Below are 69,514 nucleotides of genomic sequence, written 5' to 3'. Positions count from 1 at the left end.
ATGGGTTACATGAAGAAGCAAGAGCTGTTCATTACATGCATGTCCACACTGCTGTAATTTATGAAAAATACAGAAACCAAAGTCTGTGACAGACAAACAGGTTAAATCTCATTCCAAGACTAACACATCTACGTCGGAAATCCTGTTTTGATATTTTATTCAATAATAATCTCTAACCTCTACCAATATTTGTTTGGACTCTTGCCACGTCTCTGATAGAAATAGCGTGATTCCACTGATGTTGTTTTCAGTGTTGGAAGACAAATAGGCCTATGGCTGGTGGACGAAATGCAGTGGAGTTACGAGCCCACAATAGCCGTATTAGAATAAAAAAAAAATAAGCGATTAAGAACTGCCAAATGAGACTTAAACGTTTTCTTTAGGTTGCCTGCCCTGCCAGTGGAATGATCAGCATTATATACTCATTAATTATTCTTAATTTTGCTCTTTCTTGAACTTGAAAATGCTCAAAGACTTCTCGAGGGTTAGGCAAATTTTTAAGCAAGACTGTAATTGAAAGTGAATTACGTTAAGTCTCATTTGGCAGTTCTTATTCGCTTATTTTTTTCTTTTGTTCTTCTACAAAAACTCTTCAGAAATATGAATACACGTCTCGTTAAGCATGGAAGGCGTCCGTTCCTGTTGTTGTTCTATTATTTCGGAACAATTATACAAATTAGTTTAACAAGAGAGCACATTTCATCCGGGTCTTGGAACATAGTGAAAACTGTTATGGGCTCGTAACTCGACTGCGATATTTTCGTCCACCTGCCATAGGCCTATTTATGCCTTCCAACAATGGAAACAATATGACAATACAAACAACAGATTAAGGTCGCTGATAACCCTGTGGTTAAATATCAGATGAAATAAAGTATACTCTGCGAGGGAAAGTTAACAACTGTTGTTAATTTAGAAAGTTCTCTCTTTCGTGGAAAGGGTGTTGGAAAATACGAAATACAAGTCATTTGAGAAGCGTTGCCTTCACGTAGGACAAAGGATCACTGATAAAGCGAAGCCGAGACGTTCGAGTATTCTCTAATCAGCTGCAGCAACGAACAACGCCCGGATACTCTTAAATGAATAGACGAATTACATGCTTCTTTGCTTCGCAGAAGATCGGGGAAAATGCTTTCTTATTTATGTCCGGCATTCCCTCTTACGATGGAATTTGAAATGAAGAGACGGTTGAGATGGTCACTATGAAACTGTAAGTGAGTCGTTGTTTGTCCATGTAATTTGTTATCAGTTTAAATGTCCCTTCGACCTCGATGTTCAAGTAGGGGTTGAAGAGCGCATACAAACAAATGTACGCAGTTATCTTCACGTGGCAGCGTCATCTGATATAGTTTCCAAACAAGAGCTGTGCGTTCGTCTGATCGTATATAAGCATGAACGTGCGTACACCAGCGTAAACAAGAAAGCGGGACAAACCTAAAGGTGTTGGAGGTAATATTTACATATATACGCCAAAAAAGGAAATCTATACACTCCCAAAAAAATAATAATTTTTTGCACCAGAGAGGCTGGAGCGTCACCGAATGCGTGAGAGGAAGAGTATCCTCTCTGAAAAGAGTCGGAAGGTGAAAGTAGATGTATTTTCGTGGGGTGACGCCGAGTTCCAGAGCTTAAAGAGGACCAAGTAGGAGAGCAGGGGATTCATTTAGTGAGATTGGGGATGAGTGGGGATGGGCAAAACCTGGTCCAAGAGTCGTATCGATTAACTATGGGGCCATAGGGTACACCCAGGTCCTGAGTACACCACACCAGTGCGACTTCTGCGTCGTACTCCAACAGCTTAATCTGAGGGAGGGCGTCGGTTTATGGGTGGAGGAGGCGGCTGAAAAGTCTACGGGAGATGTACTCCCAGTTTGAGTTGCTACGGGGCGGCTGCATACGTCTGTAATGAGTATATTTTAATTCCTTTATAAATATAGGGTGCATATAAAAAACATTGAGAAGCGGTTACAGTTTTATAAGCTCTTTCAGTTTCACCTGTAGCTGCGTTGTTGTTGTTTTAGTCTAAGCTGTCAAAATACTATGAGCGAGAGAGGCGAGATGATTTTTCTTTGAAAATTACTTCAACCAAGAGGAAATTTTAGTGGCCAATCTGTAGTCATAAAACTCCCGAATTTCTTGCAGTCTTTGTTCTCCAAATTAAAACAAGAAATTCTTTTTAAGTAAAGGGAAGGACAAAAGAGGAGAAATATTCATATCTTTTCCGCATCTTCATAGCAAATTTAGACACCTGAACTACTGCTAGAATTAGTCTTTTTTGTTGTTTAAGCTTTTATGTATGCACACGAATCAGACCTTTAAAAAATGAGGTAAGTTATGTGAGCTATGACAACATATAAATGTGTGTGTATGCATGTATATATATATATATATATATATATATATATATATATATATATATATATATGTATATATATATATATACATACATACATATACATATATATGTGTGTGTATGTCTAATGAGCCTCTTTTTCTGAATCTATTGGAAACGAAGCTTTCATTCCTGTGGGATGCCTGGAAAATAAAACCCAAATAGGTTTGGGAATATGAAAGGGTGGTTGTGCTGTGTGATTTAAAAGCAGAACTACATGACAGAAAGAGAGGCCATTGTTAGTGGGTATGGAATTCCTGATATAAATAACAATGGAGAACGCCTTGTGGGAATGTGTGGAAAAAGGCTTGAATACAGGATTTCCACAGTTGTATATTCATAAGAGTTTTCTTGGCTATATTGTGGTACAGAGTAGATGGGAGAGGAATTTGATAAATATAATGGTAACGAGGAGAGGCTGGAGTCATGTCTACTCATTATTTAATGGAAATGTAGCTGTAAATGAAATCAAGACAAATGAATTGAGAAGATGAAAATAAGAGGAGCATGTAAGGAAAATATGGATAAAGACCATGCTACAATGAAAGACACGGAAATAGGAGGAGGGGGACAGGAAGAGTGAATAAAAATACTTAGTAAGACGAGGAAATGGGTGGTTTAGAAAGGGAAAAACAGAGACTGTTTAAGGTGCAATTGCAAGATAGAAGGAAGATCGAGCACAGGAACGCAAGAGGACGGATGAGGTACTTGAGAGGAAAACGAGAGAGGACAAGACGGCGAGAATGAAGACAAGTAGCGAGACAGAGAGCGAGCACTTTAAGGGGAAACTGAGTAGTCTTACAGTAGAGTAAATTCAAGTGGAAAGGTGCTGTCTGAAGCAAATAATGCAGTCCTTGGTTAATGGGGTACGTATTCGAAAATTTGATGAAGGTGGAAAATAGGAAAGAGGTAGAACTAAACGACCCTAAAGTAGAAAGGGTTAGTGTAAATTTGAGAATGCCGGTGGAAGAAACTGTTGACTGCGTAAGAAAGGAAATTATGAGATTGAAGAATGGGAAGACAGCAGTAGGCTAGTTGATGGGATTGAAAATGAGAGGCCAAGGTACGAAATTGAAAGTGTACGTGGTGCGAGAGATTATTGTTCCCACCTAAACAGGTAAAAGTGGTGAGGAGACTGTAAGAACCACTGGGGCATAACATTACGTAGTTACAGAGGTTTCCATACAGGGGTATGCGTACCTCGGGATGCGTAGTTTGAAAATGGTATGCAGCTAGCTCGGCATATTAATATTCTAGTTGTTTATTCAATTTACACTTATCTCCGAGATTTATTAATCGTATTTTAATCTTGTTTGACAGGTAAGTTTGATGATTAGCCTATTATCTTACATGACTCAACGTATACTTTTCACGTTTAAATCTTCTAAGAATCAGTAATAGCAGGAAAAGATGTAAATACAGGAAAACGTCGCTTTTTTTGGAAGCTTGTTTACAGCTCTTGATCATCGAGAAAATTATCAGACTGACTTTAGTAACCTTATCCAGGTTAAATCGTCCTCCATACGCTGTGAAATCGGTCCTGTTCGTTTCGGCCGTGAGTAATTTAGGCAGTAAAATCCAAAACAACGTGAGACGTTATGTTTATGGTATTTACCGTCATTATTTTTTTACGTACATCCCCAAGGGGCTGGTACTAAACACGGCGCCCATTTTGCACGTAAACGTGCTTATGGCCGAAACGACCCGAACTCAGTGAAAAGGTGTCACTTTCCAGAATTTGAAGAGAGCGATGCAAAACTCAAACGTAATGGGCGCTCACTGGCTGTCTATATGCAAGAGAAATTCGCCGACTTTGTAAATGACTCGTCACATTGGATGCTTATAAGTCTTCATAGCTGACGAAGTTTTTTGATCGCAAGATGCTATGCTTTGTAACGAAGAGATTTAGACCGAGTCTCTGTGTTGAGGATGACCTCGGGTTAGTACTAACAATAATTTTAGAAATTTGCCTTCTAATATGCAGGCACATCTTTCACATTGATTTTTATTCCATTTCAGTATACTATGCAAATATATATACTGTACATCTATACACTGATATTTGCTTGCAGATGTCTTTAACCGCTACATGAAATGTATTATCTGCAATTTAAAATCTCAGTTTTAAGCAAACGCAGTGTCTTTCACATTATTCCTCTTCTTGAACAGTGCGATTTTTGTGTGAAGTTTAGTTGATATATATATATATATATATATATATATATATATATATATATATATATATATATATATATATATATATATATATATATATATATATATATATATATTGTCATTTAAAAATGTTTTTCTTTTGTAACAACGGCGTAAATCATGCTTACATCAGCAACATGCATGGGCTGAGTAAACAATCTTTTAAAATCTGTGAAAAAAATTGTTTTTTGCGTTTTAACCCAATTCATTTATAAATTTATAATAAACCACAATTTTCCTCACACAAAATAATCGTACCACTCAAATAGAGGAATAATATGAAAGACACTGCTTTACCGTATAACTAAGATTTTAAATCGGCGATGATACATTTTATGTAGCTGTTAAAGCTAACAGCATGCATCATAGACTCACGAGGCCGGCGGTGTTGAAATTAGTCTACTAACGCTTTCATTTCGAACGTGAAAGTCTACCCCCACCCACCCACCCACCCACCCACCTCTCACGAACCCGTGCTTCTACAACGTGACAGGTTTGGAGGGATTTTCCAAATTCCCTTTGCTTGAAGAGACTCGTCGGGTTACAAACTGGACTATCGTATACTAAGCTTGAGTTTTCCGGCCTGAACGAAAACAGCTTAAGTTATCGCTGGTTTCGATAGGCCTAAGTCTCGAGGGAGCGAAATAATGTTCTAATCTAGTTACATTTCTCGTATTTATTTCAAGGGAAATATCTTATTAAATGACATTTGAACTATACTTATTCCCCACTCCAATCCATAGATGGGCAGTGGTTGACCTGCTGGGTATTAATCTTTCTGTTCTAAGTAGATCTTTTGCGATGAGGTTGCTAGTCCCGTGCTCTTCTCCATCCTGACTGTGATCTACCATACTCGACTAACAGCCATGTACTTCATCTTCATGAACTGCTTCGACCAACAAAAACATGGTGGATTTTTCAAGTGTACTGCTAGTGAGGTGAAGTTGGTTAACCACTGACATTGGCTAAAGGAACCACAACACAAACACACACACGCATATATATATATATATATATATATATATATATATATATATATATATATATACATATATTATATATATACATATATATATATATATTATATACATACACACACACATATATATATATATCCTGATATCCTCTGCGAAATTCTCATTGGTATTTCTTTTTTTTAGATAAATTCTGTTCACAGAAAAATCAGATAATTACCCTTAACCCATTCCACAACAAGATCTAGATCTCTATCTCACCCATGTTCTGCATTAAGCAATGCATTGAAATCATCTCCATATGAAAAAAAAAACACTGCATTCTCTTCAGACGGTATATGGAAATGATTACTGATGGGTTGTGGAACCCTTGGAGCAAGGTAATTATTACCCTTTGACTCCTAAATGTCTCATGAAAATAAACGAAGAGTCTTTCTTTAGTCTATGTGGAGTGAATGTCACATTATTGTGCATATAGAGTTTAGGCCCAAGGCCAGGCACTGGGACCTATGAGGTCATTCAGTGCTGGAAAGGAAATTGAGAGTAGGTAGGTCTGAAAGGTGTAACGGGAGGAAGACCTCGCAGTTGCACCATGAAATAATCGTTAGGAGAGGGTGAATAGCAAGATGGAAGAAAGAGAATATGAACGGAGGCACAGTAAAAAGGAATGAAAGGGGTTGCAGCTATTGGCCTAAGGGACTCTGCAAAGAACCTTAATTATTAATGCTGCAAAACAGTAGTAATATTCATCATCATTTTCCCTACCATCAACCTGGAAAAAAATCTCGAGGCTTTTAAGTACTCATTAATGAAGTACAGAAGAAAGGAGATGTATGAGAGCTGACGTATTTAAGACGACATATTTGAAGACCAAAGCACTCAGACGAAAGTGAAAGGGCAGGAGGCATTCACTACTGGAAAGAGCAACAGAGTGACAGAACAAGAGGTGTTGCCCATGAAAGCATGAAAGGGGAAGAGGCGGCGTTGTTTATGTCATGAACGCTGCGTGCGTTGACGAGCATAAGACTACAAATGAGTTTGTTCAAGGACTGCGCTTGTAAAATCCAGTGCGGTCGGAGAACTATTTGTGGAAGTTGGACAGAGCAGAATCTGTTTTACGCGGTTTGAATGCAAAGTAATGGGAGAGTTCTTGCAAGATTGAGCCAAATGGTGCTGTTGGGTCTTCTCTGTTCGTGTGTAGGGGTTATATACTGAAGATTTCGGCACGGGGACTCATCTTCGATGTACAGAGTATATGTATATATATATATATATATATATATATATATATATATATATATATATATATATATATATATATATATGTGTGTGTGTGTGTGTGTGTGTGTGTGTGTGTGTATGTGTGTATACATACATGTGCGTGTATATGCATGCGTGTATGTACAGTATGTATGTATGTATGTATGTATGTATGTATGTGTGTAAGAATATATCAAGAATAAAAGCCGTATCTCCCAGCTGGAAGTACCTTCAGAGAAGAGAAAATGTAAAAAAAAAATCATTACAACTCTCACACTGTAATTGCTGAATTTTGGATAAATCCTCCATACGAAAGAATTCTAAATCATTGACTCATTCATACACCTAGACAGAAGGCTCATCAGTTGCTCATTGAACCTCTTACAAACACTGCAACTTTGACATCATTCTTTCTCTGCAATGTCTCTCTTCCTGAATGCTGGGGGCCTTCCTTTCTAAGACCCATTTCATTCCATCTGTTCAATTCTTTCTGGGTCTTCTTCTTTCCTCCTAAAGCCTTTTTCTTTTTGTAATTTCACCAACTTATCATTCTTCATTCTTTCTACTTGATCGAATTATTTCGGGACATTCTAATCCATCATTTCAGTTACTCTAACCTTTGTGCCATATGCTACGCAAACAGTCCAGCCCTACAGCTCCAAACTTTTCCTCTCTATTACATTCAACATTCACACGTAACTTCCATAAAGGAGAGTTAGCACAACAACTTCATTAATTTCAACTTTGGGCTTTCATAGACACTCCTATATCTCTCCTTAACTTTTGCACACAGCTTGTTATGCTTCTTGCCCCACTTATTCTGTGATACACCTGTCACCATGCCATCGTCTGTTATGCCTGTATGAATCAACTGTCTATATTCTTCCACCATCCATTTTACCAATCACTACTTAGTTTCAATCAGCATAGCTCTATATTTACTCTTAGCTTTCTTCCCTTACAAGCGCTTTTAAGTCTTTCAATAGTTTCTGCAGATTTTTCAGCTATCATATATCAGTATCGTATCTTCTACAATCAGCCATCATTCCACGCTCCGCTGACATCCAGTTATCTTTCACATAACTTTGCCCCAACATCCACTGATCTTTATAAGTCTCCTCTCATTACTCCATTCGTGAGGATATTAAACAGCCACAGTGACCTTACACACCCATTTTGATACACACCAGCTGCTCTCCTTTCTGCAAATTCTACACACACTTTACTTGCTTCATAAAAAAACTTCCTATCACTCTCAACTTCAGTGACATTCATTCTCAACGCTCTCTACAATGCCCTTCTTTGTACGTTCAACAATTAGCTGATTCCTCTCATCCGGGATGGCTCTTGAGAAAAGACAAAACATAAGTTACTCTACACTTATGATTTCACTGCTGAATCAAGGATAAATCCTGGGCACGGAAAACGCAGACTCGTTCGTATGCTGGATATACATCTCTAGGTCTGCCTCAGTTCCTTCTCCACAATACTATTGACTTGTACAGTGCAATCTTTTCACCAGCGTATAGTCAAACATGTCTTTTTTTATATAAATTTTTAATAACTAAGTAAATAAATATGCTCTGAGTAGCATACTTATTATAACCTGTCAAAATGTATGTTACTGAAATTAGTTTTATCTACTTCCTACCTGGGCAGCATCAATAATATCATCTAATTACAAACCATCAGACATAGCGGTATTTATGATTCCCTCAGTGGGTGTGATAAACTGTAGGTGGGTTTCACAGCAAACGCCATTCCCAAAGGAAAAATTGAACTGGACACAAACGCTTGGTAAAATACAAAGATTAAAATTTTATTGCGTCAATCTCATAAGTACCAACCCACTACGTGAATTTCCAAACAACATAGATTGTTTTGGAAACGCTAAATTAACGAAACAAATGGCTCCAATCTCTTCTATTGGACATAAAAGCGGGATTTTACAGTGGATAAGACCTCTGAGGCTATTTTGAGGCAGGGAGATTGAACGTGATTGACCTCACATCTAATTACTCTTTCTGTGCGGGCAAGCGCTGATTTTACACAGTAGAGAAATTCAAAGATTTCATTATCTCCCATGAACTATTTTCATGAACACTCAAAGTGATATGAATCTGGCCGTGTAAGGATACTTTAAAAACACTGTCAAATATTCGTTGTAACTCAGAAGTTGGTCTTCATTACAATATTTCGCGTAGCAAGTAACGTAATCAACATGCATTCTGTTAATTCAATAAAGTTAAGCATATAGTTTAAACGGTAGAATTTTTCTGTTCATGAACAGTTGTAATTCATTATCCTTATTCTGTCTTTGAATGAACTAAGGTGAATGGCTATTTCCCTAATTTCTGATGAAGTTTAGAAGAGAAGATAAGGTTTTCTTGACTTCAAGTCCTGAATTCACAGTCAAGATTCCCAAGAGGATCTTTGCAAATGTCAAAAGGAAGCCATCTGTTCAAAACAAACCGTTCTCCACGTGAAGCAAGTAAATAAAACAAGTGTATTTACGTTGATATACAATAATAAGACAGTTATAAAAAATATATGGTGGGAAAATATATTGATGGGAAAATTCCACTCATTAGTTTAAAGTACATATAAAGTTAGTGGATTAGTTTAGTGGTAACTTAAGGTGTAGCTTAACAGCAGGCTGACTTTGAGGAAGGTTAAGACCGTCTGCCTTCTCTGAGGTGGGACAGAATAGGGGTAATTAACCCTGACTGGACCAAGAGCCATTTTGGACATCGCTTTAGTAGTAAGCAGAGTAGGGAGACAGCAGTAGGCATTGGTAATTTAGCTTCCTAGTGAAAGCTGCTTCTGATAGGTATTGTGTTCCTTTGGGGGGTCCAGGGGAAGCAAGTCCCCCTCCCCCAAGCCAGGTCAGGGCTTGGCACCCCAAGTCAGGTTAGGAAAGTAAGGTCAAATTAGGTCAGGACATGGCATTCTAAGGAACGTTAGTTTTGGTCTGTTTTCGTGGTCAAATATCTCAGCCCTACCCGTCTCCCTACCCCACGTCCGTTCTCATCTCTCTCAGGCTACATAATGCTTAAAGCGACTTATTTATGTGACAAGCAAAGCTAGTTTTAGGTGAGGAAAATCAGTATGCTCATGGAAGCATAGGAGCACTGTTCAAAATTCTCACTTGGCCTGCTAGGTTACGCTGGCTGCCTGCTTGTTTCTAGCCTAATGTAAATAAAATGGTAAAACTGAAGACTACTACTGCGTCCTGCTTCCCGCCATTCAGCAACCGTAATATTCATCTCCTTTTATTTATGCTTTTGAGTATATTTATGCCTTTTGTGTATGTTTATGATATATACCATCTTCTGTTTGTGTTTTTATGCTCATCCCCAAGTAACTGGTTATAAACACCGCACCAATTTTGCATGTAAGCTGGTAGTTACCGAACCAGAGGGGTGTAGTAGTAGTCTTCAGTTTTACAGTCATCCTAATGTAGGCCTAACCTACATTAGGACACTTTAATCATTCGCAAAATACACCAACCTTATATGTTTACAACTACTTATCGTGTGCTTTATTCATTTATGATTATTGATGTTGGCAAAAATCACTTAGGAAAGTATGCCTGTTAACAAAAACTATAATAGAATAAAAGGCATAACTTTACTTTAAATATTATTTTGTGTTTGAGTTTTTATGCAGTGGTCTTAAGTCTCCTTAACTTGATTAATATGAAACACAAGGGCAAGTCTATTGCAAATTTACTGTTACTGTGATATTTACTGTCTTCTGTGTATGTTTTACCTTTCATTCCAGTGGGGCTGGTACTAAAAACACTGTTCATGGGAGTGGTGCTGGCATTAAAGTAAAATTTTACTGAATAAAAGTTATTCTGTGTGCTCTGAACCACATGATAAGCAGTCAGAAAAATGTGGTGTTCTTGTTTTTACTGAGTATTGATCACATCCCTCATTGTAAAGGCCAAAGATTGTACAAGGCCAATTACAGGCTTGTATCATAACTTGCTTGCCTTTCCTAATGTAACCTTGGATGCACATCCTTACTTGGCCAGGTCCTGAATAACCTAACCTAGGATCTTAACCCTTACAGGCCTAGTTAAATATACATTAACAAAACCCTGAGGCTGGGCAGACTTTAAGTGTTGGGCAAATAAAAAAAATATATATATCAGTAGAAAGAGGAGGATATAGAAATGCACATGATATGAAAAAAACAAATTAAAAAAAATTTTCAGTACCTTCCACAGGAAGTTGAAAGTGATTATTTCCAATCGTGCATGGGGCCTCTTTTTTTTATTGAAACATAAAAATACCAGCTAATTTTAGCAGGTTATTTCTTACATTTTTTAAATGTTATTTTGCAAAATTACTATTACAGATGGCATAATATCTTAGAAGATAAGAACCGAAACCAGCAACAGTCCTTGAGTATATTTATGGGCAAATAGCCTATACTGTATATACGAGATGTACTGGGACAGGGAGTTGTGCCTTCCCCCATGGAATCTCCAGGGGGGGACTTTTCTTCCTCATCACTGAGCTGAGATGTGTGTGTGTGTGTGTGTGTGTGCTGCCATAAGAGTTGCCATATAGTCATTTATGACCTATTCAGGTGACGTACACATTTTCCAGAAAACATTTTCCCGCCAAATTTGTTCACATAGTGTTATATGAAATACTTATTCTCATGTTAGGCCCAATATCAATTATTACACCTCACATGATCATATCCAGACACAAGGGGTTAACAGTCATAACAAAATACAGGAATGCATCCTAATCTTTCCTTCATTAACTTGACCTTGGGTTTGGGGTCCTTACCCAGTCCTGGGAACCAAAGAGCCCTCCCCCATCCTAATCTGACCTGGAGCACGGTAAATCACAATAAAAATAGATAAAGAAATTAAGCGCAACCTAACCTTGCACACCATAAAGTTAGGAAGTATGGTACGTGGTTGTATACAGTATATCACAATAATTCATTCCAATTAGAGGATGCATTTACCAGTGGTAGGATTATGGCACCTTCAGTTAGGTAAAAGTTGTTTTGGCTGTTGATTTTCAAATAAAATGAATTAGGGTAGTGTGCTTACCATTGGCAATTCTTAAAGGCAGCCATTGTTAAACTGAATATAATATGTGCTTGAAACTGGGAGGGTATTTCAGCATAATAAATTATGAAGTTTCAGTTGGTGGAAAAAGTAGATAAATATTTTGCAACAAAAAAAAAAGCTCACATGAGCATTTGGGAATAGTGAATGAACTGTAAGTTCCTATCATGTCCCAGTGTCCAAGAACTTGAAACAGAATGCCTCCAAAACAATAACAGTGACTAAGAAAATGTTGTGTGCCTCCATATCTTGATATTTTTATCAGTAAATAAACTTATTCGTTTGCCTGTGTACTCCATACAGAAAAAAATGACAAGATGACTGTTATTCAAACATTTCTGATCTTACATTTAGTGTTGGCAAGGACATAAATTTCTCAGTGTAGTATTGTAGTCAGTGTCAGCCTTAATTTTCAGGAAGATGGGTGCTTCATGCTGTGTAAGGGCCTGTGATTTCCTTAGCCGTGCACCATACTGTAGTGTATGAGTGACACGACTCATGTAACTGAAGAACTCTGAAATTACTACTGCTGCATAGCAGTAGCCCCTACCTCTTTGTAAATATGGTTTGGCTGAAGTTAACTTGGAAGTAGAGTTATTTCTGCATCTGTTTTCGTTAAATAGTGTAGCTTTCCTGACTGCCTCTCTTGGTTTACTATGATTACAACCTCACTTTTGGCTGTCATTTATGTTTCTCATCATGGATGAACAAAATTGTCTTTATATTCTTCAGTTTCAAAAGTAACAAGTCTTTTTATTGAGTTAACTAACTGTAATTATGCTGTAATTATAGCCTAGTTTACAACTTAAACTGACTTGATTTTGCGAAAATTATTGAAATACTCTTTACTTCTAGGTCATCAAGGTTTAGGTGCTTTACGTGGCAACAGAAAATATGGTTAAAGTGCCTCCCGATGTAAGTGATGCTGTCGAGAAAATGGCCGGTGATCATAAACCAAAGAAAAAGAAGAGGCACAGTGATCAGTCTCTTGACAGTAGTGCTTTAGCTACTGAAGAAAACAAAAATTTGGTTTCAAATGCCATATCACAATATGATGATGGAAGCTGCATAACTCCTACAAAAAATAAAAAGAAGAAGCATTCTTATGATGCACATGATACGGTTATTTCAGACCTCAAGGAAAATGGCATAAATATAAAAGCAAATGGTGATACTGTGGATGGAGGAGCTGTGGATCAGAAGAGTTGTGAGACTAAACATAAAAAGAAGAAAAAGAAACATGTTGAAGAAAGCGATGAGGTCGTTAATACGCTAACTAAGGAAATACAAGGTAGGGGAGAAATGGTGGTAGGGGAAGTGCTGGATGAAGGTGGACAGACAGAAAATAATGAGCTGGCTGTTGAAAATGAAGGCCGGACACCACACAAGAAGAAGAAAAAAAGAAAGGAGAGAGAATCTTCTGAACACAAAATGGAGCATGTGGCATCAGACACTGGTGGTGAACTGTCTTTTCTGAAAAAAATTAATGATGAAGAGCCTCACACAGCTGAAGGATTTACTGTAGCCGGTCAAGTGAAAGAGAAGAGAAAATCTAAGGTAAGTTAGATGTGCCTGTTATACTTGAGATGTTGAAATTCATTCAGTGTTTTTGCTTAATTCGTTTTTATGTTGGACTGGATTAAAAACAAAGAGTCATTTACTCAAGTTTTATAATCTGTGTAATGTGTAGCAATGTAGTTTTTAAATCTTAAAGTATTTATTGGATTTATTTTAATATTCGATCAAAAACACTTGAAAATAAGATCAAATGTGTACACAGTAAATATGAATGTAATCCATGAGATAGAAGTAATTTAGTATATCTCTCTTTAAAAGGAAAACCTAATGGTAGAACTATTTTGGTAGTTTATGCATAAATGAAAATCATCTTTTATTTTTTTAACTTCTTAATCATCTTATTTATAACATCATAATCATCACCCTAGTGCAATTTACAAGAATGCAAACTCTCATCTCTTATATTGATGTAACTTTGGCAAAAACTGGTCCATTTGCTGAATCTTGATAACAAGGTAGTCAACTAGTGGCAAGTGAGTGAGATGTGGTGGCCCACAAATTCTACTGTTGGCATCTTTTTGTCTTTGGTAGTACTGCTGTCCAGTTGTTTCTCAGTAAATTCTTTCTGATTAAGTTAGGAACCAAGATCTGCAGGGAGTTGTGTTTCTTCAAGTATGCTAAGTTTCTTGAAGAAGATTTCCTTGTACAGTACATGATCTTTGACTTGTGAGCAAATAGTTAGATATCCGCATCTATCACCTTCTAGTAAATTCTTTATTGATAATATGGAGGACGGGCTCTACAGAGGAAGAGGTTCTGCTTGTAATAGTATCCTGTGTTTATAAAGATTTCCTTGTGCAAGACCTTTGTCTTATGGGCAGATAGTTGGATATCTCGATATATTCTGTAAGATGTCAACTTTTTATTATCTATCTTGTTATTAGGCTTCAGCTGAACCAACCTTCACCAAAGGTATGTCTGTTTAAAAGACATAAATAGAAGAAATGTAAATTATCTTGAATTTGCAAATTCTGTTTACAGTATACACATTTTTACCTGTAAAAAATCTGTTAACAGATTTATTGCTTCTAGGTATCAAAGAGCAAGTTGATTTCTGAGGTGACAGATGACATGACATCAGAGTCCCTTAACGTTAAGGGCACTTCAGAACCAGTGCCAGAAGAAGAGCCAACTCGAAAGAAGAAAAAGAAGAAGCATAGTGATAAATCTTCTGAAGAGGTTGCTCCTCAAGATACTGCTGGAGGAGAAAGTGATGTTTCAACTGTCACTTCACAGACCGATGCAGGAAGCGGCATCCCCTTGAAATCTAAAAAGAAAAGGCATTCACACGATGCCTGTGACCTTGTCGATAATGCAGATAATTTGGACACTCAAGAAAGTGAGGTAAAACACAAAACTAAGAAGAAGAAGAAACATTCCCTCGATGCTGATGTGTTAGTAGATAGTACAAGTAAAGAAGACATTGAACCAAATGAGCACAAACAGTTTCATAGTGTAGGAGACAGTGCAGTTGATGAGGAAGACTGTAAAGCACCAGGAAAAAAGAATAGAAAGAAGAAAAGAAAAGCTAAAGATTTAGAAGAAAGCACGGAGCAGATGAGTGATGATACGAAGACAGCTCAAACATTTACTTTCAGTTTTTTTAGTAAAGGTGAAAGTTTAGGTGCTGTGAATAAGGAGAAAAATTCAGAGGTAGCACAGAGGGAAAGTGAACAAAAGAAAGGAAATTATGTAGCGAGTTTCGGTGACGTAGGTTCGCCCCACAAGAAGAAGAAGAGAAAAGAAAGTGAATCCTTTAAGCAGGAAACACCTGAAATGGAGGAATTTACACCAAAAATGGGGCCAAGGATACCAGCTTGGGAGGAAAGGAGGCCGGGAATGAAACAGGCACCAGAAATGAAAGAAAGGATATCGGATCAAGAGATGTCAGAAGGAAGTGAAGGATTACCAGAAAATATGGATGAGTGGGCACCTGCAGAGGACGAGGATGGTGACGGAAGATCTCAAACAGCTGGAGGATTCACAATCATTGACCAAGTGAAAGAGATAAGAAAAACCAGGGTAAGTTAAACAATAATTGTTATTTTTGTTGACTTTTTATTAGTATATTATTTTATTTGTTGTCTTTGTCAGAAGGGAAGATAATTTCTCCCATATTGTAATTTGATTTGTTTACTCCATTTTAATTTCCCAAGGTACAGTAGGTTTGGTGTAGCTAAGAGCTAATATGGAAGCTGAAGAGAACCTTTGGCGCTGTCCTTTCGGCCACAGATACATTTTGTCCTCTCTCACTTTTCATCCATTCCCTATGGCCTCCTCTGGCTGTATAACTTCTTTGAATTTCCACTGATCTAATTTATAATCTTTGAGAATAAGGCCTTTTGGTGAGCCATAGAAGATTCTGGGAATGTTATTTATGGTCCTGGTTGACTTAATTTATACAGCCACTCAAGTACTGTAAATGTAAAATTTTGGGGTACAGTATTGTGATTTCTGTTGTATTACGTTAATTACCCTGTATATTATTTTTCTCATCAAGGATGTTAACCAGACCACAGAGTGGTATTCTTAAAGCAGGAAAAGTTGGAAGGCGTTTGACAGCTTGTGAAGCGAGGACATAGGTAAAGAAAGAAAAGTGGCAGAGAAAGCAAGAAGCTGTGGACTTGAAGATTGCTGAAAGAACTACCTTACAGAAGGCTACATATAATTACTGACAAGGACCAGGCTGAGACAAAACATTAGCTTTTTGCATATTTATGCTGTGTCTTTATCAGTTAGTGGAGCCCTCAGAAAGCATATCTGGGACCCGGTATTCTCTTTTTGAATGACAGACAGTGGGCTAAAGGAAGAAATTTGTAACCCCACTCATTAAACAGATTTTTGGCCGTTAGCATTTATCATCTACCTTTTCTTAGGTTGATCGTGTTTTACCAGAATGGCTTTCAAATCCTACAACTGTAAGCATGAATCTTGGAGAAGGTGTTCCTTTGGAAGATGTGGCAGGGCTTGACCCATTCTTGTCAAAGTGCCTCCACAGAGAACGGATTGAAAAGTTCTTTCCCATTCAAGCTGCTGTTATTCCCGAGCTCTTATCCAGTTCAAATCCTGTATCAATGAGGTAAGCATGTTAGCAGACAACTTTTTATGATGTAGATTGTTGAAGAATTCTAATATTTGGTATTGATCTTTCGAAAAATTGCAGGCAACACTGTAATATATTTTCATATCAAACTTACTGTTGTGTGACTGCAGTTGGGTATTACTGTTATTATTAGTTTAATTATAAATTACATTTCTAGAATCATATAGCTGGCCCAAAGGATGTATTTAAAGAACAAGGAATGGCCTGCAAACTTTTAAAACTGGTCTGGTTAAACTGTTCTCTGGTAACAATCTACATAAATTTGATTGGGTGATACATCAGTAATTTTTTTTGCAAATGTATCGGTATGTACAGTACAGTATATGGTTTTTTGTAATGAAGATGCAGCTGCTTTTTTTTCTTTTTATAATAGTGAAGGTGGCAGCAGAACAAACTTTATTCTCTATGAAAGCCTTATGTGATAGTCATTGCTGGGAGACCATACTCAATCCAAGAGTGAAACAAAATGGTAGTTAGACAACAAGTGATATTTCCCCTTATGTGGCATAACAGATCTTCCCCATCTCTGAAGCTGTGACTTATCACTCTTTGTTTTGTCTTGTTATGTACAGATTCTCTTGTTTCTAGAGGATGCAAACCCTTGTTTTTCTTGTGGATATACATTCAGAGACAGTCCAGGCATTGAAACTGGGTAACAAGATAATTAGGTAATGGCCAACACTGAGTCGTGATTCATGATGTCTCTGCTGTTGTGGTGGTCATGGAACTTGGTTTTAAAGCTTTATTTTGTTGTCAGGAATACTTGAACTGTAAATAATTATAACACTCTTATTATAAGCTAGCCATGCTCTCCTCGCCCTTTGAGGGTTCAGAGAGAATACCACCATCATCTTGTTTACAGGTAACATGTCTTTATCTGTGTAAGGGACACAAAATGATCCCATAGTTGCCCTGCTTCGCAGACTCCTAAGTGACAATGCCGTCTTTTTGGTTTAGCATTCTTCTAGAGGAACTGGTGCCAGTGTACATAACCTAATTACAGGCTCTGCTAATTTTGCTCAATTTTAGTCAGATAATCCGTCTTGTTTCCTTTCGTTCAACTCTCCCTGACACTGCTACATAGTTTTTGCCTTTTACTTTTCATATGCCTCCTTTGATCTCTTCCTACCAGTTATCTAACTTCAGTTTTATCTTGTTCAGTTTTTACTTCTCATTAAGAAAGACCCTTTGGATGAGCCATATGAAAGTTTAGAAATGTAACTTATTGGTCTTGGCAAATTGATATGTAATGATGATAAAGCAAGGGAATTGTACTACTATATGTAAAACTGGTTAATATATACTATGAAATTAAATTCTTTTGGATGTATATAGGCAAAAATGCATGAAATATTTTTCTTCCTATTTGGATGTCGGAATATGAGGGACCTTAACATGATGTTACGTGAATTATTTAGGTTCCGACCAAGAGATGTATGCGTATCAGCACCAACTGGGAGTGGAAAAACCCTGGCATATGTCCTACCTATTGTACAGGCTCTTCGGAAGCGTGTGGTACCTAAATTGCGTGCTCTGATTTTACTTCCAACACAGGAACTTGCTGTGCAGGTGATGTATATCATATAGCAGTTGACCTCTTTGTAGAATATTTCCATATTTTTCTGTATATGCCTAAACACCAGTAAGACCTTTGTCGTATGCAAGTCTGTTGTTAGGTAGGGAGAATGCTTGGAATGTCGATCTGGTTGGTTTGAGATTGCTCATTAGGAACTTATTGATCATCAGTAGCCTTGCAACTGCTCGCTAGCTTCAAAACTTACTAATCCTAAAGGCAAAGGCCACGCTGTATGCCCAGACCGTGCACTGACTTTTTTTTGTGTGTGTGTGTTTGTACCATTCATTTTCATTCATTCATTTACTCATCTTTTCTTGATTATGATGGTATTTTATAGTGAATGGTGAATATTTACCTGCTGTGTGCATATTTTCTGCTTTCTTGGCCTGTGGGGTTACTGTTGCTGTAAGAATACTGAGTATGCTTGCTTTGTTTCAGTATGTAAGTAATTACCTTCATTCCTTTGTTTGGGGATTGCTTGTTTTATACTTCAATTTGTTCTTTCAGTGCAATCATGAGCATTTTCAATATTGAATTTCAGCATTGTATTTCATATCCTGAAATGTTTGATCTGCCTCAACCATTAGCTATGGTGAACACTCAGACATAGGGGGTTAGAATGTCCAACAATAAAAATGATATAACAGTCTCTCCAATACTGTACCATGTTTTAACTCCCTGTTGCTTACTCTGTGTTCAAGTTCTTCTTTGGAGGGGTGGTAGAGCTTTTGACTGGCACGCTGTTGGCCCAGCGTTCGACTCTCTGAGCCGCCAAAGAAGAATTAGAGGAATTTATTTCTGGTGATAGAAATTCATTTCTCGTCATAATGTGGTTCGGATTCCACAATAAGCTGTAGGTCCCGTTGCTAGGTAACCAGTTGGTTCTTAGCCACGTAAAAATAAGTCTTATCCTTCGGGCCAGCCCTAGGAGAGCTGTTAACCAGCTCAGTGGTCTGGTTAAACTAAGATATACCTAACTTTTCATTCTTACATTGTAAGAAAACTATATGGAATGATGCAATAGATGTCAAAGGACTCTCTCTCTCTCTCTCTCTCTCTCTCTCTCTCTCTCTCTCTCTCTCTCTCTCTCTCTCTCTCTCTCTCTCTCCCCCCATTTGTAACTTTTGACATTGTTAGGGTACCACATAAATGCCTTGTAAAGCTTGTATATCGTAATTTATTAGGCATAATATTAAATTTAATCTTTTTTACAATAACAAACCCTTTGAGACCAGCTGTGTGATTGCAAAGATTTATAGCTTATTGGTATTGTAAGACACTTTCTCTCTCTCTCTCTCTTTGTTCACATTTACCATTTGTTATCACATCCAAGAAACACTTGTAGGACTCTCACTCCTCACATAAAACTTGGTACATGCGCAGGAAGGCGATGTTCTGATCCTTCGTATTAAACAAGTTGCAATACTGTAACAAGTGCTACTCCTTAGCGTAATCGGCAACTCCCAAACATACCATTAAAAGTTTTTAAAAAGTGTTAGACAAATTTTCAGGCTTTAAGGTTTAAAAGAAATTTTGAGATTTACAAGCATTTGCCCAACATTTTGAAATTTAGTAAATTCATTACCAGTTTGTAAAAGAAGTTTCTACTATTTCCTTGCATAGGTACACAATGTAATAGAGAAGTTTGTAAGATTTTCCAACCTGAAAATGTGCTTAGCAGTTGGAAGCCACAGCTTTAAGAAAGAGCAAAATACATTGGTGTTTCAAGATTCTTCTGGTACCTGTTCGGCTGACATTTTAATAGCTACCCCAGGAAGACTCGCCGATCACGTTAACTCCACTGTGGGACTCACCTTCAAGCATTTACGGTCAGTATCCAGTTTGTTATTAGTAGTTTGAATATTGGTCATATTTTCAAGCGTGCATACAGTATTTGTATACTGTATATTCATATTTATGGTGTATATGTACTGACTAGGTGTTCATATAGTGAGAACCCCTCTTATTAAATCTAAGATAATTTGTTCGGTTCAACTTGGAAGTGGATGGTAAGTGTAAAAGTAACATATTTATTCTTATTTTTCCTCATCTCTATATCAAAGACCAAATCTTGTTACAGTACTGCTGTGACCATAATTACACAACAGACTGTATTTGTTAATGTTACTGTCTTCCTTTTCTTCTTGTCACTGAATCCTTGGACAGTGGAGAACTAATGTTCACCATTTTCTTTGATGTACATTTATTTAGTTTAGCCATTGCTTCATAACAAGAGTCCTTACCAAAGTATCCTTGAGAAGTAAGACATAATAAGAGGACCAGCAGGAACATAGCAACTAAAGTCTTAATGAAAGTAACATTGATTATGGAATTCATTATGTCAAAAAGGATGACCCACATAAGTAATTTTGACTCATCTAAGAATGAGTCACTCTCATTTGGCCCATGGGTATTTGATGAATAGCGCACATGACCCAGTCCCAATATGCACAGACTGTAGAGTAACATTAACACTCAAAAATTTTTTGTGTGAATGTCCAAAATATCAACAGTGAATATCAGGCTTTGGAAATAAATCAGTTGCAGAAATTTTGTCAGCTTCTCCATATTTTCGATTACCCCAATTGTAGGGACGAAACAAGCGACTACCAAAAATAGCTTTTTCCTACATCAAAGCCTGTTTTTTAAGGAGCTGTAATCCAGTAAATAAAATTTAAGTTTTATCAATAATAAAGGCAGATCCTTCCAGCTAAGTATATTTCATACTTCAGTGGTCTGGCTAAAGTACTAAATAATCAAAACAATGGGAGATCCATCCATCTGTAAACTTATAGAATATATGAAAACTTGATAAATGAGGGAATTCGACCAGGAACGTATGGAAAGAGCCTTACAGTAATATAATACAAGAAAAAAGCAAATGCAGTGAAATGTGGACATTATAAAGGAATAAAACTACTTGAGCATGAAATTTAAATACTGGAACAGGTGCTGAAGGAAGGTTTGAGAAAAATAATATTGATAATTGTCAGTTTGGCTTGCTGAACGTAATTTTGTAGCACCTTAGAAGGGCTGTCCAGTAGGCATTATTGTGCAACTTACCTATATTTCATGTAATTTTACCTACAGTATATTTCATGTAATTTTTACTGAGTGTTGTAAGTACAGTGAACCCCTGTATTCGCGGGGGATGCGTCCCACACCCCCCAGCAAATAGGTCAAATCCGCGAATGCTTAAAACCCCTCTAAAAACACTTAGAACTGCCCATTTTGATAGCTTAAACCAAGAAAAACCCTGTAAAAATGCTTATACCTAAGTATTTTAATAGTTTTATCACAAAAAGTGCATTTAGTCATGAAAATTATATGAAAATACAGTAATTAGTGAATATTTCACAGTGAAAAATACCGCGAATTGGCGAATTTTCCGCGAATGATGGCTAGATGTGTTCCACACAGAAACCCGCGAAAGTGCGAGTCCGCGAACCATGAGAACGCGAATACGAGGGTTTTACTGTAGATTACAGCCAGTAGCTGACTAACTCAGGGATTACAATAAATTATGACATTTTATTGGTACATCTAAGATTTTGATTTGTAAAATGAGTCTCCTGGAAGATGGTTGAAGTAGTACCCAAAATATATTAGTTTGAGGATTCGGAATCTTTCTCCTTTATGTAATAATCATAAGGGGAGTGGCTTTTAATGGCATTCATATTGTTTCAGGTTTTTAGTAGTCGATGAAGCTGATCTTTTTCTTAGTGCAAGTGGTGGAGACATGATGCTAAAAATTGAGCAGCTGAAGAAACATATACATAGACCACTTCCTGATAATAGTCTCATTTGTGGTGGATTCTGTTCGAGGGATTCCATCAATTTACCAGAGTTCTATATGCAGCAGGTGTTAATTTCTGCCACTTTGATGCATGATCCAGAACAGCTTAAAGTGTTAGATTTATATCGACCAAAACTTTTCATAGCAAGAAAGGAAGATAGAATTAATAAAGGTAAATATTTTACTAGTTTTACACAGGTATGCATTATAATCAGTCCTGGTAGTTTGTTTTGTATTTTTTTTTTTTTTTTTATTACTGATTCCACTTCAAAAAGCATGAATCACTTATCAGTACATTGTCTTCTTCAGTTTTTGGTTTATCAGTCTAATTATTGCTCTCCTATCTCTTGGTCTTAACCTCAAAAAATGTTTCCATTCAGCATTGGCTTTCTTCTGATGTTATTTATGGCCTATCCCACCTTTTGACAAGTATTTTCTTCTTTTCTTCTACACTCATAGATATTTCATTAATAGTTTTGTGAGCCACCTTAACACCAATGCTGCTCTCTGAATACATGGCTTTGTCAGCATCATCCTCCCGTCTCATCAGAAATTTTCGTCTCTTCTTGTGCTTCAATTAGCTTCCCTATCTAGACTCAAGTACTTAGCATATTTTACTTTGCATTCTTCACCTCCCTCCCAGAATTTTTCTACAAGTACCTTTTGGTTATGTCTGACCTTCATTTTATCTCTGTCCTTATTTGATATTCTAGGTTTCTGTCTTGTTACCCCATTTTCAAGGACTTCTTTCCAGAAGTTTGGAATAAATTCATGATGCTAATCCAGTCCTCATTCATTGGCTGCATTTTTTTTTTTTTTTTTATAAAACTTGATGAAATATTAATTTTATACTCATTTCAGAAAATACTGTAGTTGATGTTGAATAACTAGTTTTTATTTATTCTTCTGCAGGAACTGTTGTGCCATATTTACGTCCGGATGAGTTGAGAGAAGAATATGTCTATGTTGAACCTTCCTTAAAGCCTTTAGTCCTTTATCATCTGATTCATACTTATAAATTACGCAGAGTTCTAGTGTTTACCAAGTCAACAATGTCCACAAAAACTTTAGCCATTTTCCTTTCTGCAATGTCAAGTAATTACAAGGTAGCCAAAATCTCTTCAAAAGAGAGTAATCGGAAGGACATCGTGGCCCAATTTTCTAGGGGAAAGATCGATGTGTAAGTTCCAAGAGCGAGTTGTGTTGGTATTAATATTATTCAGGCTTGCTGAGATATCAGGAAGTTTATGTAGTTAATTCAATATTAAAAAATAGGCCGTTGAATATTTATTTAAGATAAAAGTAGTAGTGAATTTGTGAAATAGATTTCATATTTTTTTATAAATATATTTATAGAAGGCGGCTATAAATTAAATTGTCGAATATTTTGGATTTTTTGTTTCAGACTCATATCCAGTGATGTTATGGCTCGTGGTTTAGATCTCACTCGCATAAACCAGGTAGTATCTTATGATGTGCCTTCGCTCCAGAATTATGTGCATCGCATCGGTAGGACTGGTCGAGCTGGCAAACAGGGCTTTGCACTTTCTCTTGTTGAAAACACAACAGAAATAGTAAGTAATGAGTAATTGCTCATTTTTCTTCCAGATTGAATAGTTATTAATAGAAATTTTCTTACTACTTTGTTATTATGTATGCACAGGGTTTGGGTAATTAATGTTCTCTGAAAGAGCCCAGCATCGGGAATTTCATTGACCACAAAGTTGGGCTAATTATAAGTAATTGGTTTCTAGGGAAACTTATATTTTATTACATGACTTCTATACTTCTAATACTTCCATATTTTATTACATGACTTCTATACTTCTAATACTTCCCTGTGATGCTGAGTTGAGCATTGACCTTGCAACAGAACATTTAAAAAAAAAAAAATTAGAGTGCTTTGTGAAAGTTGAGGTCATTTGACAAACTTTCTCGACCTCCACCATCATATTCCCAAGTAGAACATTTCTTTTCCCACGCAGCACAACACAACAAATGCTATGAGTGGCACACATTTTACTCAGATATATTTTAATGTCGACATTTTCATATCATTGTTGGTTTATTCTTGAAAAATAAACAGATTTGTAGTATAAATATTGCATTGTAAAGATTCAGGTGTAAACTCCTCTTATTGTACTGTATACTGTATTAATACTGATATAGAAAAGTGTATTATGTATAATGATAATTTCACTGTATTGAGGGCAGTAAAATTATCATTATACTTTGTCAAATGCCACCCCTTTTTGCATGTATGAGTAATGTGCATTAATCCATTTATGTCTTCATTGCAGAGGAGGGACTTCAAGGCCATACTCACCAGCTGTGAAGGCAGACTACATAAAATTGAAGTACACGAAAGGGAACTTTTCCATTACGAATCACAGTATCAGGCAGCCCTAGCAACTCTGAAGGAGACTATGTCTAAAGAGAAGAAGACTGAGAAGGCACATAAATTAAAGGCAAAACTTGAAAGAATAAAGAAACCAAAGAAAAAATAAAAATAAAATGGAAGTCTACTAACGACTATGTACAGAAAGATGTAATAATGATAATGTTTTTAACCCTATAATTTTATATAAGTAAATCATTGGTTTTTACTGTTTGTTGAAGTTGACCTTGTCAGTAAGTTTATGCATTTAATAAATTCTTGAGCCATGGTGAGTTTTCAGGACTAATTGGACTGTCATCAGTAATATTATAAATGCAGTGCTCGTATGCAGCTATCAACTTGTTCTGCTAAGAGCAGCCCCTGCTGTGTGAGGCAATTTTAAATCAATAAATAGCAACACTTAACTAGATAATTATTGGTAGAGTCTAGAGAAGTTATTTTTAACTCTCAGAATTCAAGGATCAAAAGACTTGAAAAGAAATGCTAGCTTTAAATGCATACATTTCTAAATTAACTCTGTTGATTTCTTATTTCTATGGAAGACCAGTGGTTTACTGAGGCCTCAAATAATCTTTATCTCAACTTGTTGGAAGTTCCTCTTCCAAGGCTGTAGGAAAAAGATTAAAATAAAAATAGTGTGCAGAAGTTTGCCTCAACTTACAACTAATCATTATCATCACTGTAACAACGGTGGTGTCTTATAGCAAAGGTATTTGCCATATGGAAAGCTGAAATTGGAATATAAAATTTTGGCTCAAGGTCAAGTGTTGGGACCTATGAGAATCATTCAGCACTGAAAATAATGTTGAAACAATTGTTAGGAAAGGGTGGAAAAAAGAGAATATGAATGAAGGTATAGTAAAAGGAACTAAAAGGGGTTGCTTGAGACCAAAGGGACACTGCAGAGAACTTTAAGTAATGCCTACAGTTCACCGTGTGAGGTACTTTGACAGCACTATCCCTTATGGAGTATGGAAAGCTGAGAGGAGGTGCATGGGTGAAGGCAATGGGGAAAAAGGCTAGAAGCACTGTGGGACCAAAGTCAATAGGAAATGGCTCTCTTGAGTGATGTCTGCTGCCACATGGACAGTGAAAATATCAAAATGAGTGAAAGCAGTAAGTACAAAGTTTTCAAGTGAGGCCCACTGCCAAGTGGACAGCTGAAGGAAATGCAGGAGCTAAGGTAGTAGAAAAAAGTAGCTATGACTCGTTATTACATTCGCGAGCATTATGCACGCGTAGCGAACACCGAGAATCAAGCTTGCCCAAAGGAAGGTAAGATGGCAAGTCCTGGCTGTATTCTCTGTTGAAAGTACCTGCCAGCAAGGAACTGGTGCTACCAAACTGTCCACTCCTACCAGCTTACGAGAGCTAAACTCTCCAAGCGGAACTGCCCTTACTGTACATATCTAAAATGCAGACCAGTGAATCAAAAGTCATAAAGGAGGTGGAGGCATCCTCAGCAATGGCCTCCAAGGAAAAAGACTAAGGCCTAGCCCATGAAGAGCAGCCCTAGATCTGGTAGAACTTTCTGAACCACTATTCGTTCAGAGAAAGGTGATGTCTGATACTCATGAGGTGGTCAAAACCATTGCTGGAGTGGAGCCAAAATTTTATCTTTGTAAACCAAATTGAGAGACACTGCTACAAAACCTTGTCTCACCAAAAAAGTGGAAACTGAAGCTTCATGATTATGACTGGAGGAAGTTCGTTATTGAAATGTTGAAGATCTCCACAAAGAAAATGTCCAGAAATGCATGCAACACCTCAGCAGTTTCCTTATTTGAATTCTCATTGAGGAAAACATTATCCTTCGTTGAGTTGAAGCTTTCAAAGCAGTAAGTAATCAACCAAAAGGTAAAAGGTGCTAGAATAAAATTGAACTCTTGAAACTGAGCATAAAGTTGAAGTGAATCAAATGAACATACAAATAGATGAAAAGAAATAAATGGTCCATCACAGCACATGGAAAAAACTCTTAATTCTAGTCTGATTTAGGAATGTATGGTAAGACTTCATTTTTCAAAATCTATCAAGTTTGTGTGACCAGGCCCATTTCACACAGAATAAGGATACTTATGATTAACTGGTTTGTAAGAATGAAGGAAGAGTTAATTATTAGGAAAATATGTACAACTCACTTTCAGAATGGGTAGGCCAAAGATAGAACCAATGACAAACTAATTTCCACGTCTTGAGATAATATATTGGAATTACCTGATATGGACCACTTAATACCAAAATAAAATTGTACCATAATGAATATGGTACAATTTTATTTTACAAAAAAAAAATGTGCGAACAAAAAATTTTTGCATAAGCAAATCAACTTGGATCCTTATATTCATTTTTGCATGGACAAGTCTGACTCCTGAGTTGAAACAAGAAAGACTATTACAGTAATAATAGAATGTCACCCTCACAATCTATAGAATGGGATGCTTACCAGCCCTAGACCCAACTTTCATTTTCTGTTATTCCAAATAATATTCACAATTTACAATTTAAGTAAAGTTAAGTTTAAAGGAATTCAGATTACATGCTGGTTTACCATACCAATTGGTTAACAAAATTTTAGAAAAATATTTAGAACAATCTGTCACCCATGTGCAGACACAAAACTCACAGCCAAAAATATATATATCAAAAAGGTATTCTATTTTTATTTAATGTAAGATGATGATGATGACAAAATTAAACCGTAAAAGTTCACTAATTCTGAGAAACTTTAAAACTCTCTAATTTTGAGTGCAAACAAATTTACTGTCGATGAAAGTACAGTTCATATTGCAGTTAAACTGATAATTTGTAAAGCTATTTAACCAAACCACTGGTCTTACATTTTCATCTCTCATAAGGAAAGCTTATAATTGGAAATGAGTACTTGCTGTATGCTTAAGACGGAGACGAAAAAATGCCACCTCACAGCCAAAGTAAATCGATATATTGTACACTCCTGACACACTTGGACTAAAAGTCAGACCATCAAAATCAACAATATGACACTTACATGAGCACTAACAATACATGTGAATAACTTTAATTTGCTGTCTTGAACTGTTCAGCAGTTTTTTTATTATTACTGAATAATACATACAGCAATGGACCTCAATTTGAAATGGATACTGGTGTGAATAACCAAATACTGTATGCCACAATGGATAGTTGAATGGAATATAGAGTTTACTCCAAAGGCCAAGCACTGGGACCTATGAAGTCATTCAGCGCTGGAAAGTAAATTGAGAGTAGGTAGGTTTGAAAGGTGTAACAGGAGGAAAGCCTCGCAGTTGCACTATGAAATAATTGTTAGGAGAGGGTGGATAGCAAGACGGAAGAAAGATAATATGAATGGAGGTACAGTAAAAGAAATGAAAGGGGTTGCAGCCAGGGTCTGAAGGGACGCTGCAAAGAACCTTTAGTAATAATGCCTACAGTGCACCCCGTGAGCAATGGATAGTTGATGTTCACCTGCATAAAAACAAATCAAATTACTTTCTTACATAAAATGAAACGATAAACACAGGCAGTTCCCGGTTTACGATGGGGGTTCTGTTTTTACGCCGCGTCATAAACTGAAAATCGTAGTAAACCGAAAGATCGTCGAAAATCGTCAAAATACGTCAAAAATCCTAATTAAACCTTACTTTTAATGCTTTGGGTGTATTGAAAACAATGTAAACTGCATTCTTATTGAGTTTTTCATCAAAAAAACCTCCAAATTTTTATTATTCTGCCGTTTTGGAGCCATATTTCTTCTGTCGGATCAGCATACGACGCGTCGTAACCCCGGAACATGCGTTGTAAACCGGTAAATAATTTCTGATGAATATATTTGAAAAGCGTCGTAAGCCGGACCCGTCGTAAACCGGGGACTGCCTGTAATGTATAAGTGTAGCCAACATCATTCCATTCCAGTAATAAGTGATTATCATTACAAGTTTTCATTGTATGTAAAAATAACTCTTGAATTGTTTCTTATCTTTATAAAGGTCAACATAAATGTATAAGAAACAAGAACAGAATCATGTTTATGTTGAACAGTATATTAACATACACAACCAGTTCATTTGGTAAAATGTAAATGTTTGACTTACAAACTCATTATGCTATATTTACATTAGCCCTAGACTGTATGTATTAAACACTTAAATTCCTAAATTCAACAGATCGTATGCTGACTGACTTGTAGCATTATGCATGTGCACCTCTGTGCCTTATGTTGCAATTAGGTAAAAGTCTCACTCGTGTATCTACCTTTCTCTTAGTAAGTTCTGGCGGACTTTGCTGATGTAATGTTTAATTTACTTTAGTTTGCCCTTTACAGCACAAATTTCTCCTTGACTCGTGCTTGGAGTTGTTGTAGCTACCTTAATTTAATAATTATCAAAACTTTTTGCAGCTTTCAGTATGTTTTGTTACCAGGAAAAGTGTTTCAGAACTTTTTCTTATCTTGGCAAGTTGCATTCAGTTGGTCTAGTATCATGAGAACACTTAAACATTTTGCTCGATTCTAATGGTACTTTATTTACAGAGCTTTATTTCAGTCATTAATAATAATTTTGTTGCAGTCTGGCAGAAATTAATAAGCTGATTGATTGGAGTTGACTGATGGGTTGCCTGGGAAACTGTTTACACAGCCTGTATCTTGTGCTAGATCAATAATATCACTTCTATGACTTCCACATCAGAAGACACGCAGTGTTAGTGGTGATCGCAGATGAGGCTGGTCCAGGTCCAACTCAGCTGATCAAGTGGAGCAGACAGACTTCTCTGCTCGCAATGCAGCCAGCCATGGTCCAGGAACAAACCAGAGCTTTGTTGTCAAAAGACTTGAACATTGTTGCTTGGTCTGGGCCAGTCCAGACCGGCTCAGCCTGACCATGAAACAACGGGGTTCAGCAGGTGTGATTCTAACATTTTCCAAAGCAGGCAGTAATGATGACCAACAGGAGCAGACATAGTGGTTATGTAGCACTGAATTCCTTGAGATTCTTTAATCAAGCGGCTGGAGTTTTGGCACATAATAATCATCTGGGTGCCTGTGACTGGTGTAAATAGAGCCAAGGTCTTGTGGTGACTCATCAACAGGAACTTCAGAGACACCACCATATACCCATGGCCAGCAGATACAAGGCCAAGGTCCTAGCAAGGATGACAGCTCTTGAAGTTACTTGTCGATACAATGGAAGCACCTGGGTTTGGCATTAGTGGCCAACAAGTTTAAGCTCTTGGCTGACCAACATTACACACTATGTTTCCAAAACCAAACCCATCTCATTTCTCGCAGTCATAATTTAGATTACACAAGAAGTAATAGTTTTTACCCATCTGGAACCAAAGGTCCATATGTGTGCAGGTATGGCACTCCTTTTCAGCCATCAGGCAATTTTCTTCTTTATATTTGGGAATTGAGAATCTAGAATTCATAAACTTAAAAACTGGGGCTTCAGTAATGATGGGTTCATAATTAAAAGAAATTAAAAAACGTTATTTTCTAATACGAGTATTGACTGTGTATAATATGCATGTTGTATAAATTGTTTAACATATGCATGTTGCTTAATAGCACACAACTAAAACTTTAAAACATAGTGTTTACATCTACCTGTACTGTAGTTCAAATTCACCCTACAAAATACTGTTTAAGCATTTAATTCTTGTTCACATTTCAGGTGGAGGCTGTCCATGTGATTCAATAAATGAGACAGTGACTGAGCAAGACTAGCATCATGTCCAGTGCTGTTGTCACCTTTGGCCTAAAAGTACTTGAACATGACTAACTGGATCCAGTACACATTTTTAAGATGTTATATCCCTTGCATAAAGCTACATGAGGTCACAAAAATACTCTCAGGTTACATTTCCTTCACGGACTACTTTTCTTCTTTATTTTTGTTAATAATTTCCGTCCAACAAATGATTTCTATTTCATCAAACAGTATGCTTGATTTAAAAGTAAAACTAATAAATCCTAATATTTTTCCAATACCATACCAAAATGTCTATTAGCTATTACCCAAAAATGACAAAGAACACTTTTTGAATTAACCAAACCACTTGTGTTTCTTTTTGAAGATTATCATAATACTATTCTCATACAGTATCCTTTAAAAAATAATAACCTTAAAAAAACAGAATGTCTTCATAAAAGACCCAAATATTCTGGTACATAACATGGAGTACAGCAATACTTTTTAAATTTACGCTGTGCCACAGCTGCACAACAGCTGGAATCACGTGGAAGTCGAAACAGACATTAACGACTGCTATGCCAAAATTCAGCGTAAATGAAATTATCCTTAGGATAAATGATACAACCAAAACAGTACTGTACAGTATTTGTGTACGTAACCCTGCTAATGCTTCATCAGAGTTTTGAAGCATGACGTCACAAACCTAGAGTCACAATTTTCCATATACTTGTAACATACAAAATACTTACAGTCAATTACTAGGAATATACTGATTACATGTCATTTACCTGTTCAAGATATGCCATATGCAGTACGGTTCCAAATACAGTACTGCAAATTAAACAAAGGTCACTTGTCTAATATCATATGAAATTAAACATTCAAAGGTGGTATTAATTTGAAAAAGGCTTACCACTTCATAAAATCTAATACTGTACATGCAAGAGGTATCTAACTGTTGATTTAGATCTATCCATTATTCAACAAATATTTATACATACAAGTATCTTACAATGAAGACAATAACAATCTGAATCTTTAAAAAAATCATTCTCAGGTAACAAAAATAATTATTTCATTGTGCTGAAAGGGCACTGATGGGAGTAACAACATGAATTGGATTGATTTGAACTATACCTGACTGAAGTTTAATTGACTGTAACATATTACCAGACATGTGCACCGCCTGAATATGGCGCATGACAGGCTCGCTTTCCTGTCGCCAAAACCCACACTCTTCACAACGAAACTCAAAGGATCCTGGGACTTTATCAACGCTACTTGCACACATTCCTCCATTCTGTGAGGAGGAGACTGCTGTAGCAGTTGTGGTTGTGAATGTACCATGATTGGCAGTTGATCCATGAGAACTAGCAGCACATGGAGATTGGTGGACCTGTAAGTGAGCTTCTAACTGTGCAGCACCTGATAAACAAGCACCACATTCACTGCAAGCATACGCTTCTGGAATTCGAGTGGGTTCCTTGTCAGACGAAACTGCCGTAAGAGGACCGGAAGACAGAAAACCAGCATCAGCACCTATAGTACCATCAACACAAACCTCTGTTTCTGTTGTGTATGGTGTTGAAGGCTGATCTGCCCTGGAGAAAGTCAACCTGACACGAGATGACTGGTGGGGCAGATGAACTGAAAGGTGGGGAACCAAGGCTTCTAACCTGTCTGAATGTTCCCCACACGTAATGCATTCAGCTGTCATTGTACCATGAGTAACCATGTGATTATCTAGTAACGATGCAGACAACAAAACAACACCGCATATCCAACATATAAGTCCACTGCCTGAAGTGTTTCTTGTAGAATCTGCTAAAGTTTCATGTGTTGCCATATGCGCAGTTATCTGAAGCTGGCTGCATGATGCATGGCAGCATACACCACACATGTACTGCTTGTCTTTGATCCTGTGTCGGATAAGTTCTGCCTTTGAAAGAAACACTGCCTTACACGCATCGCACACATGTCTTTGCTCCCGGAGAAGTGGGTCTTGGCTTCCCTTCTTACCTTTTGCACCACGAGAACCTTTTCTCCCACATTCAAGAGTTTCTAAGACGTGAATAAAATTGACATTACTTGTACTATGAACATTTTGTAAATGGTTAAAAATATAATTTTTTGATGTTGCTTTAAAACCGCACAGAATGCAGTCAAAAGTTTGTGGGTTTGGTTTGTTTTGCTTAGTATCTGAACTCACCGTACCATTCTGACTCAACAAACACTGTACATCTGAACGGGTATTATTGGTCTTATACAAAATTGTCCCATACCCTAAATTCACAGTCTCTAACATATATGAATCTGGATGTATTCTTTGAATATGGATTTCTAAGTTCATGGGATCCACAAATTTAAGACCACAGTCTCCACAAATGTTCCATTTACTGTTTGTTAGCAGCTTGTCTGATTTGTTATTTTTGAGCGTTTTGGACATATTATCTACAGGTCCCATAGAAGGAACCTGATTTGGCAAAGGGGAAAGACACGGCACTGTAGACTGAGGAACTGGCTGTGCTGTTGGTGCCAAGTTAGTAGGTCCCATCTGCGGTGTATGAAGAATTGTTGTCATGTTGGAATGAACATGGGCAACAGGCGGTGGTGCAGGTGGTGGAGGAGGTAGGTGTGAAGGTTGAGGCTGTTGTCCATAGCTCTGCACTTGATGTAAAGCATCATGATAATAAGCTACGGCTACATTATGTGGTTGCTGGACTAATGAGCGGTCTGGCACAAGCAGCCTTTCCCCTGAATGATTAAGGCGTTCATTTTGGTGCAGATATGTCTGCATGTGTTGCTTTTGGTGCTCAACTAAATTACCCTTGTCTTGAAACCAACGGCCACATTCAGCACAGGTAAAACCCCCACTTTTTGATATTTCAACCCACAACTGCTGTTTACTATTATGCTGTCTCTCAATATGGAGCTCAACATTCACCTTATCACAAAATTTTGCACCACAAACGTTACACAAATACGGCTTTTGTAAAATTGCATTCTTTTTTGCACAATCACTTCCATTACCCTTTTTCTTTTTGTTTTTCTTTGCCATGCGAAGAGCAAGTTTCCTACATAATGCCCCACGCTTGTGTTTTGTGAAATGAGATGCCTCACGAAACAGTCTACCACATACTTCACATGTGTATGAATCTGGGAGTTGTTTATCCTTTGGGGCTTGCTCTAGTACCTGAAAATAAACCACATTTATAACATATGAACAACTTCCTCGGTGATTCATCTTGAATAAAATATTCATTACTGGGGCATAATACAATACTGTACAATATTATAATAAAAACTTGTGGAGAGTAAAAGAAAGTAAAACAAAAGGTTAAAAATGTCAAAGGGTAAAATTTTTACATTTACCTAAGATTTAGGACCAAACTTATAACTTTCAATAAATGCAAGTAAAAATTAAAAACTCCAAGTCTGTCAATGAAATAAATTAAAGGTTCATTAAGTGTCCCCATACCCAAACAAATGGTGAAGGTCAGGTCCATCACTAGAAGTATATCTGACTTGTACAAAAGGTAAATACTGCCAGTGTTAAGTTCAATGAAAATAACAATAAGTAAAAACTTTCCAATCTAAAATCATTAGGATTTTTCTGAACATACATGCCTGCAAATTCAAAATCATAAGCATTTCTCCTAGATATACAGATATGAAGTCTCCTCTGTGGATCACCTTCAGGAAAACCTGTTCCAGTTGTTGAAGCTTGGAAAGAGGTAGTTAACTAGTGGCAGAAGAGTGGAGTGGACTGGGATGGTGGTAAGGATTTATGCAGTGGTTGGAGTAGGGAGGGGGAGAGCTACACGTTGAACTGCCATCACAGGGCCTAAAGAAAAGGTACCCAAGCACTTACGGGCCAGGGACAGAGTAATGCCTAACTTCATGAGCCCTCATTCAGGTTATGAAGTGAGCTGTCTAACTTGTTGGATGACTCGTATGTCCATTGCAGACCTCCTGAACTCAGAACAAGACAATGTTTTTGGATACTTTCTAGTACCTGAAAGTACAATGTCAACACAGTCCTATGAAGTCAAGTCCTGTGGAAATGGTACCTCAAAAAGCTAACCAGGCATAACATCATCTCACTGCAATCATCACCTATGAAGTCTTGGAGGGGAGGGAATAAAAAAAAAAACTCAATCTCTCATCAGGGACTGACTGCTGTAAGTCTTTGCCGCATACCTAGGAACCAATGAGAACCTGAGGTATCCTCAACCCTCTGAGGGCACTAGGTAAGAAAGACTGCCTAATTTGCTTACTCTCTAAGGTTACCAGGAAGACAGTCTTGAATGACATCCCTATATAAAGCTTCCCTCAGGGGCTCGTGGAGAACAAGCTTAGTGTCACATCCCACTCCTGCGTTTGCAAGGTAGAAAGACTGGTCGAAGCTCCTCAAGCACATGGACTGATTTTTATGAAATTTAGGCTGTCAAACCAAGTCAAGTACTGGGGCACTTTTGGCCATTCAGCATTTTAGACAGTGAACAGAGGGAGTTGGAGTGGTTGGGCAGCATGATAAGAAAATCCAGGAAATAAAGGAGATGAAGTACTGTACAAGAATCTCATGGTGGAACTGGGGGAAAACTCCACAAATGCACAACAAGGTAATAGTTAAGATGAGCTGGACAGCTAGACTGAGGGAAGGAAGTGGGAATGGAGGTAAAAGTAAAAGGCTAAAAAGTAAGTGTAGCTAGGGGCCTCAGGGGATGCTGCTAACATCCTTTACTACTGCCTACAGTGCACACTGTGAAGTGTACTCATGGCATTAACCCCTACAGGGCTCAAGAACAAGGAGACATCATCCAGGGTTCAGAAGAATACTGGGAAAAGAACTAAGAGAGGTCTTAGCTTGTCTCACAGGAGGTAGACAAGAAAGACCACAATCTTCCGTACAGTGGTCCAACAGGAGAGACATCGCTCTCTCAACACCAACCAGAGCGGGTGGTCCACTTTGCCCAGTAGACATCTGCTGTAAACATACAAATGCCACTTGATATCTCCTGGAAAACCCTGTGAAAACTCTCACAAATGTTGCTATAGTGTATCTAACAGTGATGTGCCAGTGAATGCAGATGAGGCTGCTGAAACAGTATGGGCCACATGGGTAACTCTCTTGAAGTATCAACAAGATCCAGCCACAATTGTCATCATCACTGTTGATCACTCACAAGAATCAGGCTGAACATGGGCTAGATGTAAATGTCTAGGTTGACATGGCTCACAGGACCAGCATGAGAGAGCAGAAAAGCAGGTATTAACTGTTTACCCAAATGGTGAACAGGTCATTCACTAGTGATCCCAACCAACGACAAGACTTTCCACTACTTGAAGGTACTCAGACCCTTCCATCCTTATCACCTGCCCCTGGTGCCTGAGCTGATCAGTAACTACATTCTGACAGCCTAGGATGTATCTGGCAGCCAGCTAGACAGCATGGCAAACCACCACTCTTGCATGTCAACCAGTAATGAGTGGCCTATCAACTGATCCTGAGAAGCACTGAACCCATTTTTAAAAATTAATATGCACATGAATATCAAATTCACACTACTGAAGTGAATAAGCACTCCAGATGGGCACCCACTCTTCCTTTGATTTGTAGAACAGATGCATCTCTGGAGGGAGAAACTCAGTAAAGCTCCCACAACAAGATTCTTGTCATCTAACCATGGAGCTAGATCATCCTTCATTTCCTAGCTCAGGGGCACGGAGAGTGCTGGAGGACTGGATGCAGGTGACTTGTACTGTTTCAGACTCAAGTGACACAATTAGATTAATTGTGGGTTATCTGGCGTCACAACGTGCAGGTGAGTCTGCATGTGAAGAACAAGCAAAGGTGAGATATCAGGGCAGTTCCTGAGAGAAGAACTTCACTGATACTTCAGTGAACTTGCTGAGATGAAAGTCTACAAGGAGTTTTGCTGTTATTCTGTCGATCAGCAAGTCCAGGTACTTTAGCTACTGCTTGGGCTTAAGATCCAACTTCTCCCAATTTATCATGATCCCCATATTGCAACAAAACAAGGTACTCCATGTAGTTCAAGTATAGTATGCATTCTTAACTGCAGAAAGAACAAGCGCACACATCCACACTGATCAGTCTTCTCACAGGAAAGTAAGGTATCATCATTCTAACAATAATCACCCCGAAGGTCACAGTACATAACATAGCTATTAAACAAGCATCAAATGAATAAAAGAGAAAATACTTAAACAATAGAAGCTATTGCAAAACAGTCCAGCAGAGCAGACATGTTGACAGCAATGCAGCAGAAGAAAAATTGACGCTGAGAGTGAAATGACTGGGTGTGTCTCCTCTACCCCCAACAGACCTGCCACTAGTTTACTATCCTGGTACCAAACCTCAATGGCTAGACCAGCTTTTACTGAAGGTAATCCATACACAGTAAAAGGCCAAGGTTTGTATTCTCATAGGAACAAAATCGCACGTGAAAATTCTATGGTGTTAGGCACATTGCATGTAGGAATCATGGATGGTAGGAATTGGGTAATAGTGGACAAAAAGTATTAATTCAATATATCCTTGACTATAACTGACTGGCTAAGCAAGGTGTTACTGATAATTATTTTTAAATGTTTAAATTTTTAAATACACTCTGCATTTCAAACATCAAGTATATATGAATCCTAATATACAGTTTTAAAAAATAGGAAGTGAAAGCAGAAAGAAAACATGTTTTCTTTGGACCAAAAAATGCAACAAAGTTAAAGACAGAAAACCATGAATGCAATAAACACTATACAAAAACAGTGTATGACAAATGAATGTAATAAAAGAAAAGAATAGTATGAAAAAAGCACAAGTATCAAACTAGTGCTGTTAAGAGAAAAAACAAAGAGGAATGAAGACAACAAAAGCAAAACAAAATATCATTTAGAATTATAAAAAAATATGCATCTGAACAGTCTGTTATGGTGAATTTTGATTATATTAAAATCTATCTAGTTACTGTGAACATCTGTAAAACAAACAATCAGTATATATGAAAAGTATATTGAAAGCAATGGTCTGAACTATCTATTAACACATAACAGAAGACATTTAAATCATACTTTAAGAAAAATAGCTACTGTACATAAGTACAGAGCATTACAAAAATATATATACATTTATACCTGCATGATTTCTGGAGAAGAAGTTCCTGCAGATCTGGGAGAAAGTTGAGAGGCATGTGTGGCAGGTGAAACAGAACTACTTCCATAAAATATTTCAACTAACTCGTATGGCTCAACCCGATTATCAACCTGCCGAGGAGTTAATGTTAGCATTTTTCTTTCCTTCCATAATCTTCATTTGACAATAATAATCTTAGTAATCATCAAAGGATACAGAACATCAGAGTCCAACACAATCATTCCCAGCCCGAGAAGAACCCTAAAAGAGTTCAGAGGTCTGGTTAAACAAATCATTTATAACTAACTAACTAACCAACACAATCATTGGCAAAGTGCTGAGACCTATCATATGCTACAAAATAGTAAAGAAGTCTATGGAACATACAAAACCAGACACAGGTACAATTTTATATTGTATTTTAGAAGGCACTACCAACTCGGGTAGGGCAATATAATTTTACCTTACAACATAGCCATGCATTATCAACTAAGCAATATAATATATGCTATCCTTTTCAGTAAAGTTACATTGTTTCATAAACTATTATAAATAAATTACATTATGCCAATCATATGGCAGACACCACAGGCATTACTGTATAGCTAGTAGTTATACAAGATTATGGAACATCCATTGGGAGTTGCAACCTTATTCATTCATTCTTTTATATATAAGAGCCTTATCGCTCATCAAAAGGTCCTCCCTCTTATCTTAGTTTATTAATACTGTACAATTCACTTTTGTGTTTCCTAAAAATAACTATGCTTCCTATCAACATGAAAAGATCACCCATGTGGTCAGAGATATGTGGCTGTAGATACAGAGGGCCAAGCCCCATCACTATCAACAACACAGACAATCCTTGTTCCCTATCAATCTCCCCCTCGGGAAATCTTAAAAGCAGCTACCAACATGACTACTCTTCTGTACTTCAATTTTCTGTCCTATCCTAAACCACTTTCAAGAGACAGTGCCAAATTTCACCTGTCTCCCCACAGATAATCCTCAAATGGGAAGATGATGGTGATGTGACCCCCATCCCCCCACAATGTGATGTCAACCATGTCAATGAAGCAGTGGCAAGCTACTGAAGAACCAGGCCTTTTCTAAAATTGTTTAGGATAATCCCTGAGCAACCCATTACATTTCCCAAGTTAGTCCTTGAACGAGGTGTCAAACTATGAAATTTGTATATGTACAGTATACAGTACCTTATTACTGTGATGTGTATTTTTGTGGAAAGCCATTGTATATATGAATGTATGTACCTACACAGGTTGTGAATCACCACATAATCATCTACAGTTCTTCTGGTTACAATTGACCTTACTTCCTTACATAAGACTAGAAACTTGGCCAAACCACTTCTAAAGGACTCTAAGAGAACTTGCACTGAAGATTGAGAGGGGGTTGTTTGTAAAAAAATAGTGCCCTGTGACCTTTCCTAAAAGCTTGTACCACCCATGGATCTGCATGCATCTGCTCCCAAAGAGGCAAAAAGTCCTGAGGACATGCAAGCCCCCCTGGTACAAGGTGCTTTGAAGATGGAGGAGAACTTCGTCTCCTTCTACCAGAGAATGGAGATTTCAGCTCCATTCTCCTGCCTTTTCTGAAGAAAAAGAGCCTGCTGCACTCAAGAGGTTACTGATCTAGTACAACAGACTGGTAGGACCTGCTACGTCGGCCCAAGGGAACCCATATAGCCAGAAGTTTGAGAAAGTAAAAAAGAATCTGGCAACATGTACTAGTTCATACAAGGTCAGTTGGCTGAAGACTGGCTAAGCCTTGAGGTATTTAGCTGCCTCACACTACACAAACAAAATGGGTAATAAGCATAATGAAGAAAATTTGGCAACGCTCTTACCCAGCAGTGAAAGAAATTTAAATCTCTGCTTACAAAAACAAAAACAAAAAAAACATGAAAACTGCAAGACAAAGAAAAATCTAAACATAAGGACCAAAGAGTGAAATTTCCTACATTAATCAAAACTGGCATACCCTGGGTGGAAGACAGAGAATGACTTATCAACTTTGTTGGCAGTGGGGTTCCCATGTACCTGGCTGACCAGGGGGATTGTTATTGCTTCCCTTCTTCACTGTCTAGTGTATCTGAGAGACCTGACAGCAATTACTGGCAATTGTAAACTGATGGGACTTGTGTTAAACCAATAATGGTTTTCTTTTCTATAAGGACAAAAATTCACTAACTTCATCAATAACATTCAAATGTACCTGATATTGGAGGACCATATCCCATAATTCTTACATTCCCTTCAAAGGGTCATGGAACTCTGATAATTCTAAATTGATTCTTACCAATACATTAATACTGTAGCAAAGTGGTGTATGACTTACAGAATAGGAAAGCTGTAGAGTGTCAGAAATTGAATTCAAGGGAATATAACGGTTATCCTGAAGTGTCGCAGGCCCATTAGTCGCCTTGGCTGCTGCTGTGGCCATTTGGAACTCTGAAAAATAGTTACTTGTAGAGTTATGTCATAAGCTACATTCATACTGAAAAATGACTCAATCACTAGCTAATCATAAAATAATCATTAACTACAGTATACAGTATAACAACAATCATAACATATTACAGTATAATAAATTTTTTAAGTAATTTGTATTTTTCATTTGAGTATACTGCAGCGAGAGCTTCAAATGGTTGTTAAACCTCTTAACAAGGGTGGTTAACTGGTGATTGCAGAGAGTGAGCAGGGGGAAACCACTCACTCACCGGCTGTGACCAAGCTCTTTTTCCTTCGGCCTTGGGAACAAAGTGGGGTGGTTTAGGTGGGCACTTGACAAAATGCTCTGGTTTATATACCTAGGAGAAACACAATTTACTTTAAAATTCTGGCCTTAGTTCCTACAGAAACAGAAACCAACACTTAGCCCCATTTGCTGACGAAAGTCACCATGGTTGTGTTATTGCTCATCAACACTACAGAGTAAGTCACCACACAATCCTGGAATACTTGCAGGGCTAGCAGTGCTGCTTGCATTTTCAAGCCATCAATGTGTAGATGAGGCTCCTCTGTTCAAATGACTGAGGTGGCCACACCTCTCAGGTTTGCATCCCGCCCCTTCTTTGATGAAACTGAAAGCAGAGGCATTTCCACAGGTGGAGAGTTCAAGGGAACTCCAACAAATAGGTTCATGCTGCCCAACCACCAAGCTAAGGTTTCTCTTGCTTCTCTGCTCAAGGGCATGAGTAATGCCACTTCAGTTACCATTGAAGCAAGCACAGGTGGAGGTGACCTTGTAAAACAAGCTTTTCCTGAGATGACGGTAACTGGGGACTGCATGCTGAAACCAAATTGGTTGTTCCTGTTGCAACAGGAACTGCAATGAAGTTTCTCTGGGCCATCTGATGAAAGAGTCTGGTGGAAAGACTGCCAATACTGCCTAAAACACCAGCATGCCCAAGTACTTTACCTATAGCCTGGGTATCAGCCACAACTTCTTTCTCCAGGTTGTCACAAAATGAGTAGAGGAGGTTTCTGTTCAAGAGCAATTACACCTCTGAGGATGTCAGAACTAGCCAGTTTTCCAGGTAACAAAATAAGTGTATACACAACCTAGTAGTACTCATCTCTGAGTAAAAATTTCAGGTTGACTCATAACTGCTCAAAATCATCCATGTTCCCTGAGGCTTTTATATGATAAAAAGTCGAAGTTGACTGGTAATCACTCAAAATTGCAGTTGAAGGTGAAGGAGAAATTACATCTGAGTAGTCATGTGTGCTATCATATTTGCACACACTGGAAATCTTGCATGAAGGACCATCCAGGGTCATTCACTGCTGAGCGATAAGGTAATACCAACTCTTCTCTACTTACCTCGACACAAGTACAAAAAAGGGAAGAGCTTGAGATTGGCCTCAGGTTTCAGAGGTATACTGGTAGACAATGCTTCATGGGCACATGCAGAGAACTCGGTGTCACCCTTACTTATGGCAGAACTACCAACCACAGTGAATGCTTCATCAACTCCAAAGAAGGAAAGAGCTCACCTGAATCTGACTTCTTATGATAAGGCTTCCAAAACCACCACCTCTTCTTCCTGCAGAAGGACCTAGGCAGAAGATGACAAGGAAGAAGAGGAGGAAGAGCTTGAAGAGGTGGAGAATGAAGAAGATATGTGCTTGCTTTTTTTCACCTCACTCCACGAGTCTTACTCTCCTAATTATGGCAGAAGATGTGTTGAGGCAGGAGGCAGCATCAGACTCTTCTTTGCTTACCTTGGCACAAGTACACAAGAAGGAACAGTCTTGGACAGTCTTTGTAAATGATGAGAACCCTGCAGGTGAGTGAATGCTGTCACCAATCCCCAAAGAAGATATGGTAACCTGAAGTCCAACGAAGGAAGAAGAGGCAGAAGAGAAAGAATAGGAGGAGGAAGTTCGTAACCCTGCACATTCTTTTCTCCCTTTTCCTTTTTTAATTATTGTTCTTTTTCTCATTACAAAAAAGATCATCTGTTACAGGCTGCTCTGGGAACAAGAGCCCATGCTGGCATATGCTGGCTAAAACTTAAGCAACAACAACGACAACAAGGAGGAGGAAGAAGATACATGCTTGCATTTCTTCGCCTTGCTCTGTCCATGAGTCTTGCTTTCCACAGGAAGCAGCATCAAAGAAGCATGGCTTGAACTCGATACCACAGGGGTATCCCAACAAGTAAGATAATAGCCTCAGGAGGCTAACAATGTTGAGTTTCATAGCAAAAACAGTAGCAGGAACAGCAGCAAAGATGGATCACTTGGCATACCAAGTAGGAATATCTGTCAGTATTCCAGTGATGCCATGGACAAAACATTGGTAAGAGGTAGCAAACTGAGAAACCAAACACCACTGTCTCACTTGAGGAGAGTTCAGTATGAGAACCTCAGTAAACATTTCTGGAGAGCACAAGCTGGTCACCTATTGTCACAAGTGAACCCCCTCATAAGAGCAAAAGGTAGGGAGACAGAGAGACAGCAGTCAAAGTGGAAGGAGTCAAAAAGATTCACTAGTATCAAAAGCAGAATTTAACTTTCTTTGAAAAACCAGCAAACATCTTAATGGCTTTCCTCTGCTGCTGCTGAACCTCTCCACAACAAAGGAGACCAGCCAGCACACTCTAAGTACCAATGCAGAACAACAAAACTGGTCACATTAACACTATTGGCATAAGGCAACCAAACACCTGCTTATGTCCTTCACATGATTTGCTGCTATCTTCTCATTTCATGTTTAAATCCACATTGAATATATACATCAAATACCATACATACAATAAAAAACTTAAATTTCAACTTGATAGTGAGCAAGTAGTCTTAACCACTGCAAGTGAGTGAGAGGTTCCCCAAACTCACCCACCTACAACCAATTCCAGCTTGAAAAATGATAGTTTGTATTCCTGTAGAAGCAAATTTCACTTTTCACTGTACCATGATTAACCTCTTCCCTTTTATATTTTCTGTAAATGTATAAAAAAATTAAGCAGATTTTCTCATTTATTTGTTTCAGATATTCTATAGAGGATAATATGCAGAGCATATTTTTTGTAAAATTTTTTCAAGTACTTTGGAAGTTATTAGACTTTTAAATATGACAACAGTTAATTTTGTTATTCAGTTATGTAATATTATAAAGATACAGTGTTATTATCTTAATCATGCAAAAGAGAGAGAGAGAGAGAGAGAGAGAGAGAGAGAGAGAGAGAGAGAGAGAGAGAGAGATATTTGATTTTATGGTTGAGGCAACATTCTCCATTTCAGTATTTCTTATCCATGCAATATATAATGAATACCACCCATTGAATTGTTGTAGTTCCCAAGAACTTTGGCTTTCTTTATATTTCTTCATGGTAGAGGATAGTTAAAACATGTTACAGCTGTAACTTCTGAAATTTCATCAAAATCTGAATATGAATATTTACTGTTAGTTTAATCTGAATTCATTAGCGCTTCAGAACTATTGCTACTAGTTCCGTTGTCATTCATCTTCATAATTGTATCCAAATTGGCAGGCACCTGGGGCATTTGACATCTGAAGCCATATCATAAAAGTAAACAAGACACTGACATCTATTGGGAAAAATGCACACTAAATGCTTGTTAAGGGAAAGGAAGGAAAGAAAACAGGAATTTATCAAAAAAACGATAAAAGCTGAGACAATAAAACTATATTGGGATATTTTGGGGTTATGAACAAGTGTTCTTGTGCTGTTAAAAAAAGTACATGGTCACTACTCACGTATACTCCAGATACTATGGGAAAGGGTTAATTGTTTAGGGCAATTCTGGTATTGTTCCTCACTGAAATACACACCACTAGAGAAAATGATGACGATGACTCTTGAATGAATCCCACCGGTATACAACAGTCCAATATTTGGCTATTTCTAGTAAACAAATACCACTTGGGTTATTTACCTATGTATCCCTGTCAGAGCTGGTTAACAATGCTAGCTCAATTTTCTTGCTTTTTATATATTTTTAAAATAGTCTCTAAGGCCTATTTTCTTTACTTAGGCAATTCATACATTCTGGGCTTTCTATTATCCCATCCCTAAATCTCAAGTTTCCCACTAGGAATCCAGCCTCACCATAGCTATCAGAAACATGGGTAAAGGAATTACAAAAAGGTTTGGTTGCCACAATAATATTAACAAACTCAAAACACAACTGTAGCAAATTATAATGTCCATATATTTGTATAGAATTTACGATTGCCCACATCACGTCATCAAACAACCAGTTATATTCCTGGGGTACTCCTGCAGATGTTCTATACCGTATATATCAGGCACTGACAGCCACCAGGCTAGCACACAATCATAAAAACCTTTGGGACAGCCTAACGAAACCTGTCACACGATAACGCCATATAAAATTATCCCATTGCATCTTCGACTACAATTAAACGATGAGATTAGTTCAAATACTAGAAAGTAACATATTTACCGTCATTGGCTTATGTTATGGACAAAATCAGCTACACAGAGAAGTGGCAGCCTCCAAGGTCGAGGAAGTAAACAAATGATTTATTCCAGCAAACCATTAGAATATCAAGGGGAAGCATTTCGTACAGAATTTTAGTCAGCCTCACAAAATATTCATTGATAAAGGCAATATAAAGTTATTTTATTATATTTAAAATAATATTTATTTAGTGATATATAAATTTTAAATCTATTTAAGGTTATTTTAGTTTTAATTATTGCGATATAAATATTATTTTCCAGTAAAATTACTGACGAAACGCAACCAATGGTACCGTTGAAGAGCTCGCTATTCTTTCAAATTTGCTCTCGCATCAGGTATCCAACATCTGTTTACTTATGATTAAATTATGTCATTGATTTAATATGGCACTTCCGGCAAAACACTTAAACGTCATATTCATAACAAAATTCAGGAGACAAACAAACATAGGATAAAAACGATCCCTGTCTATATCAACAGATTTTGCAGCAAGGAATTAGTAGCACTGATCTTGAACAGAAGACATTAAATGTGCGCTGTAAAATCTCAAAAATTGTTCTAGACACTCATACAAAAAACATTTTGTGGGCAGAGCTTGACCTTGAATCAGAGATGCAGATCAGTACCTAACTCGATACAGCTTTTGGCTACCCATTAACAGTGGTCTTATAACGATGATATTTATCATATTCCAGATAATACAGTCGAGAGCATCATGTACCGTAAAAGTAGGCTAATATACTTTCACCATTAGGGAGATAATTGGACAATTAATATAGAATACGCAGTATGATTCTTCGAAAGTATCTTCATATATGTGTATAGAACAAATGAATGTCTTGGGTCATGCAGGCCGCCTTTGGCTTAGGGCGACCAGATCAAGAAACTACCGATACATTTATTCAAGGATGACAAATTTGCAAGTAAATTCTATGTAATTATTTTTACATTGACATTGGCCTATTGTTCTTAGATCAAACTGACTGCATTTATTTTAAAATTATATGCCACACTTATGGTATTCATATAAAACACCAGTTCGTTCGAGCTACATGTTTTCTTGGTTAACAGCCTAATGTATTCATTGCCTCAGGAAATTGCAAAATGTTACAATAATTTTCATCCAGCTTAGATTTGTTGCTTCATCTTTTGGTTTTGAAGCCTTGCTAAAATTGCTTACTATGAGTTCTCTCGAGTTCTGAATTGCAACATATGAAAGCTGAATTCCAAGGAGTTCCTATTGACAACCTTTGCCAGAGGATAAGAATGATTTTGTAATGAGCGTCCAGATTTTCGTCGCTTATATTCCAGTTTCTCTTCTCATAGTTCTCATCCGCTCTTCAGGTGCCCGCAGGAGCCCGACTGACACTGTCACCCATTACTCTCCGCGGGTTTTTGCGAAATACATGTTCAAGCCATCTCCATCGCCCTTTATCATTGACTTTCTGCATATGAAACTTCCGTAATTCCTTAGTGTTATTTCTGACTCTACCATGTCATCTGATTCTTAATATATAATTCCTAAAGCTTTTCTCAGGTCGACAAAATCGTTGAGATATAGTTTCATTGTCATATCAAGATTTATGTCCGTATAGCATTAAAGATTGCGCTTAACTTATATATAATCTTGCTTTTGTATGCAATTTCAGTCTATTTGATTTCCAAACCTTATTCGGCCTGCTTTCGTTTGATTTGTCTTTTCAGTACTTCACTAAATTCCAGCTCAAGAAAACCTGTACTTGATATTATCGTTTCTTAATGCTCTCTTCCTTCGTCTAAAGTGATTTCATCCCTTTGTACACATTGTCCTTACCATTTCTGTTTTTCTTATACCTAGTTCCAATCCCAGATTTCTTTATATATGATGTATTCTATTAAGCGAGCTCTATAAACCTTGAGGTGTTTTGTTGATTAAAACTGCATCATCGATCAGTACATTCTAATTTTGTCAAGTTGCTATCGTGGTTCCAGTCTATCCATTATACTTCGACTCAAGGTCCTTTAAATATATTCTGATTTAAAGGACCTTGCTTCGACTATGTGCCGTCAATGCACCTCACATGGAGCGCTATTAATAGGCATTACTTAAGGGTGTTTGTAGCATTCCTTCGGCCCCTTGCTATACGTACTTTTCAGCCTTTTACTTTACCTTCATTCCCTCTTCCTTTCTTCAAGCTTACTTTCCAACTTTTACATCTTAGCGTAAATGCCCGATCTTTAGATTCACGTTCTTTATTTCTTCAAAAGATTTTTCTTGACCTCTTTATTCTACTGTCCAACCACTTCCGTTCTCTACTTTCACTGTTTTAAGCTCTAAATCGCCAAAAGTGCCCGATACTTAGTTTAACAACCTAAATATCATAAAACCAATCGATCTAAACCTTTCCTTTCATCTCCGACCACTTTTTCATTATGAAATCTATAAGAAGGAAAACAACAAAAGGGATAAAACGGTGCTACTTTGACTTGTTATCGACGCGTCGCCTACTCCGAGGTGCTAGTACTAAGCACCGTATGGTAAATGTAAAGTAGACGGCCACACGAAGGTATCGTTTATTAATAAAATTTGTCGACCACGCAATATAGATATGAGTGTATATACTGTAATACTTTGATCCCCGAAGGGCTAGTACTAAAAACGGCGTACCAAGGAGCTTCCGCCATATTTAGTACTAGCACCTCGGAGTAGGTGACGCGTAGATAACAGGCCAAAGTAGCACCGATATAACATTAACCTGTTTCACTCCACATTTTATTGCAATTTCACTTGATAAGATCACTTCTTTATTAACTTTGCATCTACTTCCAGTTAGCTTTAGGATTTCATAGTTGTGTGTGACCTACCATAACACTGATCTGTAGACACTGTCTGATGCCTTCTCATAATCACCAAAAACCATCAGAAGGGGATTTTTAAATCCCATACACTGCTGCATAATATCTTAATCCAAATATTTGAGCTGTGCAACATCTGTCTTTTTTAAAAACCAGCTTGTTCATCTCTAAATTTTTAGTAGAATTTTTTTTTCTCCATTCTTTATTTTTTTTTCTCCAGCCTTTTAAGAATAAGTATAGCCTACTGAATATTTTCATTATAACCTATGCAACTCAGGTCACCTTTCTTAGGTACCTTAGCTATGACTTTGTTTCCCTACTCCATATTCTACAAAATAGTTTAGTTAGTATGCAAGGTGGCATTTTAGTTTCAGATAAAACTACATATTCTGTTTTTTTTCATCATAACTTGGCGTTTTCCATCTCCCAAGTTTCTTATTATTGATTCCACTTCAAAAACTGTGAATTCATGCATAGGCCCATCCATGTTTTTTGTCAACGTCTGTGTATCAACCTCACATCTTGTATCAACCTCATATCTCTTGTTCACGATCACACAAACATGGAGATAAGTAGAGATGAGATTTGTGGAAGATAACGCACAGGAAAGACATGAGTGGCTCTTTTTGTGTCATGCGGAGTTGGAGGCAATGATGATGATGATGATGATGATTGGTGGAGGTGATGTTGAGTTTAACAAGACCATGAGTCACATTCTATATATAGATTCTCATCGTGCTGGCCCAAAAAGTTCTATCCTAACTGACAACTGAAAATAGAACAGGGTAAGTTTAAAGACGTTGGATAGCTGTGTAGAACGAGGCCGAAGATCAAGAATGAAAGGTGAAAGGCAAAAAGCAATGCCGCTGGGCTGAAGGGAGCTGCAAGGAACATTTAAAATGTCTCTTATTGTCTGCAGTGTGCCACACGCAACTAATTGTAAGTGACAGCCTTTACTGGGTGTCAAGATAAGGCTGAAACCTTGGCAATGAAACATTGCAGTGTCTGAATGAAATAAAATAAAAAAAATAAATCTATCATCTGATCTCACAGGAAATCAACTGAACAGAATAAACCCATCAGGTAAACATCTGAACAGTTGGGTATTAACCGGTCAAAACACTGTCGAATGCATATAGAATTTCTAGACAATTTATCTACCTGACCATGAATAAATTTAATTCAATCTTGCAACCACAGAATTTATCAAAGACCTAAAATATATTGAGATGCTGTCTCATTGCGTCTATTTTGTTTTGCTATGCTTGTCTTTGAGCAGCTATTTTCCCTATAGGGGCCGCTAAAAAATTACGTAACTTTTTTTTTTTGGTAATTTTTTACCCCCCTCCCCACATCAACTAATACCCTCCCCCCTGAGTTAATAGGCCTATGTTTCCTTTTTTTAATGCAATAACATATTAAAGTCTAGCCTAATACAGGGATATTATTACCTTTAGGTTTTTCTTAATTCTTTTATTTTTGATATTAAAGAATCACAGATAAATTTGAGATGAAAATGTTCTCTAATGTCATTTACTTAATGTTAGAGGCAGAAGGAAACCAGTCGGACACTCCAGTGCTTTATTACACGTCCAATCAGTACAGAGGCGTGACTGCAAGTAAGGTGCAGACGCGCGGGAAACATTGGCGCCAATTCCACTCTCCTCCTGACAACATACATCACACACAATCAACCATCCTACATCCCCCCCCTAAGATTATGGCATGGCAGAATGGCAAAATATTCACTAATTGACTCCTCACGTCCTTGCATATACACAAAAAACTCGGCCCAATGCACGGCCTGGTTCGAAGCACGCAGAACCATGGCCCCTATAGCATCCAAAGCCCCTTCTGGAGACAAATTAGCCCACTGTGCATCACTATACCTGGCATCCAGTGTACGTTGCAACTCTGGGGTGCAGTGAAGCCTAATATGTTGAACTGCATCCGTTGGTTGAAGCTTATATAGCCTAAGCCACTGTGTCATGGACCGCTTCCAAGTCCTGAAGGAGGCCGACGACATTTCCAAAGCACACTTCTCTGGTAGTGGTGGGGCTGGGGCCCTGGGACTGCTCTGTAGACACAAGCCACTCGCCATTGTAGCCAAGCGGTCATTAAGGGCTTGCAACGCATCTCGCCCTTCGGCAACCACATGCTGAAGAGCTGGTGATCTTGGCGCTACTCCAACGGGAGTACTGTGGGCACCCCTGGAGGATCGTCGTGCCCTCCTTGTCGTGAAAGACGGTCTCCCTGGTGTAGACATCCTTATCCTTTTACAACACCCTACTCACTGCGCCATGTTAGAGGCAGAAGGAAACCAGTCGGACACTCCAGTGCTTTATTACACGTCCAATCAGTACAGAGGCGTGACTGCAAGTAAGGTGCAGACGCGCGGGAAACATTGGCGCCAATTCCACTCTCCTCCTGACAACATACATCACACACAATCAACCATCCTACACTTAATTTCCTAAGTAATTTAAGGGGCAACTTTGAGCGGTCGCCTTTGCAGTCAGCATGACTTGTCACTTTCGTCAGTGAGACGCCACTCGTCCCAAACTCTTCCTGCTGCACAGGTCCTGTCAATCACAGTCCACTTGCAGTTTTAGGTAAATGATAATTATAGCTTGTTCCGTCAGTCACAGTCAACTTACAGTTTTATGTAAATGATATATTTTGATAGATTGTGCTGTTATATTAAGCCTTTCATGGTACGATGGCCTATTTATTTTCTGTTTTTAGCCTAATTAATAAACAGCTTTGTTCAGAATATTAAAGGTAAGAGTAGTCAGGGGTGAAATTAAGACAGTCTTTATCCTTTTAATTCCCACATCATGCATATTAAAGTTGTATAAAATCGCTTAATGATCGCCAGGATAAACTGTAAAAACGCGGCATAATCCTCAAAGGGTCAATTAGGCTTAAACAAACTGATTAGGACTGAAATGTTTATAAAATTTGTTACTTTAACCTACATTGATTTGTTTATCAATCTTGAAAGATTCAGACACAAACTGGATGATTTTTCGTTCGTGACTGACAACACTATTTGACCCACAAATTTACACCAGATTTGTTGTAATTTATTTATTATATGTATAAATTTCACCATACCCCCTCCACCCTAAGGCGCTACGTAATTTCTGAACGGCCTCTTAACGGCTTGAGTCGCATACTTGCAAAAGACAACACATTATCCAGTAGGCCGTGCGACCTCACGGGTCTGCTGATAATTCTGTAACTCCAAGGCCACTCTGCACACGCAGACACATTTATAATTATCGACAAATCAAATCACAGTTAGTCCCTGTCTTCATGCAAACTTTGACCGTATGCTTTCAATCCATTTCTTTTACGCATTTATATATATTTTCCCTACAGCACCCACATAACATCTACTTCTAATTGCTGTTACACCTCTAATTTAAAGAAAAAAAAAACGGATTTAATATCTTTTTCTCTGCAGCATGTTTTATAAAAGTAACAGTTGGAACATTGAAATAGACGGGCATACTTGATAGTTTCACATGTTTCTCTATAAATAACGAGTTACAAGTGTTAAATCGTTATTTATGGACTAGAACCAGTGAAGAGTTACATTACTGAAGAGTTACATTACTATATCCTGTAATGATAAGGATACAAGCTTTCCTTTTCCGTATTCCAAGCAAGGTGTAAGTTTGAATTCGTTCTCTGTAGACAGCAATGATTGGAAATTTCAAGTCGTTCCTTGTAAGTTTTAAAGTGTTTTTAGTCGAGAAGGACGCTAAAGAGTTTCAGAGACTTCTTTGTAGATAACGAATTAACGGCACAAATCTCGAAAAGTCATCTGTAAATGAGCGACACTCACAAGCTGCAGATAACGGCTCCTTAATTAAGGGGGAGACGTAAGAAAAACAAAGTCCAAAGTGGCAGGAATATTTTGAAAAAACGTACAGGTAATTGAGGTTGTGACGTTGTCATTCTTCCGTATCGGTAGTATTTAGTTCTTGAATGACTGTGCAAGTAAGCAAGCCATATTAGTGGACAAATAGATAATGTTTTCTTGTAATTTTCTTATAATGTTAACAAAGATTGTCCTCATTGGCCAATGTATCGTGGCTTGGGATCGAAGTTCAGTTGTCGTAACTCATATCTGTCGTAACTCATATCTTATATGAACATATTGAAAGGGGCAATGCTATGCCGTTGTTTTCACCCTCATACATCATTAATATATTTTTTCCGGACATTATTTTACGTTTTATGTTATTAGGGTATTGTTGGTGGTAACAATTTGTTTCCCTACTCCCCTAGGCTGTACTCGACAATTATGGGGTCCCGATGAGACAAATAGTTTTTTTTTGGTAGGTTAACATTCATTAATAGCCAATTAACAGTTGCTTAAAAGTTAGAGATTATGCTACGAAGATGTAAAAAAGAAAGTTACAGGGTACATTGGTGCATTCTAACCTAACTTTCCCTCCTAGCCTAATGAAGGGTGTTAGGTCCTAACCTACTCCCTTGGGGCAACTCCCTCACCTCTTAACCTTACTCAAAGCACCATAAAAGCCATAGAGTAAGATCAAGGAAGGATCCAGACATAACCTACTCAATGGTGCAGATTCTTATCTGGCATAGCCAAAGGGATCCACTCCCCTTGGACACAAGTAGGCAAACATTTCCACACGTCCTATTCCCAACCCTGGTAATTGACACTTTCAGCCAAAGTTTTTATGTAGCCTATGTGAGATGGAAAAAAAAGTTTGTGAATTGAAGGTATGCTGCCTGTGAGTTGGTGCATTATGTACTCGTTGACCGTTTACCCCCACCAGTTTTGTTTGTTTTGCATGGGAAGGACCTGCAGCCTTGGGTCTACCTGCAAGGAATGAGTAATGTTTAGCAAGAAACCTAGGATGTAAAAAAGTAATCACTAGTGTCAAGCTGAAATGTTCTGCCTTCGACACCCTTTTGGTTCCACCCTCCAGACTTCCCTCACTCTTTCCCTTCTGGTTTTCATCTGACTCAGTCAGAGAGGGGTCATGCTTGGAGGTATTGGCCCAAAATGTACTCTTGACTCTGACAACCCAAATGCTGAGTTCTCTCCAGGTGAGACCTTGAAACTTGCTCATGGTGCATCAGCTCTTATCCCTGCTTCATGGGCTGCTCGAGGCACTATAGACTCATTGGAGTACCTTAAGAGGATGTGGCTTTCTCTAGCCACTCCTAGAGACCCTTACTTTGCCATGTTCCTAGAACTCTTAGCTTCAGCTAAGGGGTTGGCTGCCTCTGATGTTCCTGCTGTTCCTGTAAAGGAGCTCAGTTCTGTTGAGCCTCCTGTTTGTATGGGACATAACCTTGTGTATATTTGCCTGCCTTGACCTTGTTTTCTGGTGTAGGTGGAGGAAGTGAATGTATGGTGAAGAAATGCAGGGTCATGTCTTCTTTCTTCTCCTCCTCCTCCTCGTCTTCCTCATGATCTTCCCCTTCCTCTCGCAGGTAGAAGAAGTCTCAAAAGACCCAACATCACATGAGCATTCACCAGGGCAGGCTGGTGTATCTGCCTTATATTTGAGATAGAAACCAACATGCATTTTAAGGGATTTGCTAGGACTTGGGGTTTGCTCTTCAGCCTGACTCAGCCTCTGTACAAGGCACTAATTCTCAAAGTTATTCTAAACCTCAATAAAATGTATTGGTGAGTTACCTTGCCTTTATTTTGTCTGGTGCCCAGTGGGTTGGGAATCTTTCTCATTCTCATTTGTGAGAACTCAGACTGTTAATTCCTGGTGAGAGTATGAGATATTTTTATGCCTAGTGCAAGCCGTGAGGTACTACCTAAGGACTTGATCTCTTAGGCCAGGGTGTTGGAGCCTCTTTGTTGGTACCAGCAGGCAGGTGTTCAGTAGCACTCTTTCTTTTTGGTTTTTGCTGTAATCAGTTGGTTTATGACTCATTCAGCGAGAGCTCACAAGGTTGTGCATGGGAGTCGTGGAAGTCCTATGCATTTCAAAGTAACCTTTCAGTGGGGTAAGCAGGGGAAGTGTCTGAAGACATCAGATCACCTTTACCTCACTCTACCCAGGGGATGTTAGCCATAAGTCCCTGGATACCTAATTCTTGGGAATTGTAATCATTGCTCAACAGGTTGTAGTCGCCCAAGTTTCTCAGACAGACAAGCATATTACATAAGGTTACCCTGAGGGTGTAAGGCGTTAGGCTGTAGTTTAATGGTGGAGTGACTGGTTTCTCTCTTCCTTCTCTCCTTCTCTGCAAGGTAGCAGCTTGGGCTGAGTATGCATTGAGTGGCCACAGATTCATGCAAGCTGCACAGTCGATCAACTGTTCTTACAGCTTTGGCATATAAGATGTGATGGACAGTAAAACGGTAATCTAAACCCATCTGTTTATACTAATAAAATCTGAGTTGTTTTGTGATTTAGCTTACGTTATCCTTGTAGGGGTCATGCTTGGTTTTCCAAGTTTTTCCTATATGAGTGAGAATCCAGACTTCCCATTCTGGCTCACTGCCTAATTGCTCTGGCATTCCGGTGTCATATGGAATAGGAGATTACAGGATTTACTTGCTCACCTGTTTACTGTCAGACAGCGAATGTGACATTTCCAGGTGGAGTTTCACCATATTGGTTAGTTGAGAGACCACCTCCCACTTAAAGCTGTACAGTACTGTAATCTGAACCCATCAGTTTGGATAATTAGCAAAAGTACAAATTACATAATTAAAAAATTTGCTATTTATATGTCTTATCTTATTAATTATCTTACAGGGTAGACAAGTTCATCCAAGATGATGAGGGCAATTCTTGTACGGCAGTTTGGGGGAATTGATCAAATGAAAGTAGCTACGGATGTAGCTATACCAACCCCAGGTGATAAACAGGTATTGTATAATATTGCTGGTATTTAACTGTTGACCATACTGCAATTGCTTTCAGTAAACAAACTTCTCAATTTACTGGAAAATTATTTGCTCCTACAGAAATACAGAACTATGCCTATCTGAAAGGGAAGGGTGCGTTGTTTAGAATGATACAATTTATTTGATTAATAAATTTAAAAAGTAAGCCATGTTTTATTGATGTTGGCTTACTTGCATCACTTGCATATAGACAGATATTCCAAGCTCCTCAGGGAAAAGACAAGAGTAGATCGCAGTGTCTAGGTATGCTGACTTTGGCGTATTCCATGTGCTAGCTTTCTATTAAATTAGACGAATGTCTAATTGATCCACCGTAGTTGCTCTTGTTAGTAATGTTAATTATAATTATAAGTTCAGTCATTTAGGTTAGAATTTATAGGTGTGAAAGTGACTGGTTTGGTGTAAATATGGGGCTGAGACTTGGGTGTGTTTTGTCTGTGGCTGCTTAATATATTTATGGATGGTATGGTTTGAGAAGTCAGAGAAAGGACAGTAGATGAAGGTGCAAAGTCATGGGGTAAGATGGGTCTTGAGTAGAGTATGGAATGATTGATGTTTGCAAATGACACAGTCCTGATTGGGGATAGTGATGAAAAACTGTAAAAATTAGTGAACATTTTAGAAAGAATTTGCAAAAGGAAAAAAGACAAGAATAGATGTTAGCAAGAGTATGGTTTGAGTGTAAATGAAAACCAGGAAGATAGAAAAAGAATGTTGATATGGGGAAAGAAGAATGGAGCCAGCCAATCTAAACAGGTATTTGGAAGTAATGTATTGAATGATGGAGAAGAGAAGGCGAGTCACAGAATAAGTAACAAGGAAGACAGCAGAATGTGTGCAAAAGATTGGGAGGAACATTGAAATCTTAGCAGAAGCCAAATTTTGGAATGTACGAATGAATTGCTGAGCCAACACACTGGTATGGAAATCAGTGGTGATGTGAAGTACTAATGAAAAAAAGAGATGAAGCTGTAAATAAATTATTTATGTAGTACAGTATATGTAATCTCAGAAGAATTGAAAGGATGAGAAATGGAAAATATGCAGTTGAAAAAAGATTAGTACTGTGTAGGTGAAGTGACGGCTCAGGGTGTTTTGGGTGGTTTGGTCATGTACCAGGATTGGAGACAAGTGAATTGGTGAAAAGTGTGTGTTAATTGGAAGTGTTAGGATGTAAGCTTATGAAGTGGCTAATGTTGTTGAAGTTTTTTTGCATGAGGGGTTATACAATTCAGCTGCTAAAGTGTGAGTGGGCCAGTATCATTGTCTTGATCTTTTCAAATGCCATCTGCTGTTAGGCAGGGTGGCCTAATATTGATGGAAAGAGAAAACATGATATAAAAATATTTATTTTGATTTGGCATAAATATTCTATTAACAGATGGCACCAGTTGTTGTGAAACAATGGTTTGTTTGGTAGGAAGCACTTTTTACTAAGTTTATCATTTGTAATGGTAATAATATTAATCAGTAACATAACATACTGTAAAAATTGTAATAAATAAATGAGTTGAATAATTCATATCTTGTAGTATATTATGGATTTTGAAGTGTCAAAAGTTTGAGAGTACTGGAATTATTTAAATTTAAAGATTGAAAGTAATTGTATCAGTTTTCCATTTGCTGTAAAAGTAATTTTGTTCATGACACTTACCTGACAGATATATATATAGCTGTATTCTCCGAAAGGGACCGACAGAAATTCAAAAACTTACGGCACACGCAGATGGGCCAGGTGGTTAGTACCCATTCCCGCCGCTGGGAGGCGGGTATCAGGAACCATTCCCATTTTCTATTCAGATTTTCTCTGTCGCCGGTATTGTCAACACCTGTTGTCAATACCTCCGCTGATGGATTTCGTAAACTTTTCCACTGAGTATTCTGATTGTCTTTTGGTTTTTGACTTTGGCTTTGTGGATAGGCATACGCTTCTTTGGACTGATTTGATTTTGGTTTTGGCTATTTCTTGAACAAGATGTCTGGTTCTAGTTCTGCTAGTTTCAGGGTGTGTGTTGTGAAGGAGTGTAAGGTGAGGCTACCAAAGCTTGGTAGACCCTCACACAGTATGCATGAGATGTAGAGGGCATGTCTGTATGTTGGATGATCGCTGCAAGGGAGTGTGAATCGTTGCCTGATTCTGATTGGAAGGCTTACGATTCTTACGTTATAAGCTAGAGCGTGATCGTGTAAGGAGGTCTTCCTCCAGGAGTGTGTCGGTAGGTGGGAGTCAGGGTATTAATTTATCTCCTGTTAACCCTACTAATGCTTCTCCTTTCCCTGTAGAGTCGCCTTCTAACCCTGTGATTGCGTCTGCGGAAGGTAATGCCCTTGCGCAGATTTTAAACTCCATTCGTACTTTGGAGTCTAAGGTGTTGGCGATCGAAAGTGCAGTGAAGTGTAGTGATCCCCCCAGTGTTGTGGAGGGGGCGTCAGATCGGCCCTATAATGCCTCTAGGCCTGGACCTCTGCCGAACTCCCAGGACTTAGGGAATGGGCATGTCGAAAGCCGCAGGGAGGGTTACGGGGACCCCCACCGATCTGGCGTCCCTTCGGCAGGCCTTGTTGACGTCTCCCAGGCTGCCAAGGATCGTGCTCGCCGCCACGGATCCTTAAGTTGCTTCTCGTCCTCCGAGGCGCCCTCTCCACTTAAGGGGTCGCGTTCTCGGTTGGACTCTCGTCCGTTCAAGAGGAGCCGCGTTGAAGAGGACGCTTCTTCTCTTCTTTCTCGTGCTTTGGAATCTTCTCCCGAGTGGCTGCGATATTTGCCGCCGCAGAAGAGGACCAGGACTTCTTCGGAGGAGGACGTTGCCGAACGTCCCAGCCGCACCAAGAAGAGAGCCCCTGTCGCCCTTGGTAGAAGGAGGAGGACGTCTACTTCCCCCTCTTCTTCTCATAAGAGCAGCCCTTCTCCTGAGAGGGCTTCCTCTCCTTCGAAGCGTCTTATCCAAGATATGCAGTGGCAGTTAGCTTCCCTTCTCGCTGCTAAGGAGAAGGAGCCTCGTGGGCGCCGTAAGGATTTGTCGCTGCCAGTTAAGAGATCTAAGAGGTCTTCCTCTCCTTCTCTTCGTTCGTCTCTCTCCCCTGCGGTTTCTCGTAGTCGCCCTCATCGTTCTGCGGATCATCAGCTCTCCTTGCCCCGTCGTGACGCGCTGGTTGATCAGGACGCTCCTCTTGCAGCTCGGCTTGCCGCTAGTAAGAGTTCGCGCCAAGACGCTCTTCTTGACTCTCCTCCTGCTTCTCGCTCTCGTTTTGACGTTTGGCAGGACGCTCCCCAGGACGCTTCTCGTTATTCCCGATCTCTGCACGACGCTCTTCAGGACTCTCGTCAAGAAGCTCGGCGGGTCGCTCGTCAGGTCTCTCGTCAGGACGCTCGGCAGCTTGTGAGACGAGACAGGACGCTCTTCAGGACGCTCGACTGCTTGTGAAGCAGGACGCTCGTCAGGACGCTCGTCAGGACGCTCGGCAGGACGCTTCTGTACGAGTTGTTCCGGATTTTTCTGCTGCTTCTTCCCACGAGAAGAGGTCTCTGGGCCGAATTGGACCCAAAGGTCTTAGTCTCCCTCTAGCCCCGGAAGACTCTCCTGTCGCTCCTGTCGAAGAGGCTGGATTGTCTCAGGAGTCGGACTCTGCAGAACAGGAGCAGCCCCCTCTGTCGTCTTTCTCCGACTACCGGGTTTTGGCTAGCATGCTTAAGGAACTTTTTCCAGATAAATTTCAGCCTACTGCTCCTCTTTCCCCTCCTTCGCAGTTAGCTTCTTCGAAGGTGAGGAAATCGCCCGGCTTCCTACAAATGAAGACTTCTCTGGCTACTAGAAAAGCTCTCAAGAGAGTCAACTCTTGGATGGAAGATAGGAAGTCTCAAGGAAAATCTTCCTTCGCTCTACCCCCGTCTAGATTGTGCGGGAAAGCTGGAATGTGGTATGAGACGGGAGGGGAAATTGGCTCAAGAGTTCCTTCTTCCTCTCAAGGCGATTTTGCGAGCCTCGTTGATGCTTCAAGGAGGTCTCTTCTTTCTTCGGCGAAAGTGTCCTGGACTCTTTCTGAGACCGACCACCATCTGAAAGGCCTTTTCAAGTCTATGGAGGTTTTTAACTTTCTGGACTGGTGCTTGGGGGCCTTGGACTTAAGGACTCGTAGTCCGGATTCTATTTCTCTGGGGGAGCTGTCCAGTGTACTGTCTTGCATGGACAAGGCCGTCAGGGATGGCGCAGATGAACTAGCTTCGCAATTTGGTACAACCCTCCTAAAGAAGAGGGCTTTGTACTGCAATTTTGCTGCCAAGTCGGTTTCTCCTGTTCAGAGGGCTGAGTTACTTTTTGCCCCTCTCTCTAGCCATCTCTTCCCCCAGCCGCTTGTCAAGGATCTCGCCTCCAGCCTTAATGAGAAGGCTACTCAGGATCTCCTTGCTCAGTCTTCCAGACGTCCTAGTGTCCCTTCCACGTCTTCGCAAGGACTTCCCTCGAAGAGACAGAAGCCCTTTCGTGGGAGATCTTCCTCCTCTAGACCCTTTTCGCGAGGAAGAGGTCTCTCCAGAGGCGGAGCCCCTTCTTCCCAAAGGGGCAAGAAGTGACTTTCTTCACCTCCAGACACCAGTAGGAGCCAGGCTTCTCCTGTTTTCGGAAGCCTGGAAAGTAAGAGGGGCGGATTCCTGGTCCCTCAATGTAATCAAGAAAGGTTACAGGATCCCGTTCCTCGAAAACCCCCCCCTGTCCTCAACTCCCAGAGATCTGTCGCCTTCTTACCGTCCGGAGAAGCAACAGATCCTTTTAGATCTGCTGGAAGAAATGATCGAGAAAAGGGCCATAGAGCGAGTCCTGGATCTGGAGTCTCCAGGTTTTTACATCGTCTCTTCCTAGTTCCAAAACAGTCAGGGGGGTGGAGACCAGTCCTGGACGTCAGCAGACTGAACAACTTTGTCGTCAAAGAGAAGTTCAAAATGGAGACGCCCCAGTCTGTTATCAATGCGCTGCGACCAGGCGATTGGATGGTCTCTCTCGACCTCCAGGACGCTTATTTTCATGTCCCCATTCATCCTCAGTCGAGAAAGTATTTGAGATTTGTCCTGGGGGGAAGAGTGTACCAGTTCAGAGCTCTCTGTTTCGGACTGAGTACAGCTCCTATGGTATTCACAGTCCTGATGAGGAACGTTGCCCGGTGGCTTCATCTTGCCGGTATAAGGATCTCGCTCTATCTGGACGACTGGCTCATCCGAGCCACATCGGAACAAAGGTGTCTGGAGGACTTACATTCAACTTTGAAGCTGACAAAGTCCCTGGGACTTCTTGTGAATTTAGAGAAGTCGCATCTGATCCCCTCTCAGTCCATTCTTTATCTGGGGATTCGGATGGATTCAGCGGTTTTTCGAGCCTTTCCATCCCAGGAACGTCAGCAGCACTGCTTCGTAAAAGTTTCGGCCTTCCTGGGGAAAGAAACATGCTCGGTGAGGGAATGGATGAGTCTGCTGGGGACCATTTCATCACTGGAGAAGTTTGTTTCCCTGGGGAGGTTGCATCTCAGACCCCTACAGTTCTTTCTTGCGGACAACTGGAAGAACAAGGAGGATTTGGAGGAGTCTCTCAGGATCTCTCTCTCTGTCAAGGACCATCTTTGGTGGTGGCTCGATCCCTTAAAGTTGGCAGAAGGGGTCTCTCTCTATCTTCAGAGCCCCGACCTAGTGTTGTTTTCCGACGCGTCCATGTCGGGATGGGGAGCAACACTAGGGGGGGAGGAAGTGTCAGGCACCTGGAAAGGGGAACAGGTGTCCTGGCACATAAATCTAAAAGAACTGAAAGCGATTTTCTTGGCTCTTCAGTTCTTCGAAGATCAAGTTGCAGGCCGGGTAATTCAAGTCAACTCCGACAACACCACGGCCCTGGCGTACCTCAAGAAACAGGGAGGTACTCATTCTCGGTCCCTGTTCTTGATCGCCAAGGAGATCCTGCTGTGGGCACATTCTCGCCGGGTGACGATTCTCACTCGTTTTGTAGCAGGGGTCGAGAATGTACGCGCGGACCTTCTCAGTCGGCAGCATCAGCTTCTGCCAACAGAATGGACTCTGAACGCGGAAGTGTGTCAGGAACTTTGGAAGCTTTGGGGACGTCCCCTGGTGGACATTTTTGCAACTTCAAGGACCACAAGGCTGCCCCTTTACTGCTCTCCCGTTCTCGACCCGGGAGCCCTAGCAATAGATGCCTTTCTCTGGGACTGGAAGGGTCTAGATCTGTATGCCTTTCCCCCATTCAAGATTCTGGGGGAAGTCGTCAGGAAGTTTGTAGCCTCAGAAGGGACGAGAATGACTTTAATCGCCCCCTTTTGGCCTTCAGCGGAGTGGTTCCCAGAGGTCATGTCTCTCGTGGTGGATTTTCCAAGAACGCTTCCTTTGAGAACAGATCTTCTCAAACAACCCCACTTCGAGAGGTACCACAAAAACCTTCCCGCTCTGAGTCTGACTGCATACAGACTATCGAGAAGTTGCTCAGAGCGAGAGGTTTTTCTAAACCAGTGGCTAAGGCGATCGCTAACGCCAGGAGAGCCTCTTCCAGCGCAGTGTACCAGTCTAAGTGGGTCATTTTTAGGAAGTGGTGTAAACTTAAGGGAATTTCCTCTACCACAACCTCTCTATCCCAGATAGCGGACTTCCTTTTTTATTTGAGAAAGGATTTGAAGCTGGCAGTCCCTACCATCAAAGGCTATAGGAGTATGCTGTCAACGGTCTTTAGGCATAGAGGCCTTGACTTATCGGACAATAAAGACCTTCATGATCTTCTTAGGTCTTTTGAGACGTCTAAGGTAGCCTCCCCTAAGTTACCTTCGTGGAATTTAGATGTCGTTCTAAAATTCCTGATGTCCAAGAGGTTTGAACCTTTACATTCTGCTTCCTTCAAAGATGTAACCAAGAAAGCTATTTTCCTAACTGCTCTGGCGACGGCAAAGAGAGTTAGTGAACTTCAAGCGATCAGCAAGATTATAGGTTTCAGAGGCCCTGATGCTGTCTGTTCTCTGAGCCCTATGTTTCTTGCCAAGAATGAAAACCCGTCTTCCCCTTGGCCCAGGTACTTCGAAATTAAGGGCTTGACGAACATCACTGGACAAGAACCTGAGAGAACCCTGTGTCCTGTCAGGGCTCTGAAATTTTATTTGCAGAGGACCCAGGATTGTAGAGGTCCTTCTAGCAATCTTTGGTGCTCAGGTTAAGAGGCCTGATATACCTCTCTCGAAAAATGCCCTGGCGTTCTTTCTCCGAAGCACCATCATAGACGCCCATTCCAGTGTGCTAGACGAGGATTTGAGAACTTTGAAGGTCAAGGCTCACGAAGTGAGAGCCATTGCTACCTCAGTGGCCTTCCAGAAAACCAGTCTCTCAATGACATTCTGGGTGCCACTTTTGTGAAGCAATTCTGTCTTTGCTTCTCATTATCTCACAGAAGTGAAGACGTCCTATGAGAATTGCTGTGCGCTGGGGCCTTACGTTTCCGCAAATACGATCTTGGGAACAGAAAGCGACTCTCATCCTCTCCTTTAGTTTTGTTTTTGTGTGTTTTTAAATATTTTATGTGTTGTTTTTTATGGTTGTTGGGTCTCCACCAGTGGTGGTCGCCCCAGTCCTTAGTTTATGTTAATCTTTTTGACGTAACTAGGCTTGGTCAGGTGGTTGTTTAGTTTGTCGCTTGCCCTCAAAGTAAGGTCATATGGTCTAGTCACATTGTGGTCTCGCCCCCGTTGACAGATCATCTAGATTTCACCAGCTTTATAGGTCTCTACCTCGCTGGAGTTTTCTAGTAAAGCAGAAGCAGGCTTGGGTGACAGTAATCACGAAGTCAGCAATGCTAACAGGTAAGGAACCAAGGCGTCAATTGCCTACATAGGTTTGTTTCCTAAATCCTATTCTGTCTCTTCCCACCTCCAATGGTGGGATTCAGCTATATATATATCTGTCAGGTAAGTGTCATGAACAAAATGATATTTTTATGATAAAATAAAGTTTGTTCATACTTACCTGGCAGATATATATAATCATAGTACCCGCCCTCCTCCCCTCAGGAGACAGTAGTTCTAGTTTCTAGAAAATCTGAATAGAAAATGGGAATGGTTCTTGATACCCGCCTCCCAGCGGCGGAATGGGTACTAACCACCTGGCCCATCTGCGTGTGCCGTAAGTTTTGAATTTCTGTCGGTCCCTTTCGGAGAATACAGCTATATATATATCTGCCAGGTAAGTATGAACAAACTTTATTTTATCATAAAAATATCATATTTTCCAGGTACTAATTAATGTGACATTCTCTGGTATAAATCCAGTTGACACATATATTCGTGACGGAGCATTTGGGACGCTTCCCACTCTGCCATATGTTCCTGGAATTGATGGGGCTGGTGTAGTCAAATCTGTCGGGAAACTTGTTACGAAGCTTAAGGTAACTGAAGCCTTCAGTTGTAAGTGAATTGGGTTCTTTGAATAGAAGTGTAAATTTGCTTGCAGATGTTTTAGTTACAGTGACAGAGAACTAAGTGATTTACAAGTAAATAGCCTAAAAGTTTATGACTTTTAGTTTGCATATCTTTTCTTAAAAAATTTATGCAGAGTTTTTGTTTAGTCAGTAAATACCAACTTTTTTTCCATTGATGCGTATTCAAAGGACCCAGACACTTTACACGAAGGTTACCCTTTACATCTTTTTCTTGCATTATTCATTTTTCTCTTATGTGCAGGTGTTGATCAAGGTTATTTGTAGTGGTGTGAATCCAGTTGACACTTACCTGCGTTCTGGTCAGTACAGCAAATTACCAGACCTTCCTTATATCCCTGGCAAAGATGCTGCTGGTATAGTACACAGTGCAGGATCTTTGGTTTCTAGAATGAAGGTGTGTTTTTATTTGGAGAGATATATACTTTTAGTATTAATTCAGTAAATGGACGCCACATTTAGAAATAGTTGTTTTATTGCATTGTGCCGGAAACAAGTGCATTTTATGTAATCATAAAGATCTATAGTTAGGAAATTGGATAAAGAGTATTCCAAATTATTAGTGTTTTCACTCACCTTCATTTTACAGTTTCCGACATTAACTTATAAAACATATCAATTTGGTGTGGCCCATATGCCCAAAAGTTATCCTAAAGCCTTAAATCTCTCAACCTTCATAAGTGAGAATTAGAATATATGTAAATAGTCAAATATGTACTCAGTGTGATGCATGCTCAAAGTGGCAGTTCCAAGTTATGCCACACCACTCGCCTCCTGTCTTCTTGCATGCAAGGTGTTGGTATGTTGTAAGGAATCTATAATAGAAACATTGATTTTGTGATGATTTTGGACCCTGTCTCCCATAGATGATTTTTAATTTACAAGAATAAACTCTAAAGAATGTTTTGTCACTGCTAAGAGTAAATAAGTTCAACCCATGAGAATAATGCTGAATGGTAGCTGTTCATTTACTCTGAAAGTGCATCTGCTAATTGTTTGAATTTTTTTTGGTATTTTATACTGTATACGTATAAATTTTTAGTAATTCTATTGTGAGCTGCATTGTGGCATAGAAATAAGTTTCTCAAGTGTTTTAGGCATTTAATGAAGCTAATTACTGTAATCTGCAGTACTTCAGTATGTTTTTCTTCTTCCAGCCTGGTGACAGGGTTTTCATGTGTCAGACTAATCAGTTGGGTTCCTTAGCGGAGTTTGTAACTGCGAACGAAGAAAATGCATTCCCCCTTGATGATAAACTGAGTTTTGAACAGGGAGCAGCTATTGGCATTCCGTATTTCACAGCTTATCGAGCTTTGTTCCAGAAGTAAGCTGATCTTTTGATGTTTTTATTGTTTTTCTGCACATTTCTAATGTCTTAATCCAAGGAATGGAGGAAACCACAAACATTGTGATATGGGTTCTTTAAAATTAGTCTTCAACAGAAGTAGATGGTGACTAGTAAAGATTTTAATTTGTCTCGGGAATGATCACACATCGTGAGCACTTCCAATTCATGTGAGCTATCATTTTTATCTGCCAAATCCCATTAGAGGTTGGACTGCTCATGAAATCTTACAGGTTTTAGGGAGACATATTCTTCATTGAACCTTGCTGGCAGATTTGTTCAAAAAGGTTGAAATGAAAATGAAGCCCTGGGTCTTCATTTTTTCCAAATGTCCTTTTGTCAGTATAATTCATCAATTGATTGTTGATTTGTGTTAAAAAAGTAAGTTATATAATGCCTTTTAATTGCTTCAAACTTTCAATATCTCAAATAGGATCATGACATTTTTCATGACGAAAAAATTTAACATTAAGTAATGTGTATCAAATATAACATGATATACAATGGAATTATTATCATGAGATCTGTTCATTTATAATCCAGAGTCTGTCAACATGGTAATGATAAGTCTTGTTGAAAATTGAATTTTTATTTTCAAAATGAACCTTATCTCTCCATTATATAGCTTTTTCCTCTGTGCCAGTGGTAGTTACTAAGCTGTGTAATGGAGAGGTAGGTATTTAAAAAATCAGTCTTAGATCAAGTATTTATATTTTAGAAATTTAGTCAGGAACATTGGGATTTTTAAAAATTTCCAATGATTGTTTTTATAATGACAAGGTTCACATTTTAAGAGCATGATTTTCTGCTATGGAAATAAATGCTCAGTGAAAGCCAGTTAATTTTAGAGGTGTAATGATTATTTGTATTTTTATTGTGGTATTTAGTCAGAGCAGACTCAGAAACTTCTAACAAGAAGTATGATGAAAGTTCACTTCTGAAAGGTAATGCTAAATTCAAAGGTCAGTAAAAGATAGGTAACATTGCTTTAGAAGTGGTATAGAATTCATATCTGAGGATAGCTTAGAATTTCAGTGTAAAGTATTTCTATCAAGACTGTTGTTTAATTTAATATTTTCCTTCAGAGCAAATGCCAAGAGTGGTAACAGAGTATTAATTCATGGGGCCAGTGGAGCTGCTGGATTGGCTGCTGTTCAGATTGCAAAAGCTAATGGTGAGTCAATATGAAATGAATTCCATTCAGCAAAAGTACCATTTGCCTGAAAAAGATGGTTAGTTTATAGTATTATTTAACAAGATTATGGAGCCCCATTGGGCTTATCAGAAATATTTTTTCTTAAGTGGTAGTTGAAAACTGAAGCATAGTTAGGTCATAGAAGTTGGATGGCTGGGCAGAAAGAGACCAAAAAGATAGGGAAGAAAATTAGAAAGCAATGCATCCAGGGATGAAAGGATTATGTAATAAACCTATAGTATCATCTTTTGTTACTAAAAGAGGCATAATGTAAGTGCTGCTCTTCTGTGGGTTACATACCATTTAATTGTGTATTTTGAACCATGTTGAAACTTCGTACATGTTATAGGATTTCCATCTGTGAAGACCTAGTTTCTGAGTTATTTTTGAAAATTTATGGAAAAACCTTACAGAATGGAATGAATAGTACAAAGTAATGCACAATGAGAAAAAGCCAATGCTGTATAGATGTAGCTTAAGAGATGAATAAATATTTGTTTTATGGTAATGATCAAAAGACTAGGGTTGCCTGTACTCTACCAGAAAGTTTTATGTATCAGATACCCAGAAATATGCAATATTCATTTAGTGTTAAACAACTGTTAATGTATTGGGCAAGGTTGTCCCAAAGTAAGTTTTGAGTTTAGTTTAGTTTTTGATATAATCACCAGAAACTGAAATAACCTGCTGTTTGCTTTGTCTTTTGATGAAATCATTGTTTTCATGTATTTTGTAGAACTAGGTAGTAATATAATAATGAAGACAATGATTGTTGACTTCTCAGTATTTGCTGCATAGCTAGTTTATCCGGTATGGTATTATTTGGACATTTCTAAAAAATATCACTGTATGGGAGGTGTTTTGCTTGCAGTGTGCATTACTTGGCTGACTGCAGACAGTAACAAAGGTTCTTTGTAACACTCGTTTGGTTACCTACTTCATTGGGCAAGTATTTCAACTTGATCATTCTATAATTTTCACTTATCATTTAAGAAAAAATTATTCAGTCAGGTTGTTTGTCCAAGAATATTAGAGGCTGTTTCTTTAAACTACTTGTAACCCAAGAGCATTTGGAGATCACAAACTTCTACTAAGGATGAGAAATCCAAGTCTCTTCCACAGTGTTACCACTGATGGTTACGCACAAGGCCCAACTTTGGTAAAATTTTCATTGAGATAATTTTTTATGTAATCTTGGTAACCAGTGAACAGATAATCGGAACTAAAAGCATGACATCCATTTTGGAGGTAATGATATTATTTATAAAAATCATTTGATAATCGTGCAGTTGCTAAAATGGCTCAAAGGATTTGTTCTAAAAAGGTGCGAAAATTGGAGGAAGACAAAAGTGAAATAGTAAGACAACTAGCTGGGAAAGAGACTAAAGAAGCCGTGTTAAAGATCAGTGGCAGAACGCTGTACAGCTGGGACCACTGGGACACTGCGTAAAGCCTTTTTCATTGTCTTCAAGTTTTTCTCATCAGTGCTTTTTCATATGGAGTCACTTCCCCTTTCAGTGAATGCTTTAAACTTGAAAATGTATCAGTAATTTAATTTTAAAGTGGAGTGCAGTAGTTGCATTCTGTTTTTTTGTAGAATATTTTGTTCATGACACTTACCTGCCAGATATATATATAGCTGTATTTCTCCGAAATCCGACAGAATTTCAAAACTTGCGGCACACGCAGTGTGGCCAGGTGGTTAGTACTCATTCCCGCCGCTGGGAGGCGGGAATCGGGAACCATTCCCATTTTCTATTCAGATTTTCTCTGTCGCCGGTACTGTCAACACCTGTTGTCAGTACCCCCGTCTCTGGATTTCGTTACTTGCTGGTTTTCCACTTAAGTATTCTCTTGACTTTTGGTTTTTGGACTTGGATTGTGGATTGGCACACGCTTTTTTCTGGACTGTTTTTGATTTTGCTTGACTGCTCTTTAATATGTCTGGATCTAGTTCTGCTAGTTTTCGTGTATGTTGCATGAGTGATTGTAAGGTGAGGCTACCGAAAGCTTCGGTAGACCCTCACTCGGTTTGCTTGAGGTGTAGGGGGCATATTTGTTTGATAGATGATCGCTGCAAGGAGTGTGAGCCGTTGTCTGATGTTGGAGCGTGACAGGGTCAGGAGGTCCTCCTCCAGGAGTGTGTGCAAGAGTCAGGTTATTTCCTCTCCTGATAACCCTAAAGTAGATAATGTTGCACCTGTCCCTGTGGTTTTGCCTTCGGGCCCTGAGGTTGTGTCTGCGGAGGGTTTGGCCCTGGCGGAGATCATGAACACCATCCGTGCGCTCGAAAATAAAGTGACATCGCTCCAAAGTGTTGTGAAGTGCAGTGTTCCCCCTAGTGTTGTGGAGGGGGCGTCAGATCGGCCCCATAATGCTTCTAGGCCTGGACCGCTGTCAGACTCCCAGGACTCAGGGAGAAGACATGTCGAAAGCCGCAAGAAGGTTACGGGGGCTTCCCACCGATCTGACGTCCCTTCGGCAGGTCCTGTTGTCGCTTCCCAGGCTGCCAAGGATCGTGCTTCGGCACGTATTCTCAAGGACTGCTTTTCGTCCTCCGAGGCGTCCTCCCCTCGTAAGGGGTGGAACTCTCGGAAGGACTCTCGTCCTCTGAAGAGGAGCTTCGTTCAAGAGGACGCTTCTCGTCAGTCTTCATCGTCTGTTGGGTACTTTGAAGCTTTCCCGCCACAGAAGAGGACCAGGACGTCGTCTGATGAGGACGTTTGTGAGCGTCCCAGTCGCTCTAAGGAGAGAACCTTTTTAGCTCCTGTGAGGAAGAAGAAGGCGTCCCCTCGCCCCTCGTCTTCCCATAGGATCAGCTCTCCCCCCAGGCTTGATTCCTCTCCGTCCAAGAAGATTTTGCTGGAGATGCAACGTCAGTTGTCTTCTCTTATTGCAGAGAGGGATGCAGCGCCTCGTCGTCGCAAGGACTTAAACCTGCCCGTCAAGAAGTCCAGGAAGTCTCCCTCTCCTGCTCCTTTTTCTTCGTCTCCGTCTCCTGCTTCGTCGCCTTGTCGCCCTCTTAGTTCACGAGTTCCCCGTCGTGACGCTCGCCAACGTGACGCTTCGCGAGCTGCTTCCCAGGACGCCTCGGTTGCCGCTCTTCAAGACGCTCCTCTCTCTCCAGTGCAGGACGCTCGGCTGGACGCTCTTCAGGACGCTCGCCAGGACGTCCCTTCCGTCGCTCTTCGAGACGCTCCGGAGCATTCACTTTCTTCTGGGAAAAGAAGATCCCTCCTCCGTATCGGACCTCAAGGCCTTCGTTCCCCTAAGGTTTTGGGTGACTCGGTTGTTTCGCCTATTGTTGAGGGAGAAGTTTCTGGCGAATCGGAGCCTGCTGACGTCGAGCTTCCTTCTGCTTCCTCTTCTTCCGACTATCAGGTGTTAACCGGTCTTCTTAAAGACTTGTTTGAGGATAAGTTCAAACCCTCGGCTCCTCTCTCTCCTCCTTCACAGTTAGCTTCTTCCAAAGCGAGGAGAGTGCCGGGGTTTGTGAAGATGACTTCATCTTTGGCTACAAAGAGGGCTTTTAAGAAAGTTAACGCCTGGATGGAGGAATGGAAGGCCCAAGGCAAGACCTCTTTTGCCCTGCCTCCGTCTAAGCTTTGTGGCAAGGCTGGTATGTGGTATGAGACAGGAGAGGATATCTGCTCTAGAGTGCCTTCTTCTTCTCAGGGGGATTTCGCCAGCCTTGTCAACGCTCCCAGAAGGTCCCACCTGTCTGCTGCTAAGGTTTCCTGGACTTTGTCGGAGACAGATCATCATCTCAAGGGACTCTTCCGCACCATGGAGGTGTTTAATTTTTTGGACTGGTGCTTGGGAGCCTTAGACCTCAAGCTGAGGAGCCCCGATTCGATCACCCTGGGGGAGCTGTCTAGTGTTCTTAACTGTATGGACAAGGCCGTCAGGGATGGCTCAGAGGAACTGGCTTCACACTTTGGTACGGGCCTCTTAAAGAAGAGGGCCTTGTATTGTGATTTTACCTCTAAGTCAGTTTCTCCTTCGCAAAGGGCAGAGTTATTGTTCGCCCCTTTGTCTAGCCATCTCTTCCCCCAGTCTTTAATTAAAGACATCGCTGCTAGTCTTAAGGAGAAGGCCACGCAAGATCTTCTGGCCCATTCTTCGAGACGTCCGTCAGCCCCTTCTATTTCAGCTTCAGTTTTGTCCTCCAAGAAGAAGAAGCCCTTTCGCGGAGGAACTTCTTCCTCTAGATCGTCTCCGCGAGGAAGAGGTTTCTCCAGAGGAGCAGCCCCCTCAAAACCTAGGGGAAAAAAGTGACTATACACCTCCAGACACCAGTAGGAGCCAGGCTTCTTTATTTTGCGGGAGCCTGGAGAACGAAAGGGGCGGACTCCTGGTCCCTAGAAGTTCTAGAGAAGGGATACAAGATCCCCTTTCTCGTTTTGCCACCCCTGTGCACGTCGCCCAGGGATCTGTCGCCTTCTTACCATCGAGAGAAGCAACAGATTCTTTTAGACCTCCTGGAGCAATTGATAGAGAAGAAAGCCGTGGAACAAGTTCTGGAACTGGATTCTCCGGG

The 69,514-nt window shown here is 39.3% G+C and overlaps 3 protein-coding genes across 12 annotated transcripts in view; 2 read left to right on the top strand and 1 right to left on the bottom strand.

Moving 5' to 3' along the window:
- Positions 1-9,222: 9,222 nt before the first annotated feature.
- LOC136831241 (ATP-dependent RNA helicase DDX51-like) lies at positions 9,223-24,656 on the top strand. Of its 3 annotated transcripts, none has more exons than XM_067091291.1 (10): positions 9,223-9,331; positions 12,794-13,495; positions 14,549-15,538; positions 16,393-16,595; positions 18,038-18,188; positions 19,819-20,024; positions 21,883-22,163; positions 22,904-23,171; positions 23,397-23,565; positions 24,292-24,656. In XM_067091291.1, the coding sequence occupies exons 2-10, from the start codon at positions 12,833-12,835 to the stop codon at positions 24,496-24,498; spliced, it is 3,138 nt and encodes a 1,045-aa protein (XP_066947392.1). In that variant the 5' UTR covers positions 9,223-9,331; positions 12,794-12,832; the 3' UTR covers positions 24,499-24,656. The 3 variants fall into 3 exon arrangements, with proteins under 3 accessions (XP_066947392.1, XP_066947393.1, XP_066947394.1); XM_067091292.1 differs by lacking the exon at positions 9,223-9,331 and adding an exon at positions 9,504-9,601; XM_067091293.1 differs by lacking the exon at positions 9,223-9,331 and adding an exon at positions 12,402-12,494.
- A 5,588-nt stretch (positions 24,657-30,244) lies between these two features.
- Positions 30,245-44,293, bottom strand: LOC136831242 (zinc finger protein 420-like). The gene is made up of 4 exons (XM_067091294.1): positions 44,192-44,293; positions 39,594-39,706; positions 37,238-37,366; positions 30,245-33,275 (listed from the first exon to the last, which is right to left on the bottom strand). Exons 2-4 carry the CDS (start codon positions 39,696-39,698, stop codon positions 31,158-31,160), a joined length of 2,352 nt encoding a protein of 783 aa, XP_066947395.1. The 5' UTR covers positions 39,699-39,706; positions 44,192-44,293; the 3' UTR covers positions 30,245-31,157.
- A 5,232-nt stretch (positions 44,294-49,525) lies between these two features.
- The window catches only part of LOC136831240 (quinone oxidoreductase-like), a 39,582-nt gene continuing 19,593 nt past the window's right edge, over positions 49,526-69,514 (top strand). Inside the window, exons 1-5 of one of the 8 annotated variants that reach the window (XM_067091287.1) lie at positions 49,526-49,659; positions 53,818-53,930; positions 62,679-62,831; positions 63,592-63,758; positions 64,865-64,953. In XM_067091287.1, coding sequence (XP_066947388.1) covers positions 53,838-53,930; positions 62,679-62,831; positions 63,592-63,758; positions 64,865-64,953 — 502 coding nt within the window. In that variant the 5' untranslated portion in view covers positions 49,526-49,659; positions 53,818-53,837. Of the gene's footprint in view, positions 49,660-50,535; positions 50,989-51,029; positions 51,056-53,817; positions 53,931-62,230; positions 62,384-62,678; positions 62,832-63,591; positions 63,759-64,864; positions 64,954-69,514 lie in introns of those variants that run through there. The other 7 variants (XM_067091282.1, XM_067091283.1, XM_067091284.1 and 4 more) reach the window with 7 other exon arrangements.

This window comes from Macrobrachium rosenbergii, chromosome 48 (assembly GCF_040412425.1).
Source record: "Macrobrachium rosenbergii isolate ZJJX-2024 chromosome 48, ASM4041242v1, whole genome shotgun sequence".
NCBI lineage: Eukaryota > Metazoa > Arthropoda > Malacostraca > Decapoda > Palaemonidae > Macrobrachium > Macrobrachium rosenbergii.
This window is presented reverse-complemented; position numbering and strand designations above follow the sequence as displayed.

Coding starts and splice junctions, on each gene's coding strand:
- LOC136831241 (XM_067091291.1), top strand. CDS start 12,833: ATGGTTAAAGTGCCTCCCGATGTAAGTGATGCTGTCGAGAAAATGGCC. Junction 18,189..19,818: donor CACAGGAACTTGCTGTGCAG/GTGATGTATATC, acceptor TTCCTTGCATAG/GTACACAATGTAATAGAGAA. Junction 20,025..21,882: donor CTCACCTTCAAGCATTTACG/GTCAGTATCCAG, acceptor ATATTGTTTCAG/GTTTTTAGTAGTCGATGAAG.
- LOC136831242 (XM_067091294.1), bottom strand. CDS start 39,698: ATGGCCACAGCAGCAGCCAAGGCGACTAATGGGCCTGCGACACTTCAG. Junction 37,367..39,593: donor CTCTACAGCTTTCCTATTCT/GTAAGTCATACA, acceptor ACTCCTCGGCAG/GTTGATAATCGGGTTGAGCC. Junction 33,276..37,237: donor CTTCTCCAGAAATCATGCAG/GTATAAATGTAT, acceptor GTTTATTTTCAG/GTACTAGAGCAAGCCCCAAA.